The following is a 55,436-nucleotide window of genomic DNA, read 5'->3' as shown; positions in this document are numbered from 1 at the left end:
GTTTTGTATTTATTACTAAAGAGGTGAAATAAGTAAACTTGCATTGCATTACAGTCTTTGCAAGCCCTTGTTGCTTAGTTTATTAATAATTTCAAACACAAATCTTCACATTAAAGGTATTTTGGGTCATGTCACAGTCAAATTGGACCTGCTAATCGTGTGGTGTCATAGAGAGGAATTGCAATTGCAAAGCACTAGAAAAAGAGAACCCATTGCTTCGTTTGTTACAGTACGTGTACGTGTACGTGTACGTGTACGTGTCTGTCATATGAAAACCCCACTTGGGTTATGATGAATAAAGACCAGACCAAACAAACAACAACTCTCCCTTAATTTCAAATCTTTGCAGATTAAAGACGCAACAAATGGCATCTTTCTCTTCTTTCTTTATTAGTTACAATGTTCGTTTATGCTTTCTTCAACAATCTTAAAAGCTTGGGACTTACTGGAAAATGAGAGAAGAAAATAATTCAACCCACCTTCAAATATAAACAATATTTTAATGAAAATGGTTATCATTCTGTCGCGTTATATAACAATTAGAAAGAAAAGAGACCCAACATCTTCTCCGCTTGCTTGTCTTGTTTCTTCCCGTCCCGTTCCGACCCTCCAACCTTCTCGATTACCCGACAAACTCTCCTACCTAAACAACACTATAAATTATTATTCCAAACTAAAGTAATTGTAAATTTAAATAAATATCATTAAATAAAAAACTTACATAGTAATATCAAAACACTCACTCACTCTCTTCAAAAGCATCTCTCTCTATCTGCGACTTCAAATCTTCTTCTACTCATTTCTCACTATAATGTGAAACCCTAACGTGCTAAATTTAGTTAGGGTTTGTAGTTTCTACCGGATCCAAACAAAATCAGCTAGCCAATGGGAAATTGCTGCAGATCTCCGGCAGCCGTTGCCAGAGAAGACGTTAAACCAAACTTTTCCGGTCACGATCACAGCCGCAGAGACTCACACGCCAACAAGAAGCAACCGATCACTGTGTTACACGGAGTTCCAAAAGAGAACATCGAAGAGAGGTATTTAGTGGACCGTGAACTGGGCCGCGGCGAGTTCGGCGTCACTTACCTCTGTATCGAGCGTGAAACGCGTGAATTGCTGGCGTGTAAGTCGATATCCAAGCGGAAATTGCGAACGGCCGTTGATATCGAAGACGTGAGGCGTGAAGTGGCAATAATGAAGCATTTGCCGAAGAATGCGAGTATTGTGAGCTTGAAGGAGGCGTGTGAGGACGACAATGCGGTGCACTTAGTAATGGAGTTGTGTGAGGGTGGGGAGCTTTTTGATCGGATTGTTGCAAGAGGCCATTATACGGAAAGAGCGGCAGCGGCGGTTACGAGAACGATTGTGGAGGTTGTGCAATTATGTCACAAGCATGGTGTGATTCATAGAGACTTGAAGCCTGAGAATTTTTTGTTCGCTAATAAGAAGGAGAGCTCGCCCTTGAAGGCTATTGATTTTGGACTCTCCATATTCTTCAAGCCTGGTGAGTTTTTATTTTTTTCTTTTTTATACAATTTGATAAGTTTTTTGTCTTTTAATTATGTAATTACTACATGACATGCTCTCGGTTTTAAATTTAATACTTTTATTTTTATCTGCAATGGATTGGCTTGTGTTTACGTTGTGTGGACACGCTTGAACTCTAGGGTGTTTAATTGTTTGTTTGTAAAGATGGTAAATGTTGTAGTCTGGATGTTTTTGTATTGGTCGAGACTTGAAATTCTGTTAGCTTTGAGGCTAGTAAAATTAAGCTAGAGAGTCACAGGGTAAAAAAAGGGAAATGGGTGATTGTTGTTGCCAGGTACTAATAAGATTGAGCAGGATACTGTGACAGTACACAATAGTGAAGAACAGAGAAATGAAAGATAATAATGAAACATATTGTTTGATGTTTTTGACATCATCTTGTTGACCATAGTGATTTCAAGTGTTCACCAGTGGCTGTTTGGTATGTTCTAGGAAGGATGCTGGAAGATCTCTGTAACAAAGAGTTAGGGATTTAGTTTTCGTGCATAATTAGATTGGTTAAACCTCAAGTGAGTTATTATAAGCTGAAATAAACTCGGGTCCTTGCATTGGCTATCATATGCTATGATAAACAGTTAAACCAGCTTGGCAGAGCAATTTGAGTGAAACTAAATGATTCTACCTTTGTACAAGGGTATAAACGCCAATAGGAGTTTGAGGTTTGTAGACATATTCATAATTTACGTTGTGAATAAACTTTACATGCAGAATGAGCTAGTTAAATTCTGATTGTAGTATGGTTACTTTTATCTTTTTAGTCACTGTACAGAGTTCATCACATCAGATGCAGAGCCATCAGTTTGGATCTTTGGTTTGTAGTTTCTCTTTTTTGTTCTTTTGGTGATCTCTAGATTGTAAGTACATATTTGGTAGGCTGTGTGAAGCAAGAGGAGGAATTGGCCTGTTTGAGGAAGATTAAATTTTGACACAAAGGCATATTGTATCTAGCATGATGTTCGTGTACCTAGAATTTTTACACCCTTGATTTCATTCTTCTTGAGTATGTGTATTTTCTTCTGTGAGAGTGCTGTGATTGCTAAAATTGTTGCAATTTCCAGGTGAGAGGTTTTCTGAAATTGTTGGGAGTCCATATTACATGGCTCCTGAGGTGCTCAAGCGAAACTATGGACCAGAAATTGATATATGGAGTGCAGGAGTTATCCTTTATATTTTGCTGTGTGGGGTTCCTCCATTTTGGGCTGGTAAGCATGTTCTTTATTCTCTTTTCTTTTTTGTGCCTCTTTATGGAGGCTGTGGCAGCAATTTTCATTACTATTATTTAAAATGTTGTTTTCCATTGACCTAAAGTACACTTTCATGCAGAATCTGAACAAGGGGTCGCACAGGCTATTCTTCGGGGGCTAATAGACTTTAAAAGGGATCCGTGGCCAAATATATCAGAAAGTGCCAAGAATCTAGTCAGGCAAATGTTGGAGCCCGACCCAAAGCTTCGACTAACTGCGAAGCAAGTGCTTGGTAGTTTGCATATCTTTTGCACTATATTTGGTTGATAGCTATTTTGTAAATCAATGCATTCTGTTTCTTCTTGCAGTTTTTGGGTGGAGTTTGGTGTAGTTTGCATTACTTTCTGCTAATTTACATGCTACATTGTGCCCTTGGGCTCTGAAATTTGTTGTAATAGAGTGGTGCAGTGTTGGCAAGTTGTCCTAGGTTCATTTCTGACCTGTGAGAAAAATTTCGAACACTAAATTGTTATAATATCACGACACATCTACGAGTTTCCAGCATTTTGAAAACCTTACATCAGCATTGAATTATAATATCACTTAGCAGACTAGCTTTAGAAGCTTAAATCAGTATTTGTAATATCGGTTAATGTTCCAATACTTATTTCGATCTCAATGTTGATGATGGTTTCCTTTAGAAGCAGTAAATTATGCGTGGTATTAGGTATAGGTAATTGAATCCTGGTCACTATAAAACTTGAAAGAATGGGTAAGTTAATAAACACCTAGGATTTGCTTGCTATTAAATTTAAACAGGCATGATAAGTGTTGATTTTATGTTGCCTAATTCGTCTGTCCTCTCTCTGTACAGAGCATCCATGGCTCCAAAATGCTAAAAAAGCTCCAAATATTCCTCTTGGAGATGTTGTCAAGTCTAGGCTCAAGCAGTTTTCGATGATGAATAGATTCAAAAGAAAAGCTCTCAGGGTTGGTTGACTTCTAAGGTTTCGCCTTTCGACCCTTTTTTTTCTTTTCAAAATAGTTATGTAAATTGTCCTATCATTTAGGTTATTGCCGATTTCTTGTCCGTTGAGGAAGTCGAAGACATCAGAGAGATGTTCAAGAAGATGGACAGTGATAATGATGGAATTGTTTCAATTGAGGAGTTGAAATCTGGCCTTAGAAGTTTTGGTTCCCAGCTTGCAGAATCTGAAGTTCAGATGCTTATTGAAGCTGTGAGTGTGTTTTTGCTTTACATATTCCCTTCCACAGGCACCACGCTGATATCAACAAATATGCTCTAAAGTCTAAATCTATTTTGTTTTATTTAACATTTAATGTCTTACTGGAGAGGACCAACATAATTTGTCGTGTACATATTTAGTGAGACATTAGATACTGTTAATTGATAACAAAGGGCAAATATTTGACAGTAAGAGCCACGATAAGTTGACTAAGATGACTAGACTTCAACATGTTAAATCTTTCTTGTTCTGTGCTTCTATGGATCCCACCCATCTGTTATCTTTGACTTATGCAGAACCATTAACCCAATCTGTTACATGATACAATTAGACTAGGATCTGTTCTGTGGACCTGAAAGCATTTTATTGCTTTTCTCTTCTTTTGGGAAAACAATAATTGATAAATTGTTGATGCATATGTCTATTCCCGTGACAATTTTATATTGTGAAGACTTGAAAATACTACTTAGCTATTCCATTTACAGTAATATTACAGTTAAAATATTTTTTACCCCAATTGATATGATTGCTGAGGTGGCAACACCACATTCATTGTTGGATGATGTGATAAATAATATTACATTCCAACAAATAATATGGTGCAATTACAGTAATAGTCATATTAGTTGAGATATAAAGTTGGAATCTCAACTTTATAAGTATTGTTCTCTTTAGGGGACAAAATTTAAATTTAAAGGGCCATGTGGTTGTTCATGGAAAATATGTGCCATTGTGATTTGAGAAATCGCAATGCTTTTTAATGGAGGGTATCTGCTTTGTTAAATGAAGAATTAACAAGTTACTTGAATTAACATTCTGTGCATTTAGTGAGCATAATGGAGTAATATGCTCACTTGGTGCTTTCAGTCTTGTCTTTGCATTATAGAGTTACTGTTGTTTGTATGCTCCTTTCATAGTACTTTTTCCTTGCAATATAGATCAAAATTTTAAAGGCTTCTTGTGCTTTTCTATTGAGTGTGATGTGTTTGCTAACAGGTAGATACTAATGGGAAAGGAACACTTGATTATGGTGAATTTGTTGCGGTTTCTCTCCATCTACAGAGAATGGCCAATGATGAGCATCTTCACAAGGCTTTTTCCTACTTTGACGAGGATGGTAATGGCTTCATTGAGCCAGATGAGCTACGTGATGCCTTGATGGAAGATGGAGCAGATGACTGTACTGATGTTGCAAATGACATCTTCCAGGAAGTAGACACAGATAAGGTGAAAAGCCAATTTTTTTTGTGTTTGTATGCGATTTTGATTCACAGATCTGTATCTTATATGGCTATATGTTTGAAATGCAGGATGGGAGAATAAGCTATGATGAATTTGTGGCCATGATGAAAACTGGAACCGATTGGAGAAAGGCTTCTCGTCACTACTCAAGAGGAAGATTCAATAGTCTGAGCATGAAGTTGCAGAAAGATGGTTCTCTAAATTTGGGGAGTGAGTAGGGTGTATGTATTCGTAGGCTGAGTTCAGTTCATTTAATTGACTCAAGTACCAAGGCTTCCCATACATTGTGGACCTACTACTTCCTTTTGTGATTATTTTTGGGGTCCCTGATTATCTGGGATCCTTTTGATTGGCGGTTTGCAGGAATGATGGAGGGCCGAGAATAACTTGTTTATTTTCTCTGCAAGTATTAATCTGGGTAAAAAAACCTTGCAGCGGTGATATTCACCAGCTGTCATTGTGCCCTTCTTTACCGCGTCAACCCCAGATAATTGTTTCTTGTTCGGAGTATGGGAGTGGCAAACTGAACTATGTAGTTCTGTAGTATATTCTTGTCCAAAAAATATGGTCAGGCTAGTGTCTTCACCTGCTTTTTACTTAAAAACGAATCAAAGTGTAGTAAAAGATTATCAAAGGCTGCAGTTGCTAAATGCCTGTTTGCTATTTAACCTTTCCTCTTTAAAACGTGAGTATATTTGAAAATATTGGGTTTATTTTGTGAAGAACGGGCGTGTTTTCTAGCAGACTTGAAAAACAGAGTGTAGATGGTTAGTTTTATGGGTCATTTGCTCAACCATGTTTTGAAATCGATTTTTAGCAAGAACTAAAAATTGTATCCAGGGGCAATGGGATAGGGCGGGCAAGACAGTTAGGGTTATAGGTGGTTTTAAGCTGAGCCAATCTCAAATAAAGATTGGTTTAAACTTGATTGAGTTGATATATAATATCATTATAGTCTTTTTGGTAGAATGAATACTATTATAAAAAAAAAGTGAAGAATATTGATAGTAAGGGGAGGTACTATCGTTTGAAGCCTTAAAAAAAAAAAAAAAGGTACAGCTTGTGTTCGGCCTATCCCAGCTAAACGTGGATCCACCTTCCAAACCAATTTTATTTACCATATTAGTATCTTCATCTTCACCTCTGCACAATCTCAAAGTCGTCATCCTTATTTAGATCCCCTGAAATTTTATTTTAAGTAGGCCAGAAGACTTATTCTCAGCCAGTGTATATTGAAATCCCAAACTCATATCTTCCAGTTTTTAAAAACTTAAACACTCATTCATCACTCAAAATTTGTTAAACTTTTCTGTTAGAGTAAAAAATAATACCGTTATTTTATTAGTAATATTAAAAAAATTATAATTTTATCTTATTTCCTCTCCCAGGTTTTGAAAACTAATAACTCACTCATACCTAAACATTTCAAAATTTAAAAAGTAACTATTTCCCCCTCACATCTAAGTTTTTCTTTTCTCTCATCTCTAACCACCACTCCATCATTGACACTTCCTCTTCCTACCTTCACCTTCAGAATTGTTCGGTCGACTTTCATGGAAAGTTGTCCGATGAAGAGACAATGAAGAGATGTCGTCTTTTCGTCAATCTCTTCATCTCAAAAGAGACAGAAATGAATCATCTCTGTTTCTTCCAAGACGAAGAGACGATGAAGAGTCTCTTCTCTTCGTTGTTTCTTTGTCGCACAGACTTCCAAGGTGACTAATTGAAAGATTCCTACGATGAGGGCATGAATAGGAAGTCGTCGGTGATAGAATGGTGACTAGAGAGGGGACAAGAAAAAAACCTAGGTGTGAGAGGAAATAGTCACTTTTTAAAACTTAAAATGTTTAGATATAGGTGAAGTGTTAGTTTTCAAAACTTAGGGAGAGAAATGAGATAAAATTATAATTTTTTAATATTATTAATAAAATAACGGTTTTATTCTTAATTTTAACAGAAAAGTTTAATAGATTTTAAGTGATAGGTGGATGTTTAGGTTTTTAAAAGTTGAAAGGTGTAAGTTTGAGATTTCACTATATCTTAGGTGGAAATAAGCCTTTTGGCCTTCTAAGTAATGGTAAAATTGAATATTCGTAATAAGAATAAAAATTAAGACATCGATAGTGATGGGAAATTTTCCCACTATTTTCCTATAGGGGATAGGTGATGGGATGAAACATGTCCACTTAGTCCTGGCCACGGGCCGATTTGGCCCATGAACAGGACCAAAATCGGCCCGGTCAAAATTGGAACCAAAACCAGATTTTGACGGTTCGGTTCTAGTTTTAATATTTTTGAACCGTTGAATCGTCAGTTCATGAACCAACAGTTCAAAAAATTCATAAAACGGTTTTTTTATTTTTTAAATTTAAAAAAAATTACATGAACCGACAAAGCAAATGCGTTTGCTTTAAAACATTTGTAGGGACCGGGTCCTTGCAAATGTTTTAAACTTGGCTACTGTTTGACTATATTTTTTTAATTCTTTAATATAAAATTTTACTTATAAATATTATTCAATCTTCCAGCTTTCTCATTTCTCATTCTCTCCATTCTTAATACTCCCTCAATCCTTCAATCAAATTATCTCAAATTTAATTAAATTCTCTCTTTGTTTTTATTAATTCTAATTTTAATTTCTATAATTTAATTTTATTATTTTTCTATTATACAATTTCATAATTATTATTCATCTTGAGATTTGAAAGAATCAAAGTCTACGTAGTTATATTTATATATTAATTTAATTAAGAAGGATAATGGAAAAAGTAATAATAATAGGTGATAAATAAAGTTAATATTAATTTTATTTATCACCTATTATTATTATTTTTTCTATTATCCTTCATAATTAATTATATAATTTATTTTATTCATTATAAAAAAATAGTAAATATAACTACGTAGACTTTGATTCTTTCAAATCTCAAGAGGATATGTAAAAAACATAATTGAAAAATTAAGTATAAGTTTTTTTAAAAATTTTTTTATCCTTAATTATTATAATTATTAATTAAAAAAGTAAATCGGGGTCATGAATCAGAACATATAGCTTAATATCGGTTTCGAATCGGGGTCATGAACCAGAACCGTCGATTCTAAACCGATTGCAAACCATCCTGTAACGGTTCCGATTCATGATTCTTATTTTTTTGAACTGTGAACCGATGGTTCCAAACTGAAACCGTCAATTCATGAACCGTGGGTAGGTCTATGTCCACCACCGTGTACAATAACTATTGTTTCCCAATTTTTTTTCTGGGCCTTGAAGCTTTATTACAAGGCCCTTGCAGGGTTATCTTATAAAGATGGACTAGATTGGGCATTGGAAAAGATCTACTTGCTCTTACCCTCTTACTAAAAGTCTTTCAGATAATTCTTTGAAAGAGTTGGACCATATCTGCTGTGAAGGCTTCGCTTAAAACTTGGAACCACAATTGTCTGTCTCCGCATTTGAATGAAGCTAAATTGACCATTTCGTCTTCTAGAGTTCAATGAAACTTGAAAGCTGTTCAACTATATAAGCTGTTCAACAATATAATCTACACGGAAAATATAGTTTTATTATTTTAAAAAGGTTAAAAAACTTCAAATGTATCCTGATTTGTCTTTTTTACTTTCGTTATGAGACCTTTCATTGTGTTCACTAACACAATATATAACTTGAAAATTGATCAAAATCAAGTATTCATATATGAGAATATCTGTTGCATTTTTTTAAGAATTCGTTCTTGACCTTCAAAGAGAGAAATCATTTCACTTTCTAATTAGTTTTTTAACCTTCGCTCTTTAATACCAATTTGCAATGTACTTGGCTAAGGGATTTTGTAAAAAGCCGATAAATTGGCATAAAGTAGTATTTTGGGAATTTGTTGTTGACAATTGTTTGGTAGATCAAGTGTGCTAGATAGACTAATTCCCCTTTGGTCCACACAGTTCCTTGAGATCCATTGTTATAATGTTCGATTTTGTTGGTTATATTCGCATTCAAAAGAAGGTAATTGCTATTGAGCTAGTTGCCTGCCTAGTCTAACAAAATTAAGTATTGTATTTGTAGGAGGGGTAAGATGGAAGGTTCAGGCCGGCCTGTTTCAAATCGGCTCATAACACATGTTCAAGAATATTAAATTGAATATTTATAAATGAATTATTAGGGCAACGGCCGTAGATTCTTGAGAATTTCTTAGGCGTCAGTGTCTTGTTAGGCGCTGCCCAGGTTAATTTCAATCACTGTCATGGAGAGTTGGAGACTGGGCAATTGGGACCAAATAAATCATCCTTATAATCATCTACCACGTACAACAAATACAATTTCACAACGTGCCGCAGTATGCTATTTAACCAGAGTCTTCCAAAGATATTATGTCTATTTTGGTTGGCCGCTTGCTGTCCGCCCATATCCACCTAATCTTCAATCATCGTCATCATTATCCGCAATTCATACTACCCTTTTACATTTCTAAATCACAACTCATATCACTGTAACCCATCTTTTTCTTTCTTGTGGGTTTGGTATCAAGGCAGAAACTTCACAATTCAGCTACCTTTCCCTAGCCTTAATTAATTAACTTGATTGAAAAGTATCAATTTGTGCTGATAAAGAGAATTTGTACCAATACAATTTTAATATATTAAGTCAGAAGAATAGTCACATCAGAACGTCAAATATCTATTTGAAAATGACATATATTAAAACAATAATACAAGAGAGAGTGTTTAAAATGGTTTGACTACTCGGGCAAATTAAACCTACATCCATTGCTTTGCATTTACATCTATTTTACAATGAGTTTTGAAGGAGCAATTGCAAAAAGTGTTATTGTTTTTTTGTGGGTAAGTGAATCTAAAATGTTATCCAGGATACTCAGAGTTGAATTAAGAGAGTGGTTTCTTGAATCAGCTTTAAGAAAGACTGAAAACCCAAGATCGAAAAAAAGAAAAACATCCCATGATCTTTGTCTGCCTTTTGGTTTTCTATGACCATGAGTGGTGAGGGTGTTGCCATCATTTGGAGAAACGTGGTGTGCCTGGAGATTTTGTTAAATTTACAAGTTCGTTTAATTAGGGTGATATGTGTATAATTAAAATTAACATATGTTAAAGAAGGTTGGGTATAGAGTCATCACTTTACAATTAATGTGTCATTAAAAGAGCTCAGTAGTTCGATTTGAGTTATGCACGAAACCTTAGTGAAGACTCTCCAACAACATGTCTAGCCAACTTGAACAAGTTTGAGCTCAAGTTAACCATTATGGATCTAAGTCAAACTTAAGTTAGACTATGTTTGAGCTTAGTTTAACCCAAATCCAATCCTATTTTCCCTTCTTACTATTCCAATATCTCCTCTATTTTGGGGTATCAGCTTACATGTAATATCCTGGTTCGATAGTTTAATTAAATGATAAAATATTATCTATTTTAAACATACAATCTATCATAATTTTGATTTTGGATTTTGCAACATAAAATGTGTCTTAATAGTTTAGAAGCTTACAAACTATTTAACTAATAATCTGTAAGCATCTCTAAACAATATGATATGTCTATACATACCCAATATTTCTCTCATACTTTGTTGACATGAGATTTTCCTAAGGTTGTATGGTGACACCCATCTAGACGGTGTAAGTTATCTATATGCTTCTAATGGCGTGTTAACTGAAATGCTAGATGCATTATCCTATATCTACCATATGACAACTTGACACTACTTGAAGTACAATTGTCATGAGTACACTTACCCAAAAACAATTTGTATGCGCATGTGTCCGTTATATCAATACTAATAAAACTAAGTATATTTATAATAAATATCAATGATAATACGCCTATATATTATTCATAATATTGAATTAAGTATAATATAATACTCAATTATACGATAACACATTATGATTGATAATTAAAATTAGTAGTCATTATCAGTAGACATAATATTACTCCGTTAATATTTGCACGACCATGAAAAGAAAGAATATAGGTAATTAATTACATGAATTTGATACCAATTTGCTGTGCTATCTTCCTCTGTCTTGGGCTGCAGCTTTGAACTGGTCAAAAGATAACACCAGTAAGTGCACTACTGATATAGAGATTACTTGTAAAACTTGTTCACATTCTGTCGACAGAGACTTTTGTGGTGAGAAAGGTTGTAACTTCACTTGTTAGAATAATTGTTGTCACAAATCACGAGGGAATGGCTTTTTGTGAGTGTCAAAAGAGTCGAAGAATAAAACTAAACAAGTATTAGTTTTTAGTACGCAATCACAACACATGATTTATCAGCGCAAGTGATCCATAAAGCTGTAGCCTAAGTCTACATGTTTGTTTGATGCTCTTTGTGCTAAATGGTCCCAAGCTAAAGCAACATAAAGATTTTCTTTGGATACCGAACCTTGTTTCTACATGTTGTGGCCTATTGAGACTTGATATTCACATGTATGCTGCTTCATCTTCAAAGGAAGAAATCAAAAGTAAATGTAAATGTATGTCTGGGCTATACTATTTCTGCTGATTTTACCTCAATAATGGGGCTCCCTTGTCATGTGCTTTCACATGGATTCAGCATCAGCATCGATGTGATAATGATCTGCTACTTTTGACACCCCTAATTGTCTCTAAAAAGTACAACTTTGATTAAATTTGGTTTCACACTAATTATATGGTAGTGCTAGTTGCACTCAACATTTTAATCATTGAATTTGTTTACTACAGCAGGCTAAGCCAAAACTTGGGTGAATTTGAAAATCCTGTACCTTTTAGCATTTTACAAGTTAACTTGGCATGGAAAGCAGGAGTGGACAGGAAAACATAAAAGAATTTAGCTTTATTTCTACTACTTGTACGCACCACTTGCACCTGCACGAAGGTATCTTTACATATCTCCATGTAATTTCCTCAAAGTGAATAAAACATAGGGAGAATAAAAAACAAGTGAAAAAGAAGCAATATATCTGCTACTTGTACATGAGATTCTAAATTTCGTATCAACCTCAAATACCTTAGATGTTTTGAAAGATGTTATATATCTTACTGCACTGGACGTATATATAATTGCCTCATTCAATAACAAATGAAGGGTAGGTCACAGCAATTAAAGTGCTGTTGAGGAGTCAAAAGAGAGTTTTAGAAGAAGAAAAGAATAGAATAGTAAATGCCAAACCCCACTTGCCATAGTCTATCAAAAAACAGGTCCCCACATTGAAACTATGATTTATTAATAATATAATATCCACAATATTCTTGTAAAAATTAAATGTGCTCTAAGATGAAATTAAAAAAATCATAAGTTGATTTTGAACTATTAACTAGATTTGGGTGAAATAAAATCACTTTAAATATCTGAAAAATGCGTGGATTTGGTGTAAACCTGTAACTGTAAAATTGTCGTTGCAAAAAAGGATTGTGGACAAAGCGTGAAGCACGAGGGCCTTCCAGTGACCGACTCCATTCTTGCACGTGGTAAACTTGTTATAAATCTGGAGAGCACTCCCCTTTTATTATCATCATCACCTTCACGTGTGTTTAAACACAATAACCAGAATCTGCCCACGGAATCTCTCTCTTATGTCTTGTTCAAATACTAAATCCATTAATTTGAGATCCATCATCCATGCATGTTATATTTTGAGTTTTAAGTAGAGGTTTAGGCGTAGAATTATAAATCCCTTCAGAAAATGCTTTTAAGTGTTAACATATTGCGTACAAATATGTATAATTTTGATATCCTCTCGTAAAGGAAAACAAAAATTCAACATCTTTTCATGAAAAATAAGAAGAATACCAGTAAAAATTGTTCCTCCAATAATGGCTTATGTCGGCCAGTTATAGAGCAACTTACAAGGTGATAAGGATGATCCTCTTAGTCTTTAACTTTTGTAAATATGTGATGGTTCATGTTCATTCATAAACATGTCGGCATAATTACCGTTCTTTCTTTTTAAGGAAATCTGTAATATTCTCATTCAATTAATTATATAAGGAGGGATATTCCCCTTTCTGTTCATAATTGAGAAATTATAGTTTACCATCGACTTGTTAACAATAATTAATATGATTTAGATTATGTACAGTGAACTCATCATCTTAATAATTAATATATACTAAAAATTAATATTGGTGGCAAAGTTTGTCTCCAAGGACAACTCATCAATTAACTATAAAAAGTTGAGCTCTATATATATATATGGACCAAAGCTACATACTTACTACTGCTTCGATCCCTGTAATCAGTAAGAATTCATATGTCATCCATTCCATTACGGGGATTCTCACAATACAATTTTCTTTTTAAGTAAGTTCATAATAAGATACATAAGACAGATACCCTCTTTCAATTAATGCAATCAGGGAGCGATTAAATTTAAACCTAGCTAATTTTTATTATTAATATACACGTTGTCCCTCAAAAGGCACGAGGATATAACCCAACTCTTTTTTCTTTTCTTTTTAGTTCGGATTGGCCAAGTGTAGTCAACTAAAGCTTAAGTGCCCAGTAAAATGCCACTCACTTGTGTCACTGAAGAAAGTAGCCAACCAGGTTGGGTGATTGTGTGATTGGTGAGTCTCTGCCTACTTAAACCCTTTGAGGTAGGGAGACAAAATTCATCCAAATCAAGTTTTCTCTTTTCTTTTTATTAATTTTATGTGTGATAAATATAAGCAAATCAATTTCTTCACGGCGCCGAAATTAAACCTCATTGCATCCTTATATAAACGTTTCAATCCCACTTCAACATACTCACAAAACAACCGCTTCCTTGTATCTATTTCTTACTCTTTGTGTTTTCATTACCACAAAATGAGCTGCATTCAGAGTTGGCCTGAACCTGTTGTTAGAGTCCAATCTTTATCTGAAAGTGGCATAACTTCAATTCCAGAGAAATACATCAAACCCATCCTTCACAGGCCTATAGTGAACACTACAGAGTTTGATCCTTATGTCAACATTCCCGTCATTGATCTCCAAAACATATTCAGTGACGACCAAACCCTCCGTAACGACACTCTAAGTCGCATCTCAAGCGCATGTCGTGACTGGGGTTTCTTTCAAATTGTTAACCATGGAGTTAGCCATGAGCTTATGAAAAACATGCGAGAGGTGTGGCGTGAATTCTTCAAACTCCCGCTTGAGATTAAGCAAGAATACGCCAACTCGCCTGATACTTATGAGGGTTATGGGAGTCGTTTGGGAGTTGAAAAAGGAGCTAAACTTGATTGGAGTGATTATTTCTTTCTTAATTTTATGCCTATGAACCTCAGAAACCCCAGCAATTGGCCTAAGCTGCCAACTTCCTGCAGGTTAGTTTGTATCCTACTTTTACTGCATGATACAAACATGCATCGTCCATCTGCTATGCTACTTCTTTATCCTTCAAATCTTCTTCTTAAATTGTTTTTAACGTACATCACAATAAGTATGAACATTGTTTTCTCTATAGTCAATAGTGATCATAAAATCTATTTTCAATACCCCATTTACCGTAGCAAAAATATTCATGATATCGATCAAAGTAGCATACAAAACACATGCAATTTCCAAATTGTCAAAGACAGGTTGGGATATTTAAGAATATATAATTTGTGTTCAAATTTCCCTAAGTATTTTTTTTACCGATTTTCATTTTTGGACCTTCACAATCAGCACTACATCTAGAAGAGACAAGAGAGAAGAATCACTCCCGATAAGTCAAACTTTAAAAATTAAAAATTGTCACATTAATTGAATCTTTCCCTAATTATAACAAAAGAAAAGGAATCTATGAAAATAATTAAGAAACCAGCTCATATGGTTATTTGCTAACTCAACGCTACCTAATTAGAAAAAGTTGTTGAAGACTTTCCTTTTTGTCTCAATCAAAAAAAGGAACTACAGGAAAAGGGTGTTTTATTAGTCACGTGTTTATTGTGCAATAATAAGCTAGCTAGCTTATAGTGTTTAGACAATTTTTTTTATATGTAAAATTAATTAATTAACTAATAATTAATGCAGGGAATTCGTAGCTGAATATGGAGATGAAGTGGTAAAATTATGTGGAATACTAATGAAGGTTCTATCTGTAAATCTTGGACTGGAAGGAGATGAACTTCAAAATGCATTTGGTGGAGAGGAAATTGGTGGATGTTTAAGGGTCAACTTTTACCCAAAATGTCCACAGCCGGACCTTACTCTTGGTCTCTCTCCACACTCAGACCCCGGTGGCATGACCCTTCTCTTGCCTGATGAAAACGTTGCAGGACTTCAAGTCCGAAAAGACGATAACTGGATCACAGTTAAGCCCGTTTCTAATGCCTTCATTGTCAACATTGGAGATCAAATTCAGGTATATATTCCAACCGAATGATAGATCTGTATGAATATTAAGTATTAGTATTATAATATATACTATACTAAGTGCTGTCAATCCATGTATACAGGTGCTTAGCAATGCAATTTACAAGAGCGTGGAGCACCGAGTGATTGTGAATTCAGGGAAAGAACGTGTGTCATTGGCTTTCTTCTATAATCCAAAGAGTGATAAATTGATTCAACCGATGAAGGAGTTGGTGACAGAAAACCGACCACCCTTTTATCAAGCGATGACTTTTAATGAATATAGACTTTATATACGGACGAAAGGTCCATGTGGCAAGGCACAAGTTGATTCCTTAAAATCCAACAGATGATCATAATCATCATCAACTTATATATATATATATACACACCTCAAAAAAGTTAGTAACCATCATGAAATTATTGTGAGTTTACATTGAAAACTTGAGGAAATGATGAGCACATGAATCCCATATCATGTAACTTTCATTTCCCTTTTGCTTTTGGTTTACATGCTCATCTTGTTCCACTTGAGAGGAAATTAAATAAATATTGAATTTCAGTAATAATATTTTGTATGGTGAAGCTTGTTCCATATATAAACGAGAAGTTTGTTCAATTATATATATGATGCCTGATTGAATGATGTAACCTTTAACACTCATCATGTCTACCTGTTTTAGCTTATTCCAATCCATGAATAAACTTTTCTCATAATTATATGCCTGTAAAAATAAATAAATAAATAAATAAATAAATAAATAAATATATATATATATATATATATATATATATATATATATATATATATATATAATTAGTATCTAATATAAACAAGCCTAAATTAATACCCAAATCAAAAAAATATTTTTAATAAGTAATCTATATATTAAATTGTCGTATAAAGCAGTCAAAAATGGTGGTCATCCAATGCTTTATCAAGTTTCTTATAATAGTAGTGGCGGTCAAATCCGAAATTCCTGAATTCAAATATAGGAGTTGAGATGGAGACCCACCATGAATTGAATGCGTGTCACTTGGGTCGGAAGAAATAATGATTTTTTCAAGTTTAATGATGTATGTATGCACATTCTTCTATATATATATGTGAATAAAATGTGTTTACAAATTACAATTCTTGCTAATTTCTAAATACAGTTAATGGTTACGTTATTAATTCATGTGATAAATAAAAAATACGTACAAACTTTGGTTTAGATTGGATAAGGCAATTTCCTGTAACTGCATCGGGATTGATTGGAAGAGAAGAAAGGAAAAGATTATGTTAAAACGTTGCTAATATTGCACACGTTTATTTAAAGTTTAATGAAGAAATGGTTATTTGTCAAAGAATTTGAAACTGAGTGCTGAATTGTGGTTGGCAAGTAACAATATTAAACATGCGTTGAGTTGAATCAGTCAAAAAATTAAAAAAATAATCAAAACGCGCCATCCCTTTCATTTTCTAAAGCTTAAAATATGACCAGTTCCTCCCACGCCACTTTCAACCTGTACGTCTCTTCCCTTCTTCTCAATGATAAGACACCGTCCATTGCCTTGCCCTTTCCTTTTCACTACAATTTGAACAACCATTTATAATGTTTTATCTCTATACCACATGTTCTTTATGTTTAATTCATTCGTCAACAAACATCAATTATCAATGTCTTGACTTTTTCATATCAAGCAGAAAATTTTGATTATAAATAATAAGCCTATAAACTCATGTATTCAACACTTTTCTTCCCTTTAAGATTAACTTCTAGATTCTCTCTCTCTCTCTCTCTCTCTCTCTCTATATATATATATATATATATATATATATATATATATATTCATATATTTATATATTTTCAAGACGAGCTGTTTCTAATTTTACACTAGGCTTATAGATTGTATTCATATCTCATCTATTTTTTACTTTTTCAAATTCATTTAGGATTTCTTTAGAAAATAATTAAAAGCCAATAGCAGTATGATTGGTAATATTGATGAATAAGAAAAAGACAAAACAAAAATCTCTTGCTTTGTTATGACTATAGGTCCAATAACCCAATTTTTATTATTGGACTTAGAACTAGAGCCCATTTGTCTGAACTGACCCATCAACATTTCATATTCGAAATTTCTTCTGACACAGCTTCTTATAAATTTTCCTAAACCGAAAATAAAATTTGCGTTTGATCTCCTGCACTTTGTCACACAAACACCATATATTCTAGTATTTATTCACAAAAAGCAGAGTTATAGCTAAAATTGAAGGATTATAATAACTGTAACACGAGATGTATACATTACTTTTCTTAAAGAAAAAACTCAGCGTTCATTGTACGCATGCATGCTGAAAGTACTCAACTGAAAACATATCATAATAGCCCATATGAATCTGATCACTCTTAGTCATTCATAATTATGAACTAACAAGTATTTAAATCACATAATAGTTTCATCTTATTTATCTTATTTATATAGAATATAATCATCCCAAAAGATGATTTGATAGATAACTTCCACGGTCTGAAAAGGAGAGTTGTAATCAGGGAGCAACTGAAAATATCTCTATCAATTCTGAAACTTATTATTTAGAAAAAAAAAAAAAAAGTATTATTCTATAAAAAGCTGGACACTAAAGGTGAGGAGCAAGGTGGCATATTCCAGGGAGGATATGAAGTTTTTGGTTGCATGTCTTTGTTGAGTGACGCAAACATGAACTTTTGTGGGAAGAAATTACCAACATCAACATCAACCCTCGCCCTCTTCATAGCTTGAATTGCTTCATTTTTGTCCACTTCAGAATCAGAATCGAAATCCTTTGCATTTGAATCAGAGTAGTCCTCATAGAGAGATGGCAATGATGTCGATCTGGGAGAATAATTTAGCTTTCCAGGTCGGTTTCTATGTTCTTCTGCAATTCTATCGAGGAACCTTACTTGAGCTTCAGTTTTAAGCTTCAAACTCCTTTGAACCTTTATTGTGATTGTAAACCCAAATCACAATGTTAATCAGCATAATTATTATTCTTTAAGTCAAGTAGCAGCTGAAATTTAAAAAAAAAAAAAAAAACCTGAAACCTGAAGTTGATCATTAGTCACCTTTGTACTTCCATTTGCATTAGTAAGGCTTCAATGAGTTGAGCTGCACTGCATTGTTCACACCAATATTCATGTTAATGTGCAGTTAAGGAAGTTGAAGAGTGGTACATTCAAAGTCCAGGTGAGAGTCACGATGTTGCACCAAAATTAGGCAGTATCTCTGAAATATTTCTACTCTCAAACTTGCCTCCTGCAAGTTGTACATACATACATTTAGTATACAAAACATGATAAATTAATTTATTTGTTTATCAATGGATTCAGTTGTAACTTACTACTAGTTGATTCTGGTATAAATTTTGAGATCCTATACTTCTGAAAGAAGAATGTTAACTAATGAGATGAACAAGTTTAATTACAAGAAATTAATTATTTTTATAAGAATGTTTAGGAAAAGAGGAGTACCTGCAAGTGACTTTTGACATGGTAGATGGTCAGTCCATCAATGCCCATAGCCTTCAAGATTCCCTTGGGTGTATTAGATGCAATGTATATCAAAGGGATGATCAGATTCACACTCAGGGCCACCAAGCTGATTAACAGCTTCCTCGAATCGATAATGAAGCTCTTGTGTCCAGTGCAATAGTTTTTTGCCAGAACCATCTGAGCGACTGGAACCCATTTCAGAATTAGAATTAGGGGATAGAGAGGCTGAGGCACCGCATGAGCGATATGGTTTCCTTGCTCAAAGGATTATAAGACAACCCCGATAACCCAGCCAAACACAGTTGTAAACACAATATGGCGATGAGCACTAAGAAATTTTGATAGGATAAGATGCCAAACTATGTCAGTTAACTGTTGGAATTAACCAAGTTTTCCCAGACTCCAAATCATATCAAATACCTAGTTTTTACTTCTCCAGAAAATCAAATTTCAGGCCTCATATGACAAAAATAAGCATCTGTCCATAGTCAACTGTTCCCCAAATCAATTCTAATTTGTCGATGAAAACTGTGTTGTAGAAACATTGCTTTAAAGATAGCTAGAGGCAGCCATGAGGCATTTCATTTTGAAACTTACCTGCCCATGGATTCACCAGCAGTTCAAAAGGTTGACCTATTTGGGAATCCTGAAAGTAAAATAAAATAAAATAAAATGCATGACTGTCAAGAGCAGGGTGATTGAACATGGCAACATAATAAAGTTCTCTTATAGTAGCTCTTTCATGCAATGAAGTCCTGATTCAGAAACTGTTGATAACATCAACAGGACTTAATCTCTCCTAGAGTCACCCTGACAACAGAATCATTAAGAAATAGGGCATAGAAACCAAACCTGCAGATCTTACTGAGCACTGTCATAAAACAGCAACTTCTACTATATATAAGTTTAACATACAAGCAAGAATTCAGCAGGGAAACCCTTCAAAGCATCTGATATATACCAACATCAGAACAAATTCATTACATGGCTTTTTAACTTCTGAAGAGACCTTTCTATACTGTCAGCCACTGAATGAACGCTATTCAAACCCCTCCCTCCACTTGTACCTTGAGTTTAGTGATGCTACTGCCTGCCCCTCTTCATGCTGCAAGATGGACATTTATACTGCTCAATATTCTCAGCCTTAGCAGTTGTTATTTTCACACACTTTCCATGGAACCACCTCTCACAGATGTCACAGGCAATCCAAAACTCATCTGCGTTGTAATTTCCACCACAGCTCCCACATAGGGTTTCACTATGTTCATCTTCCTCATCCTCATAACCCTCATGTGCAAGCTTAGGGATGCTTTTAATATGGCCATCACTTGATCTCTGCATAGATGATGAACCAAATGAATGGATACAAAAATAAGGATGCATTAAGTTCTAACATTGTAATAGAAAGCCAATATATGGAACCATGTGGCTGACTGGTTTAGAATATTAAATACAATTCTTTATTTTTAAAAACAAAGGAAACAAGAAATTTAAGAACAAATGAATAGTTAATGTTTCAAAAACAATTTTTGGTTTCAAAGATGCTCCCAACTTTCTTTTTCCTCCATAGTTATTAAATCTGAGAAGTTCTTTTTTTAAATATTAAATTAAGACTTTTATAGGCATTGAAACTACGGCAATACAACACTGATTTTTGGATCTTAGTTTTGAAAATTACTATTTAATCATAAATCAAAAGAGCTCTTAAATTCCCTTACAAATCCTCAATTATCCCCAATGAGTAATTATTTACAGAACATCAGAACAAAACAACTATGTTATATGCCTCAAGTAAACAAAGAATGCATGTAACCAGACTGAATCTGGAAAACTTCAGAGATTCTAGACTAAGTTCAATCCCTCAAACCTTTGTGCTGGCCCGAGACTTGCTACCGCTATCCACACTAAGTTTATCTTTTATAGGCTTTCTTTCTGTAACTTCTTCAAAGACAGTGGGCAGATCATTGATCATGCTAAATAGACGTTTCCTGTCAAGTTGCACTGTCAAGAGTACTAAACAATGCCATTCTCTAAAATTAATAGAAAATAAAATAAGAATCCTAATATAACCTTCAAAATGCAAACAGATGTATCAGAGTACATGCATAACACAAAGCCAAACTACAACAGAAATCAGTAAAGTTGGACAGCCAATTCTTAATCTCTGATGGTCCAGTGTGGACTTATCACTCAACAGAAAGAGGCATATCTCAAGCTAAAGTGCACAACCACTGTCACATAGAATCTGCATACTATAAAATTGTCATGTAGTGAACTCAGGCTCACTCTTTGGTCTGAGTTACTGCAAAGCCTTTTTCTTTTCCCCCTTTTGTAGTCCAAATGTGATATTATTGTCAGATCACAGACATCACAGCTAAAGGGGAAGAAGTAAAGGAAGGTACAACATATTATGGAATGATATTGCATTGTGTAAAAGATGGTTAACCCATTAATCAAATTTTGTTTGTTAAAGGCCTTAACATGTGTTCTAAGATGACTTCATTATTGAGGTAAAAAAAATGAACGACAGGAGAAGATTGGCATAATTAATATAAGTAATCTTCCCAACCTCCAGCAACAGGCTTCATAAACAGATCATATTAGAAACTAACCAAACAAATAAAAGAATAGGTCTTATTAATCAACAGGAAGAAAGGAAAAACCTTGGCATCAAGTTATACGCATAATCAGAAGAGAAAAAAGACTAATGAACCTTCTCTTGTTAATGAACTCACTCCAATCTTCCTTAACTGAGTTTGAACAAATCAAAATCTTCCACACACCACTAAAAAATCAAACAAAACAAGTCAAATGGCATTACAAACTACACCAAAAGCTCTGATTTAAAACCCATACCGATGACCAAAACCAATTATTGAGGATGGAATGACTCAAACCTAGGTCTTTTTACATGTGACTGGATAAAGAAACCACTAGGTTGGAAACATTTTTGTTGAACATTGTCCAATAAATATTTAATGTATATATAAAATTTTTAATTATGTATTGATGAATTTTTTATATATATATCTTAATTTGACTTCAAATTTTTTATATCAACTGATATCATATTAGTTTGGAATTTTCATTATATTTTAACTATAAATTAGTGTCAAATTATTTAAAATTTATAATAGTACTCTTTTAAAGGAAAAAATAATAAAATGTGTATTAGAATACTTGCAATGATGGAATTCATGAATTTCTGAATTCATCTAATCTAAATGACATTTTTTTCCTATTATTGTAAATTTATCTCACATAGTAATTTTAAGTAAATTTTAATAGATTCTGATACATATAATTTATAATTTTTTAATGCAATAGAAATGCACTTGGATGCCTTAATTTTTTTCTTTTGGAATGACAAATTTCATATTTGAATGCATTCACATAAAACCCATTTTAGAAGCATAGTATAAAAACATTAAGTAGACCTACAAATATGTAGAAGAACAATAGTATCCAATGATATTTACATCTCGATTAGAAATCAATAAAGCTTATAGATTAATAATAATTCAAGCCCGATAATCTCTTAAAATTAAATAAAATGAAAGCTCCAAAGATTAAACTATAAAGTATGAATGTATTTAGAAATAATAACATAATTTTTAAATAAATTCATACCTTATTTTACATTTTTGTTTCATAATCTAATCCTAAATTTCATGATCATTGAAACCTACTGCTCTATTTTAAATATTTTTTGTTTGATGAAAATTTAATATTAAAACTATAGAAAAGTAATTACACAATGAGATTAATCTAAACCTAAATAAGAAAAAATAAGAAGAAATTATAAAATTTGGGAGAATATTAAATCATGATCTTTTAATTTGGATTTAGGATTTATTTTGCTTATATAATATTATCATCTGGATTTTAGATTTGAATTATTATTATTATTATTTTTTGTAAATTCATTAGAATTTTAAAACTCATTAGTTCGACAATGATAATTCAAATCCCCAAATATTCAAGGAATACTACGCTACCAGGGAATGTTAACACTAGCAGCTAGTTGTCAGCGATTACATAAAGTTAAAACAATAATAATTCAAATGCACGTAGCAGCAAATGGGCAAGGCGATAATGTACCTCTCATTGCGGTTAAGACGAGCTCCAAGATAGAAAGCCACAGAAATCAACCACGAATCAGTATGCACAGCAACGAGAGATAGCCAATCCCTGCGGTTCATTCCATCTCTTGCAAAATTAATCCCAAGTGCCGGCTCCGGAAGCTCCGGTGGAACTTCCTCAGCTGGCAGAGTCACTTCCCATGACTCATTCGAATGTCCGTAGAGGCATAGGTTCTCCTTGTCTAAAACCAAAGCCCCCAATATTTAATTTAAAAAGTAGTATAATAAATTTGGTAACTAGTACTCTCTTTAAGACGGTTCTCTGATTTGACAAACTTTCTGCAATATGGAAATTATTTTCGTAAAATTCAAGTAAAAATTATCTCTGTTTTCAAGCCAGCAAATTAAAAAGAGGGAAATGCAAAAAATAAAACTGGCTCCAAACTTAAAAAAAAAAAAATCAAAATTTGATCAAATATAACATAATAAATTGAGAAGAAAATTTAAATTTTAATGAAACAAAGAAGGAACTCCGATCTACAATGGCACATAACCTGGATCACAAAGCCCGTATAATTCATCGACATCTGAGAAAATTACAAAGGAAGAAGATTACGCCACGAAGCAAACATACATAAATAGAGAGAAAATCTAGAGAGAGAAAGTAGAGACTGGAGTTACCGTAAGTTAAAGCACGAACAACGCCAGCTCGTCTGGAACAGTAATCTTTGAAGATCTCCTCTACGGTTCGCGGACTCGAAGCCATTTCCATGGAAAATTAGTGATCTGAGTAAGTTGATTGGAGTTAAATTGAGATATGAGACATGAGACATGGAGATGGTATCGAATAAGAAGAAGAAGAAAGAAGATTCACATGTAGACGTGAAAGGAACAGCGCGCTCAGGCTACCAGGGTCATAATTTCTATTGACGCTCCACTTTTTATCACTTCCATCAGTCCATGTTTGAAAACCGATTGGCTGTTGGCTTTTTTGTACGGACCAGAAGAGTGCACCTAGAAAAACTGAGAGTGGACAAATTGTTTCATTTTTAATTTTGTTTTTATTTTATATAGAACTCGGAAGCATTTGATTAAGAATTTGAATGCTATCAACTAATTTAAGATTGAAGTCATTTTAAATAATATTTATTTTAATGGATGAGATTATACCACCGTAATATTTTCCATACAATATATTTTAATCTAAATACAATTTAAAATTTTGTATTATAATTAAAGTTAGAGGATTGATGGCATGACATTCTGTGATAGAAATTGATGCAAGTTTTTATATATACAGAACAAGCGTACGTAGTTTGTATAGGTTGCGAGAAAGAGGCAGTTTGGTTGCGTGGCCTCAGGTACCGGAAATTCTTAACTTGGGATCTGAAAATTTTCTTCTGTTGGCTTTCTCTAAGTTAAACATACATTACATGAGAACGTGTTCATGGTTGCCCAACAACAAAATTAATTTAAAACATAGGCTATCCAAATTACCCTCGGAAGAGTCAATCAACTACTCTTACGCGCGCCTTGGAAAAGCAACAGCAATTTTAGAAAGTAGAACGATAAACCCCCAATTGTAGCATATTGCGGTTTTTCTTTCCCTTCAACTTGAGGGAAATCATCTTCAGCAGCTCGATTAAACCCTCCTGCTAACCAGCCCAAGTTCTTGTATCCACCTTCATGTAACTTGGAAGCTGCCATCATCGACCTATTATATTATCACCCACACCAAGCAAATATCAATCTCAAAACCAATGTACCAAAAGTAGTTGTTTTTAAACAAATAATTAATATCCTTACCTCAGCCCTTCACCACATGCTACAAGAAGCTTAGTATCCTTATCAGGAACTGCTTGCTCCACCTGCCGAACAAAATTAGGATTAAGCATAGTGAAATTTTGGCCAGTCCATAACCCAATGTACCCAAAATGAACCCACTTCTTCAAAAGAGTAATGGGACTATAGTCTTCGTCCTCAACGAAGAGTGGTACATGAAGTGACCCCGAAACTCGTGCTTTTTCTCTTTCCCAGTCGGGCCTAATGTCCAAGAGTACAAATCCTTCATACTTCATGGCTGGGGCTGCCTCTTTTGCCGATATAGGCCGGACCACACCCGACTGTATTAGCTGTTTCGCATTGCTGGACATTACTGCACTAATTTGAAGTGGTCTTCTTGTTGTGGAGGTGAGGAGGAATTGCTGCCAAGTTGATACGTAGAGGTGGTTCAGTTGAATTGCCATTTCTCTGTTTCTCTCTTATCCTCAAGGATCCCAACCTCAACCCCAGCCACCAGAACTAAATTAAATTATTTTTGTGTATTTCTTCCAAAGCCCTTTGTATTTTTTGATATTTTTTTAAACCCTTTGGTTTCTTTTGTTTGTCATGGGTCAACCCATAATTCTTTTTTTTTTTTTTTCAAATCCCCTTGGGCAAACACAAGAGTAAGATCATTCATCCTAGTTAGAAATCAAATTTTCAAATTTACTTTTATGAAATGTAAAATTGAATAACATTTCATTAAAGTGTATATATTTTTTATACATAATATAAGTATATAGAGAATGTATTATCATGTAATTAGATATTACTTTATTTTTAAAGAAATTAATTAATTTGCCCAAAATTGAGAAGTGAAACACAAATTTGTCCAAACTTTTAAATTCAAGCAAAACTGCCCTTTTTTAATGTGAAGATGAAAATGCCCTTCATGAAAAAACAAAGAAAAAATTGACATTTTCTTTTTAGCCCCACAAAAATGAGTATTTGGGCACACGAATTTGCAAACACCTTGGCCGATTTTGTCAGGCGATTTTGACAATGTTTTCAATGACCAAAATTGATAAAAAAAAGTTAGTAAAACAATTCTTACCATGTTTTTATGCATTTTTCAAACTTTTTAGACTACACGAATTTGTGTGGTTGGAGGCCAAAGTGCGATTTTTTAAATAGTGAATCATGTGGTGGGGCAAAAGTGTAAATTTGTGAAATAGGTTGTCATGCGAATTTGTATGGTGGGGGCAAATTGTGATTTTTTAAAGTTTTCCCACCACATGAATTCAAATTGTGGGGGTTGGAGGGTAGAATGAAAATTTTAAATTATAGGTGTTTTTTGATATTTTTCATATGAGGGGTTAAATTAAATTTTTTTCATTTTAGGGTTTTATGGCATGTAAAATTCAAATTTGAGGTCTATTTTTTTGAATAATGCATCTATGTTAAGAATTGACACCTTTTTAATATAAAATTGATATAATTGTAATTTCATTTTTTTACAGAGAACTTCACAAAACATAAGAAGGGATGATAGAAGTGGTGAAATGAGATTTCCTATCGAAAATCACTTCAAGGCTTAAATTACTAAACGTAGGTATAGAGGTGTAAGAGCCATAACTACGAAAATATTGATAGAGAGGTAGTTAAAAATATTTCAGCATACTTATTTTGAACACTTCCTCGACCGTAAAGATAACCGATTCAGTGAAGTATTAGTACAATTGCTCATCCTAAGAGAGGTAAATAGGGAGAACTCGAGTGATGAGTTATGGTTTGGAGTTAATAAGGTTGACGTTAGGTTTAACTAGTACAAGTTTGCCATTATAACAGGTTTTTGATTCAGTCGAATATTAGATATTGACATGTATATTTTGTTGAAAGCAACAGATCAAATCCAACATACATTTTTTTATGGGCATAAGTTCGTTACAGATGCTGATATGAGTAGCATTTTTCAACAGAGTCCTTGGGGGGAAGATGACATTGATGCAGTAAAGTTGATCCTATTGTATTATCTTCACATAGAGTTATTGGGAGTGATTTGAAGAAAACGATCTCCCAAAAGAAATTATAATGGGTTGATCATGTTAATCGATTCAATTTATACCAATAGGGAGTACTAGTGTTGCAAATGATGTATCGATCGATCTGTGATAATATTTTCTGAATTTGTATAGATTCCGACTATGTAAAGAAAAAGGAAAACCTTATGAAACAATATGGTATCATAGGGTTCCTACTAGCTTTTCTGGTAATTGTATCATTTATTAACTTAAAAAAAATTGTGATTAAAATAGAAATGATTTAATACGATTGTAATTTTTTTGAATAATAGATTTAAGTTGAAATTGTAGTTTTTGATATACGAGATGTTAGACACAATATATCAATCAGTGAATATCATGCTAGTTTCAGGATTTGCACACATATTGAGGTGACACACGAAAGATATCCTAGGATGGGATGTTATTCTAATTATCTTCACTAGAGATATAGTAAGTAATAATAAGTTATTGATTAAAATATAACAAAATTTACAGGATAATGTTAATTTCTCGCTAGTTTTAACTCTAGTTGAGAAAACCATAGATTGGTTTGACAACATCATCCGATATACAGGAATATCAAATAAATAGTCTTTTTCATCGACATCCTCTTTATCCTTATCAAGAGAAGCATTATCTATTCCTCCTAACATTGTTTCTTCAGTTGTTGCTCTAACTCATATCGAGACTCTTATTCAGCCTATTGTCATCGAGCCCACTCATGTTGACACGCCTATTATGACCTTTACCATCGAACGCATATCACTAAAGCCCCCTGTTGTGCCCCCCATCATCGAGTGCACGTCAGATGTTCCCCACTTCACTAGACAACATTTCTCCATAAATTACTTTGACATTACATTGGCTCAATGAGACAATCTTGTCTTGGATCGGATGACTAGTATAGTGTTGTGTAGGTAAAAAAGTTAATAATATACATATTAATTAAATATGCAGACATGTAAACCCTACAATAATTGTATATGTTGTTGCAGTCTCCTCATGAGGATGACGAGGGACCGTCGAGGGGGGTCTTACATTCATATCTCCATCTGTAGTGGAGGTAAATACTAAACTGTTAAAATTTCTTGGAGATGATATTTCAAAAATATTTTGATTATTTATTAACTTATGATTGTTGGTATTATTACAACATTGATTTTTTGATGAAGAACCATCGAAAAAGGATCTTATATTGACTTTGATGTTGGTGATGAGAGATCATCGTATGAGGTTTCCCCATTTAACACATTTTTTCATAGTTCAGATAAATATAATGTCATTTGTATATGGTATATTTGAATTCAACATTCGATTTCGATTCCCTATTAACTCTTTAATGTCGACATTGTGACATGGCTCAAAGATTGATGAGGCTATATCAAAGGGGGATCTCATATTGACATTGTGATAGTAAAGGTGATGACAACAACAACCATAATGTACACTTGGGAGGACTTCAACCATTGCAAAGAAAATACTGATATGTTGATATGAAATCATAGCTAAATGAGGTATCTTACCTAAACAATCCTTTAACTTTATTAAAAACAAATACCATCTGCCATGATCTGTCTTAGAACTAATACCAAAAATTAATGGGTATATCTAATTATTACCATCCAATGTAACAGTAATAAATAATTAACTTAGATATCTACCCTTTAAGAAGATAGTGTTAATACAAATTACTAGATGAATATGTTGTTGGAATGCATAGATATTATAACCCAATACAATGTAAGAGTATTTAAATCATTTCTACTCATTTGTTAGTGTATGTGTTAGTCCGTGGAGTACAACGTATTAAATTGTAACTATACTCTAGTAGCAACATAAATGACTTTTCTAGTGTGCCCCTCAATGATTGAGTGCCCAATTTCTCATCCACTATACTTGTGCATATGATATATCAATTTTATATTAATCAGTGATGTCTACAATAATCTCTTTAGGTAGATATACATGACCAACCAATATAAATCTTGTCCTCAAAATTTGCCCTAAACCTTAGACCCCCACTTGCGTATGATGAGACAATATCTAATCTTTAAGGCATGTGTGCTAGCTATCCAAACGATGCAGTTTAAAATTGTTACTTTCTTCCACACTGTTTGCCTATGCACATTAATTACATTGATGATTACGACATTTAACCTCCCATCTAATTGTGTTTAACTTACGCATTTTAAATTAATATCCCTTCTTAAAAACATCTTGAGTTACTGCATCAATGACATATTGTTTACTTGGGAATAATGTATCAATTTTTGGAGAATTATCATCTCTTTACACTTTTTGGTTTGTGAATGTGGATAGCTGATCAAAAAATTTAGGTAACCAATAAAATGCATCAATACGAACATTTTCGTAATCATGATTTGTTTGAGAAAAACTACTTATACCTCCAATAACGTAATTAACATATATCTTCTCCTTAAACTCCAGTTCTTTAATGGGAATATCATGTATAATCTTCCTATCATACTTACTCAAATCTGAAAAATTTCTTCGTTGCCACGAACAAATTTTTCTGCACCATACATTACATTAACTTTAACATCATTTAAGTTTGTGAAGTCTTCCTTAGAAAATTTTTGTTTTGGATTGATCTTGATATTTTGAACCCTTCTTAAACTAATCTCATGATCTTGTGGATAACTATTCAGCTCATCACCTTGTAAACCCTCATCTGTCTGTTGAATCTTATAACTATTATCATTAAGTATAGTTGTCACAAAAATTGAAACACATTCTTTAAAGAGGTTGGACAGATCATTACAAACCTCAATATCTTCATCATTTGAAATTTTAGTAGGGATGTCATCGTCAAGATGTCTTAGTCTCATGCTTATCTGAGTGTTGTTTACCATTCAATCTATGTTACACTTTTCGCTTACCATTTGGATTAATCTTCGAATGTCATGTGCTCTGAAATTTTAATCAATTTCGTATTACCTCTAATATATTTTATTACGTTGTCACCCTTTCTTATCTATTCCCTTCTATATCTAATTAAAACATATCCCACCATTTATATTAATTGTATGAAATTGTACAAATATAATCAACATAAATAACATGATCAAAAATACTGTTGAAAGATTTATGTTAGATTATTTTATTAATAAGTTCGAGTTTCATAATTTTTTTTTCTATTGCACGATTACACTTATTCCATAATTCTACTACATATTTGATACTAATATTTGAAAATATCACTTTACTCCTATATCACCAAATATGGTTTTACTTCTAAATATTATCTAATATTTATAACACTTTTCATTATAAAATATCATTTTACCCCCAAATATTATCTAATATCTCTAACACCATTTATTATAAAATATCATTTTACCCCCAAATATTATCTAATATCTCTAATATCCTTCATTGAAAAATATCATTTTACTCCTTAATATTATAATAACAAAATAACCCTTATAATTTTTTACCATATTAAATTTTATACACAACTCTAAGTTATTATATAAAATACCATATATAATTGCATTATCAATAAAAGTAATAATGAGTGAAGTTATAGTACATATAAATATCTTAATATCATGAACTTTTTTCTTCTCGTTTGAAATCATGATCACGAACTTTTTTCACTCTCTTAAAATTTCTCTCGGATAATGAGTGAAATTGTATATTTTAATGGATAAAAAAAGAGATATGATTTATATAAAATAAAAAAAGGATAGTTTTGGTATTTTTTGATATTTAGGGCATTTTCGTTTAACTCATTTAAAATCTAGGTATTTTCATTTAAGCCGCAAAAGTATGAGTAAATTTGCTTATGACTTATAAAATTTGGGTAATTTAAATAATTTCCCTTATTTTTAATTTAAAATCATTCAATCACATAATGTGACATTATCTGTATACCTAATTTGTATATTAAAAGTGTGTACATATAATTTTATTGTTATTTTAAATAAGCCAAAGGACTTATTCCCCCCGCCCCCCTGAAGTATGTTGTTTTTTCAAGTTTTCCTCTTTAATTTAGAAAATCTCTTTTACTTACTTATGAGCGGTTAAAATTAATTAAGTCTGTTAGTTATCTCATTCCCCCATAAAACCTAAAAATTAACAATTTCCTCTCAACCCAAGTTTTCAAAAAAAGCCTTTTCCCCCTAAGGTTTCCAATTTTTTAGATTCAACTTTTCGATGATGAGAAGACTTCTCCGACAATCTCTAGACAACTTCTATTCCTCTCTGATGCATCCTCCTTTTGAGGTTATGTGAAGTCGTCGTCGTTAGAGAATGAAGACGACATGTCTTCGTCTTTGATGAAGACGAACCCTCTTTGTATTTGACGAAGACGAATTGTTTTAACCCAAAGATGAAGATGATGTCTTCATTGATGATGAAGACCTCGTCTTCATCTCTGGAAGAAGATGACTGTCTTCGTTCTTTGATGACAATGACGATGCTACATAGTGTTAGAAGGAGGATGACCAAAAGGAGGATGTGCTAAAGAGGAATAGACGTTGTTTGGAGATCGTTGAAAAAGTCTATTCGTCCCTAGAAAAATTAAATCTGAAAAATTGGAAACCCTAAGGGGAAAATACTGTTTTTTAAAACTTAGGTTGGAGGAAATTGTTAGTTTTGAGGGTTTAGGGGGGAAAATAAAATCAAATTTAAGTTTATTTTTAATATTAAATATAAAATGATGATTTTGCTCTTAAAATTAATAAACTTAACAACTCATGGTAGGTAAATATGATTTTTAAAATTAATAGAGTGAAACTTCAGAAAACAACATACTTTAGGTGGGAATACGTCTTTTGGCTTTTTAAGTAGGCCAAACGACTATTTCCCACCCAAGGTTTAGCGTATTCTCAAATGTCCCTCCTTTAACTATGAAAACACCAAACACCCACCCATGACCGGTTAGATTTAACAGAACCCTAACGCCTAAAACTTCTATCTCTTTTTGCCCCCCTAAACTTTAAAAACTAACATTTTTTTCCAGCTTAAATTTTAAAAAATCACAGTTTCACCCTAGGGTTTGGTTTTAAAATCTTCGACGACCTCTCCGGCTCCGTTGCCGATGACCTCTCCCTCCCGAATCAACCTTTCCTTCCGGCGATCTCTTTCCTCCCATTTGGAGGTCCGATCGACGCCCGAAGACGCCGTGGGAGATGAAAAACTTCATCGGGAAGACGACGGAGCCGTCGTCTTCGTCTGGGAAGACGAAGAACTTCGTCTTCCCGATGAAGTTCTTCGTCTCCCACGACGTCTCCGGGCGCCGATCGGACCTCCAAATGGGAGGAAAGAGATCGCCGGAAGGAGAGGTTGCTTCGGGAGGGAGAGGCCGTCGGCAACGGAGCCGAAGAGATCGCCGGAGATTTCAAAACCAAACCCTAGGGTGAAACTACGATTTTTTAAAACTTAGGCTAGGGGAGAATTTTAGTTTTTAAAGTTTAGGGGGGCAAAATTATATTCTATTTTAGTTTATTTTTAATATTATAGTGAAAATGACGATTTTACCCTTACCACCGTTAGGGTTTTGTTAAATCTAGCCGGCCATGGGTGGGTATTTGGTGTTTCTATAGTTAAAGGGGGGATATTTGAGAAAACGCTAAACCTTGGGTGGGAAATAGTCGTTTGGCCTTTTAAGTATACCAAAAAGTTTTTCCCACCCAAGGTTTAGTGCATCCCTAAATTCTCACCTGCTAAGTTTTGAAAACTTAAATATTCACTCATCAGTTGTTAAAGTTAATAGAATCAGTTAGTTGTCGGGGTAAAATTATCAATTTAACTAATAATATTAAAAAAAATATAAAATTTTTGATCATTTCCCTCATTTATTTGAAAAATTAGTAATTTTCTCCTATGATTAAGTTTTGAAAAGTTATATTTTCCCCCTTAGGTTTTGCATTTTTTCCTGTATCTTTGGCAACTAGACTCCGATTGTGAATCAACAGTGCACGAAGATGACAATTGTGCAAGTGTGATGTTTCTAAACCTTGAAAGATGATTGTAAGATAAAAATTTTGAAAAAGGATAAAACCCTATAATCGAGGGGAAATATCATTTTTTTAAATAATACATTTTTTTATCAAATTTTTAATTTTTAATATATATATATTATTATAATGGCCAAAAGACTTATTCCCATCCTAGGTTACGTGTAATCCCAAATTCATACTTTTCAATTTTCAAAAACTCAAATACCCAAATTTTGTTAAATTTTTTTATTAATATTAAGGGTAAAAATATCATTTAATAAATAATATTAAAAAATAAAATTTTTCTCATTTTCAACCTCTTAGTTTTAGAAAATAAAAATTTTCTCCGAAAACTTAAGTTTTGAAAAATTACCTATTCTCCTTAGGGTTTTTTTTTTTTTTAATTTTCATCTTTGCCGGTGATCGGAATCTGTTGAAATCTATATTGCTCCAGCAAAGATCAGCTCCGTCTCTCTTTCTCTCGGCCGTCTCTCTGTCTTTCATCACCATCTTCATCTTTATCATTTGATTCTTAGTAGATCGAAAAATTCAAAGATAGGTTCATTGTTGATTTGATCTACTACCCTCTCTATTGTTTGATGACGAACCCTTTCTGTCGCTCGTTTGATTTTGATAGTTGATGACAAACGAGGTTCACCTAAGAAGTTTCTTGATTGTGGTCAAAGATAAACAAGATTCCCAAATGTTCGGCTGATAGTCGTTTTCGTCTTTGTCCTACAAGATTCGATCAATTCCGTTGGTCCTTCTGTGGTTGGGAGTGACAACGCATGCTGTAGAAAAGTAGTTAGTCTCAGAGAAGGTTGCTGAAGTGGATTTTGTAATTAAAAAATGGGATGGTTTTTGAGTTAACCTTAGTAGGAGGGAAATTGCTACTTTTTAAACTTTGGGTAAGAGAAAATTGTTGATTTTTAAACTGAGGGGAGAAAATATAATAAAATTTTAATTTTTTGAATTTTATTGTTAAATAACGATTTTACCCTTAACTTTAACTGATGATTTTAATATAATTTTATTTATAGGTGGGAGTTTGAGTTTTTTAAAATTAGAGAATATTAATTTGAAATTACACCTAACCTTATATCGAAATAAGTCTTTTGGCCATATTAAAAAAATAAATTAGTAATAAATAATAAAATTAATATATTTCATTAACTTTAATAATTTAGATTTTCCAAACTACGCATGAGTGAGGGTGTATATTTTCTCCAAAATTGACCGCAAAGACTAGAGTTTGCAAGAGCAATTGCTTCCATATTACATATGAAAAAAAAATATTTATTTTAAATATAAAAATATATATATGTGTTAAATAATTTTAAATAAAAAATAAAATAATACCTAACCTTTCCAATGCACATAATACGTAAACTGTAGAAATAGAATTATTCTCAGCCCCGTGACCCGCCTGAAGAGCCAAAAACTAAAAACAACAAACCGACCAAGCAAATACTTTCTCTTAGTCGAGGCAACAAACCCGAAACCAAATGCCCTCTGACTCAGATTACTAATCATATTGATACTGATGGCGGAGATGGAGATGGGTCGGATGGACGGACGTGTACCAACGTCCGTACAAGTGTGGAGAGGAATAATTAACTGGGTAGCGTTTTTGTTTCAGATTTTTCTTCAGATCCTTAAAGGCACGCCTTCGTTTGTCTCTTATATAGTTGGTCTTAGAAGTAGACGCGTGTCACTTTTTGTTCCTTCTCCTTTTAAGCCCTTGCCTGTCGTTGAAGTTGAACTCCCTGTTCAAGAGTCTTCAGTGGCCCCTACTCACGTGGCTTCCGTTCACGATAGTGGCGGTGATGATGCTGGTGGTGGCGATTACGCAATAGAGAAGCTCACTGTAAGCTTTCCTTTTTTTATTTGATATACATTTTATTAGGTTTTGGTGTTAAATGTGTAGGGTATTACTTAGTTACATTCTTGAATACCGATTGTAATTCTTTAAAGAAGAAAGGTGAACCCTTTTTTTGGGATGATTATATGTATTTCCATATTTCGAGAGATGATGGTAACTTTTAGCTGATGCCGAGGCTCGTTGTGGGATGGATATTTTAGTTTGTTGTTTTGATTAAAGTATCTGTGTCTCTGGCTGTATAATATTGGTGCCAATATTGCCTGCAAAGCGTTAACTTCAGTGGGTAGTAGAAAATGAATCAGTCAGTTCTGCTTTGAGTTAGCTTTTAATTTCAGGCGCAATTTAAATTTATTTATTCAATTTGAGAAGATTTTAAGTATTTAGCTCGTGAAAAGTTATATCTTGTGTAGAATAAACTGCTGTATTGGTAGAGTAACAGGATTTATTGGCATGTAGGTGGTTCTTGACTTGGACGAGACTCTAGTATGTGCATATGAGACATCTAGCTTGCCAGCCATTATTCATACTCAAGCAACTGAAGCTGGGTTGAAGTGGTTTGAATTGGAATGTGTGTCTTTGGAACAAGGTTTCTATCGCTGCTTTATCATATATAGTTCTTACTTGTACATTGTATTTGTTAGATACTGAAATATGTGATCAATATTTTGTCACGATTTGAAGGATTATGATGGAAAACCAAAAATCAATTATGTTACGGTGTTTGAACGACCTGGTTTGCATGAGTTCTTAAAACAACTTCATGATTTTGCAGATATTGTTCTCTTCACCGCTGGCCTTGAAGGTTTGATGTATTTCAACAGTTTTATTATCTGTCTTATGATTTGTTTTCCTTTGTTATTCTTTTCATTTCTTTTTGTTTGTTTGACCATGCAGGTTATGCTAGACCACTTGTTGATAAAATAGATGTGGAAAAGCGATTCAGCCTTTGTCTTTATCGATCGTCAACTGTTAGCACATATGCATTGTTATCAGTTACCTGTAGAAAACTACGCATATTATACCTGTTCAATATATTTTATTTTTTTAGTCATGTTTGTCCAAATAAGGTTTGGGAGAGGCAAGTGCTCCCAAGAAAATCTATTCTAGAGCCACTCTAATTTGACTTTTGATCCTGCTAATGTTCTAGTAGGCATGGGGCACCATAATTAGTGAAAACATGACATAACATTGTGGTGCATGATCAAGTAAAATCAATCATTGATACATGATACTAGTGAGTGGATGCACCGCAGTGCAAAGATTAGCCTCATGTGTTTAACTTTGTTGTGAGTGTTTGCCTCATTTCTTATTGGACTGTGGGAGTGCATATGTTATAAGTTCTTTTAAAAGTGCACTTTCTTGGCGTAAATTGACTATTACTTCTGAGGGTTAACAAACAGTGAACTCGTTACTGTGCTTCACGGTTAATACTCAAGTTCAGTTGGCACTTATCTATGAAATAATAAAAAGATTTTAATGTTCATGTGTTCATTTGTTGAAAACTAAATCCAGGGTCAAGCCATATTGAGAAAATTGTCTTTCTGAATTACAGAGAACATGTGAAGGATCTGACCTGTTTATCTAAAGATCTCTGTCGAGTTGTAATTGTTGATAACAATCCCTTCAGTTTCTTGCTACAACCGCAGAATGGAATACCATGCATTCCATTCTCCACTGGACAGCCGCGTGATGATCAGGTGGTCAATGTTTCTATGTCAAATAAATTTCTCAAGTTTTCATGATGAATTGTCTAATGTCCATATATATTTCCCCTTATGTAGCTTTTGGAGGTTATTCTCCCACTCCTCAAGCATCTCTCCCTGCAGAAAGATGTTAGGCCTGTACTTTACAAGAGATTCCGAATGCCAGAGTGGTTTCAAATGCATGGAATACCGGCAGCTGGTTTGACAGTGTGAAAGCAAATAAGTTATATTTGGAATAGCTATCATTCTTTGCCAGGCACCTCAAGAGCAGACTTAGCCAGTTGTATATTATAATTATGTTCATAGGTTGCATTGGGACTCAGATATGCTTGGTTCAGGTACCGCAAGCATATTTGAGAATATAAATGGGCCGCCCATTTTTGAAAATACACTCCCATCTTGTATCAATTGTTATAATTGGTTTCACAAATTATTCTAAGAAGCTATAATGCCTATCCCCATGAGAACAATGAGACTGGTGTTATAAACAGCCTAACAGATATTGTCCGTTTTGGACTTCAAGCCCGCACGATTTTGTTTCTAAAACGCGTCTCTTGGGTAAAGGGCTTCTGGCCCCTGTTTATATATAAGCTCAGTAGACTGTACGAGAGCGATGTGAAACTTCAGGTCACAACACACCCCCCCATCGCGAATCGTGCTAATAACGTGTTATAAACAGCCCAACAGATATTGTCCGCTTTGGGCTTCGAGCCCGCACGATTTTGTTCCTAAAACGCGTCTCTTGGATAAAGAGCTTCTGACCCCTGTTTATATACAAGCTTAGTAGACTGTACGGGAGCGATGTGAGACTTCAGGTCACAACAACTGGTTTATTATTTCATACTTGTCATTTTTCAGTTTAACTCTAGTTGACTAATCGTCAAGACTAAACCCACTGTGTTAACCAGGGTAACAGTCAGACAGAAAGTACCATGTGTGTGCATTTCATATTAGGAGCCATGCCACGGCAATTTATACAAGTAGGATAAAACTACAGAGCTCAGTTTAAGTGCACAACATTCTAACTTAGTTTCAAAGCAACCTTGGTACATTTAACCTTGAAATTTATCAGCATTACAAACATTCCACCTGGCCCTCTTTCGGATTTTCACCTAGTGAAACATGCTTCCCGAAATCTCTACATTGTCAATCTTTATAGCAGCAGCAGTAACTCTGATGTGTGCATAATATAGCATATTGCTGCAATCCATTTTCCCCCTCCCACTAATGTACACAGTGAAAGATTGTATCTTGATAATCTTTGAGTTGGCACACATGAATATGATAACTAGGAAATCCAGATTGTTTAGCCAGAGCCAGATCCACCTTTGGGTGTCAACAACTGTCCGATTTGAAGCATGATGTTACAGTCATTTGAATCGTTTCATTGGCATGTCAACAAGCACAGGATGATTCTTCTTTGGATTTGTCTGTCATTGTCTCCTTCTCAGAGTTGTTTATATCTCCAGTTTGTCCTTGGCTTGTTTGTGCATGACTTGAAGTCTGGGAATCTGAAGCAATTCCCAGAACAACCAACACAGACCTAAATATGATACATACAGAATTCAACATCAACAATCGGGGCAATGAGCAATTTTCAGAAGTAGAAAGAAGCTTTTCCAACCCACCCAAAAAAAAAAAAAAAGGTAAAAGTCTTATGCTTCACAAGGAAATATGTTTTGACAGACCTTGGAAGTGAAGAGCGGATACTTTGTTGGCTAGCATGAGCAATCAAAGGAGCCTTAAGTGCAGCTATTCTATTTAATGCATTTTCAAGCTGCGGTGGAGGTAGCTGGGGAAAACAACAATAACCTGTGAGGAACAGATAAAGAAAACTTTTTGCTCCAACATGCACAAGTTAAATAACGCAATGCAAAGAGCATTGCCAAATCAGCTAAACACAAGTAGACCCAGGGACTGGGATGCATAATTTTAATCAACATCCAGATAAGATGCCAAGGAACAACTTAAATTCATAAAAGTCTCATGCTATCTTCTGGAGTATTTGACATAAGCATCTTAACAAATCTTGAGGGGTTTCAACAGTTACAATGGGAAGTTCGAGGGAATATGAAGCAATTAGCACGCAGCATGTGGTAGAGTTGAGGAAGCAGACTTCGGTTCACAATCTCAAGTTGATGGTCCTTAATCTATTAATTCTAAAGTTTGGATGTATGCTCTGCCTCTTTCTATTATTCTCTCTTTAGTGTCTAAAACTGCAGAGATTGACTGTATTCTAATCTTATGGGTGCTTCTCTCTTATATCTCTGGGTTTCTCTGGCTACAGTATGCTTTCTGAATTGCAAATCCAAGTAAATGCAAGAATTTCTGCAAACTCAGGAACAAATCATCTAAAGAGAAACAGAAGTAATGAGTGAATGATAAAATGTGGGTAAAATCATTATGTGCAAATTAATTATGTAATAATATCTTACTAATCACACTTTTAAAGAAAAACAATGCACCTGAAGCAACACATTAAATGACTGAGGCTGTGTCATGTGTGCACATTTCAAGAACCCTACCCACAACTTTGGATATTTCCATATCTGCGAAAGAGCATTTACTGGATCAAAAATTAAGCTTAAGCCAAAATAAAACTTAACCAGTGATTGAGATAAAATGGGTCACCTGCTTGCTAATAAGACGAGAAAGGATCTCCATTACAAATTCCACCTACGTTTTAAAAGAAAAAATGTAGCTCATCAATATCTCATGAAACGATAACAAAAAGAGTTGAATAATTCTTGCTTGATTTCATTCACTAGTGAATTGTGAATTTATACATGATTTACAACAACCAACTAGCTAAGAAAATTTGCACCTAAATTTCTTACCAGCGCTGGAAAAGTACCAATAGCTTGCAATACTGTACGCATGAACAACAAGGGTAGAGGAATCTGCTCAACCTACAGGGCAGAAACTTGTCCATCAGATCTTCAGCTAGGAATAGGAGAAGTTCCAACTAGAACTTGAAAGATACAGAATGGTACAAACCAATTGATTCAAGACTTTGGCAAGAACTTGTTGGGTAAAAATCTGTCGTTGCTCAAAACAAGCATTGCATGCATCTGTGATCTGTTGACAGAATAATAACATAAGTTATGCATAGCTGGTAAGGTTTTTGAAAAGACTAAGAAAAATAAATGCCTTCTTCAAGGGAATTCTATCTCTGTCAGGATCAATCCCATGGATAGCTATCAACACTTCAGCTGGCGAGAGCCGTGCATCAGAATTAGGTGACCCCTGAGTATCAGAGTTTCAAGTTAAAACCACAATAAAAATACGAGCAGACCATTCATTCTACAAGGATACTAAATATGTGCATTTGTTTACAAATTAAATTTTATAGTCATTAATATTAAATAAAGACAAGTCATCTAATATCTCAAGTGTTTTATTAAGTAAAATATTATTGTAAGCATATCTACCCTAACAAGAGATGCAATCATAATCGATATTCCTGTATTGCCAGAAAACATAATGTAAAAAGAACTTAAGCCATAGGTCATAAAGTAAATTTACTGATCCGGATAATTTAAAATAAAAACAAGTGTAACTGAGACTATAGTAATATGTGTATATTAGAGAACTGTCTATGAGAGCTTTTAAGGAATGAACCAAAAGGTCATCCTCGGAAACATAAACAGACGCACACCCACATGCATGTGTGTGCACACAAGCACACAAAGAGGTGAGTGGAACTGGGTACCCCATTACAAAAAAAGAACCAGAATTGGAATCAGAACCTGTGAGGACAAGTTCCTACTCAAAACCTGTGCGGACAGGTTCTTACCCGGAACCTGTGAGGACAAGTTCTTACTTGGAAAACCTACCCAGATGGTTCCAGTTCTTCCCGCCACTGTTCACAGACTTTGCCTTCACCATGGGGCATGCCTCTATTGATGGAACTTTATCTGGATCCTAAACTACTAGCACTGGATTTTTGACCTGTTGGTAGTAGGTTTGAGATGTAGATTTAGTTCTATTATTATTTTTCTTCCTCTGTTGAAGAAATAGATGCATTCTGCCATTGCTATGTCCAAATTTTGAATATAAAATCCGGTAAAGTTAGAAGCAGAAGTAGAAGGAAAAAATAAAACCGGCTTCTTCTTGTATAGTTAGCTCCATGTGAACAAGGCGAGGCAAAGATAAGAAAAAGACACAACCAAGTACTGGGTTAACAAAAAAAGTGCTGGGTCAGGCACACTACCTTTGATTCAGGATCTAGTTCCCAAGTTGGTTATGATTCCTTAAAGTGGTGGAACTCTACCCTATAGAGGCGTTTTGGATAGGAACTGGAACCTAAACACTAACTACCTGGTGGTTCCACTTCTACCCGGTTCGTGTACTCGCATGCACACACACACATATATCGGCAGATTAGATGAATTCAAAAGTAAACACTTTAGTATCCAATGTCAACAATGTTGCTATTGAGAATCATGGAAAGAAACATACCTGTAGTGTATGAGCAAGTGCTGCTTGGAACTTGTCTAAAGGAAGATTGACAAGACGAGGAAATATCAGCATGGCCTAAACAAAACCAAGTTATTAGCATAATCTAATGTGAAACAAAAAACAAAGCCAATTACAAAAAACTAAAATTCTATGTAAACTAAGAATTTACTCCACATGAGCAAAAAGGTTGTATGCATAAATCAGTTTAATATAAAAAAGACTCCACCCTGGTAGCAATACATATATACACCCATACATGTATGTATACCGAGGAAGGCAATTTGATTGATAAGTATCAATTGCTCATACCTAGGAACAATTGACATAGTTATTAATTTTACCTATTTATTTGGGAAACTCCCATACAAGTTCTTGTTACACACAGATTAATTAATGTTTAACAGTTCATAAGAGTTATAATATCCATGGGCTTTGTGTCCTCAAGTAATTAAAATGAAAAACTTTCCATTGAATAAGTTTCTGCACGTGATAGCCTTCTCAAAATTACATGATGATCAAATTCCTCCAATAATCAGAACACAGAAACCAAGAGCCATCATTAAATATTTCATAAGCTTATTTTCTAATTTATACTTGCATTTCACAAAATGCTAAAAGTTTCTAACAGTGAAAGACTGTCCTTCAAAATCTAGGAAACCGATCAGCTGATCACCTAATGTACCAAACGGATGGTGGCCATTCAAGCACTGGAATGAGTTTCACCAGAACGGACCAAAGAGGCAACCCCAAGGAGCCAAAACTCACAACTTTGCACGATTCAAATTTAGTACTGTTATAAAAAAATAACTTGAAAACCAATAAATCCGAAAGATTTAAGTAGATAATCTCCATTCCTTCAATATCAAAGAGCTGAAATCAATGTTGCAGTAATTTGTGAGAACTGTCGATACAAAGTGTAAAAAAATTTAAAGCAAAGAGATAAAATAACTCCAAAATAATATATATATTGTCAATAAAATAGACTTCTTTCATGCATGCACACCCAAGTGTTAACACTTGAAGAATAGAAGCAATATATCCAAATATCTGAATGGGAAATACCTCCTCTCTCGGCAGGAATGGCAACACTGGAATTAGAATTTCTACATCCTGTAATCAACAAAATCATGCATATATTAGAAACACAATAACTTAGTTCCAATTAAAGAAAGCACAATACATCTATACCTTTAATTTGGAATCATATAACTTCTTAATAGTAAATATCAATTCTGGCGACGGAACTGTCCCATCTGTCAGTGTATGCAAAACCTGATGTAAAAGGAAGGGTCGAGACAAAAAAGACTAGTCAGATAAGAGTAACTTTAATCTTTTGCTTGATGTTAAATAAATTACCTAGGTGTATATAAAACAAAACCTGCACTAGGAGGCTCTCACTTCCACTCGGAGGTTCTGAAATAATTTCAAGTAGTCCAGACGATGAGCCCATAGTCCGAACGAGTATTGGGATATGACGTTTGATTGCCTGCACCATACAACTAATAAGAGAAAGCTCGGAATAACAGCAAGAATTACAACTCTATTAATCAAATTCAAAAAATTCACAGACCTCTTTGACAGCTGTTGATGCATCTTTGCAGATAACAAATATTTGGTGAAAAAGTGAGTGCTTCTGTCAGTAAATGAAACATTCAAACATTATATTTTTTAAAGGATAACTAAAATCAGGACATTGAACAAATGAAGATTTAAGGCAGAGAGTAAACCTTTGTACATAGGGCAAAATAAAGCGACATGCATTGTTGAGCCTCTGGGATTGAAAGGGATGATACACTCTGAGACGTGCATGACTGGTGGGTATCGGTGGACAAGTGTTTACCGGTGGCACTGACTGACACAAGATCATTTGATGGTTTCTCCAAATCAGAATCCTGCTCAATATACATTTACAACACCAAAGTAAACGGCTGAATAAATTCCCAGAACTAGTCATCCTTAGTATGCAGAGAATAAAAATGTCAGAGAGAGGGAGCAAAATCATAGAATATCTTTTAAAAAATTTGTTAAAGAGGCTACAATGAGGGCCTCAGCAATGCACAAAAAACTAAGACTTGTTATTTAATCCAGGCACTATTATATTTTCAGAATTTAGGATATCAATTGGTTTAGTCAGACTGGGAAATAACTAAAAGATAATTCTCATCAAGTTGACCATTTTAATATCTTAAACTTTTCAATTGAAACATGTCAAAGAACATATGTTTGATTACTTTCCGGTTTATTATTGATAGGATATGTTATTGCAATATAAAAGGACAAAAGACCATAAATCAAATTACGGCTTAGTTTGGGATTGCTGTCGGTTAGTTTGCTAACTTTATGAATAATTAAGTTTTGATAAAGTTTTTAGGTGTTTATTTTGTTTGCTTTTAGTAAATGTAATGTGAGATATGCAGAAGAACCAAAATAGGTTTCTTTCTTTTAAAAGAGGTTTTTTATCATTAAAATAATTTTAAAATACAAAATTAAACATCAAAAACTTGGAAACTGCCAGGTTTGAGATTGCTAAACTGCAGCCACCGGTGGTGGGCCGAGGCTGTCACTGGAGGCATGTATGACAACACCACTAACTTTATTTAGTAGATTATATACCCAATGAAACCATCATATCAACCAAGAGTTGTGGCATTTTGCCACAGCTGAGCAGAAAAGGTTCAGCCAAACAATTTTGGCATGCTGTGGCACAATGCTGCAGATTACTACCAATCTGATGGCTTCAATGGATGGATACACGATGAAGCTGGCAGTGTTTTCAGATGCAACTTTGGCTGCTGCGGCTGGTTACCATCCGGTGACTCTAGCCCAGCCATATTATATATATTAAATTTAAATTTAACTGAATTATTAATTATAAAAACGATTTCATGATTATATTAATTGTGAGGGTATTTATGTAAATTTTACAAGCAGTTTTTCGTTTTCAAAAGCCACTCAAATATACTTTTGGAGTCCTTCAATAAAATAGATAATTTCGGAATCAGATTGTTGTATTATCATTTTTCAAATAAGTTTGCCAAAGACTTTTTAGATGATATATTAAGAAATAAATAATAGTAGGAGAAGCTAAAGCAATCCCAAACCAAGCCAAAATTGACAATTGAGTTGGTTCAGAGTGAAATTTCACATCCTGAATACTTGGAAGCATTACCTTCAGTGCTTCAGTAGTTGATCCATTGGCATCTGTTCTTTCTGAAGAATCAACATTTATTACAGAAAGCAACATTTTCAGGGCAAAATCTTCTATTTGTTGAGCAATGGATGATAAAGGATAAAGCTTATTTGCCACCTGTAAAGCAAATACATCCAAACTTATAATGCAAACCATGCCAAACAGCTAACTAATTTGTTTATAAAGCAAGTTAGGCACAAGTACCAGACGTATTGCCTTCATGCGCACTTCCTCCGAGTTATGAACTGCACTCTTTGAGGGGTAAAAGAGAAAAACAAAGTAAACTAATATACAATTTAAGTATAACTGGTTAAAAAGATGAGAACTGTAACTAAAAACAGGTAAAAACCTGTCTTAGTATCATGATCCAACCTTTTTTCCTATTCATTAGAATTATCATAAATAATGTCCATTATAAGGAACATGCATAGCAGTTTGCAAGCAGACATCAGTTTAGTCAAAACAACGTTCAGGATAACCAGAAAACACCTGCAAAGCAATTCTCAAGCAGACATCTCGTAAAGGAGGCCTCAGCAGGATCAGGCTCCATATAGCACTGAGACCTTGAGTAACTCGGTCTCCACTCTGTAACTCCTTGTCAATCTTACCACCATTTTTAGGAGAACACAAGCACTCTAGAAATTTCAAAACTGACTTTGGCAAATAGGGAACTTCACAAAGCAATCTACTTAAAGATTTGTCTGAAGGTGGAAATGAATCTCTAAGTGTTTCAGCCTGCATTTAAAAAAAACCCTAAGACTGTTTAACTTGCATTAATGAAATAAACACTGAAAAACAACACATACCACAGTCAATAGGAACGTTTCATAAACAGAAGCAGCAGTTGTAGAAGAAAAGAAGTCACGCTCCTCTTCTGCCTCTCCATATAATCTGTAGAGCACACGCAATGTAAACTCGTGTCCCTGAAGACATTCAGAAATTGTTGTCAGCTACAATGCATCTAATACGAAAAGGGTGCAGAAGCAATAAGACTTTCTGAATTATCAAACATGTCCAAGATTCTTTTGAACTATCAATCATCTGAGAAATAAAAATGACATCTTCAAGCTAATGCACAATAGTTGTTTAGAAGACATTTTGTTAACTACTCAACTTCAAAGACAAACATAGAGATCCAGGATATCATACATATGAGAACAAAAGAATGAAAAAGCTCTTTACAAAAACTTACCTCATGATTCACATAATCCTCCAAGATGTGCTCCTGTAGTGGTTTCCATGGGTCTAACTCCAAGGGAAACTGCAAAAGCATAACATAAAAGAATCTATGAATACTAGTAAATCAGTACTTTAACGTGAAGTAGTGAATAACTTTACAAATATTCTTTGTATCAAAAGTTAAGAAAATTTATAGTCTGACAAAAAAAAAATTGGAAAAGAAGACAGAATGTAATCAGAATTACATGCATATAAACAATACATCTATTAATTACTTTACTCTGGCAAGAAGGAAATCTAATAATAATTTCATCATTGTATACATTTCATACATAGGAAAAAAAATAACAAACAATCATATAAATAGAGATACAGAAAGCTCATGAAGGGTAGGTGCTGTGGGAACATATGCTTCTAATCCAATGTTTGATTGAATTATATTCAACAAGCTAAAAGAACACTTATAATGAATCCTTTAAACCAAAAATAAATAGAAAAAAACTTGAAGTTGATAGCAGTTATATTTTCTACATGCAGGATCAAACTTTCGTTCTAAAATACCCTACATAACACATGGGTCATATATTGTCTAATCGACCACATTGAAAAGGATTCATAGAAGGTAGAATTTTGTGACATAACATCTTTTGCAAAATCAATTAGTTTTACACAAATTTATGTTTACACACTAAGAAAATAATACATCACTGCAGGTTTGAGAAAAAAGAGGGCTTTCCTATTTACTACATGAAGAGAGAATACAGAAATAGCATCATATGGGACCAACTCAACAAGCAATAAATATCAGGCCATAAAAAGCAACATTTGGAAAGTAAATAAAGATTTGAAAGCCAGAATATCTACCTCGACTCCTATATAAGCAAGTAAAGAAAAACGGACTTGTGAACCCCCAGCAACTGCTACTTGCTTATACGCCTCAAGAATGCGCAAAAAAGACAAGTTTTGTAATTGATCCTTTTGCTCATCAGCAAGGTCAACAACAGGTGCTGACAACTTGGGTAGGTTAAAAGGAGAAGACAAAGTGAAAGATGTTGCTGTTGAGGCAATCAGACAGTTAGAATCAGTAGTAATTGCCTTTGGACTAATCTCGTCTGACCTATCTGTTGATACTGATGGCAAATCAAGCGGCGACCTCTGACCAGTAACTTGTTCTTGACTGCCATCTTCTATTTCATTTGTGGCCAATGAGGAAGTAACAAGGGTCTCTGAAAAACCATCATTACAAGCATAAGAATTCAGACCAGGTATATCACTCTCTATATTTCCTACATCATGGTTATCAGAAGAAATTGATATATCAGAATTCTCCATTTTGGGAAAAACATCAGAAGAAGCGTCTACACTAGTAGGTAAAGCTGCAACTTCAACTCTGGGAGTAAAGCCATCAGATGAAACAGCGCCATCAGCCACAGCTGGTGCATGAAGTTCTTTCTCCCTTTGCGGTTTCTGCAATTAGAGTAAATATTTGCTTTATAGGTTAAAAAGAAGCAAATTAAAAAGGATCAGACAAGTATTTTCTTTTTTTTTTTCCCTTACCAAAAAAAAAGTATTTTCTTTTTTCCTTTTAATTAGAAAAACAGAATCACTAAAATTCATTGTACCACTGTATCATTGGCCATTGAACGTTGTTCATCAAGCAGTGAAGCTATTGGCTGGAAACTACTTGAAAGTGAAAGAACATCAGCCAAGAACGATGCTGGATACTTGACTCCAGTGTCACTGCCAAATATAGTCATTTCCAGTACTGATTCTTCATCTCCATCAGCTTGAGAGCAGTTGAGAGGAAGGTTACACATATTAGCCATCACTACCTCAGCTAGCAAGTCCGCTGAAATACTCGAAATAAGAATCTGTAAGGATCCAATGGCTTTTTCACCTTGAGCAACCAAGGCACCAAACATGGCAACAAGCTGCTGTACAGGCCCAGTTTCACCATGTACTGTGTGAGAGGCAGACCCAATTGATGGAATGTGGTCCTGAGACACAATAATATTCCTATTCAACTCTTTACTTGATTCTTCTGAGACACCATGTGTTGATCTGACACGTTTTCCAGACACTTCATTTTCTTCATCTGGATCACTGCTATCCTCTGCTCCAGATCTTTTCCTTCCCACGTTAGTGCGCACATCATCACAGGCCTGGAAGGAGGATTTCTCTTCCTTTAAAACATGGGATTAATAAGAACTTCTAGACTTTCATTTCCAAACACCATTATGCAGGTGCAAGCAAATGCATAAACATGTACCCATATGCATATAGACTGATATATACAAATAGAACAGGTACCTTAATAACTGACGAATCATTTTTAATGTCTTCTACACTTCCATTGGTCTTGCAAACTTGACCTAGGGCTCGCTCTGCCAACTCCCCAGCTTTCATCTCTTTCAAGGCACCAACTAAATGATCTCTCCACTACAGAAATCAAATGTGCATTACCAATCGGTATACTCAGAGCCAGTTTAACAGATAATGATGCAAAAATTACTCAAGGAAACTGATAAGGAGCCAAATGAGATAGAAAATCTCTAAACCAATGAAAGTCCTATTTAATCAAAGAAATCAAATAAAGATATCAGCAAATTTAACCTCAAAATTATGAATACATTCACCATGCTGCAGATAGAGCACACTACCATTAAATCTTTTGCAGTTCTGAGAAACTAACCAATCTTATTTAAGGGGAATGAGGATAAATAATGTTATTTTATGTGCACATAAACAAGACCATACATCTAAAGACTGAAATCACATTATCAAAGAATAAATTTTTAAGTGATAATTGACTAATACAATTTAAGTTCCTCAACAAAAAGGCATAAAGAAACTAGTACTCAGATCTATGACTATCTACATGACAACTTGGAGACAAAAATTTCACAATATTATTTCTTCATCAAGTAGAAACACTTAAACATCACTGAACCCAGAAGAGTAGAGAAGGACAATGAAATAAAATAAAGTTTACCCATTCCGTTAAAATTAAAATATTTTAAGAGAACAAGAAATACCGGTGCAGCACCAGGGTGTGTACATTTCAAGCAGCTGAGGAGGGCACTTTTAAGAGCATGATGAGAACTAGAAATATGCATTCCTTTGATAACAGAAGTTGGAGGATCTAGTGCAAGTAAAACTGGCAAAATGCGCCCATAATATGCTGGCCTCTTCTTTGCAATTGCTGAAAGACTGAAAAGAAATGTTTAAAAGAAAAAAAGGAATACTGCTTGTGTGCACTTGCAGATTTAATTTGTTTCAGACAGAAAGACAATGTGATGTTTTACATAGCCAGCAAATAGAATTGATATTAAAAACTTGTACGACTGGAATAGGCTACACACCTCTTGATAAGAACAACAATGACTGAGCTAGTGAGAGCCCTTACTGTAGGGAACCTAAGCTGATCAAGCAATAATCCCAACTTCTCACTGGCCTCAACTGACAGATCTCCAACATTAACCACAGGATGGCCCCCACGAAGCCAAGATATATTGAACTCCACAAGGTTTCCTACAATATAGATGTCACACTGAATAAGCAAATACAAGTCATTTAAAACTGGCAAATAACATATTAAATAGGCATACTCATCTTTCCAATCAAACAAAGTCTGAAAAGAAAAGAATGAAATGCATTACCTTCATCAGAAGAGGGTTTTAGAGAGCCGTTAGGATCAGGTGTGTACAGAAGAATAACTGCTTCAACAAACTTCAACGCTAGCAATCTTACCCCACCACTTCCCTGATTATTAAGATGAAGCTGCAATAAATCAGACCACACACAAAATCAAACTGTATAGTACCATAAAAATCATCACTTACCTGAAAAGCCATCAAACATATCTTCTCCTTGAACTTTAACATCCATGTCCAAGATGATTCAATGGAATTGTTCAAGTCACTTAAGTGCAGACCCTAAGTTTGCCCCCAAAAAAAAAAAAAAATTATGAAATATTATATACCAATTAGATAATTAATAGCTATAGTTTGTCTGTCTTTCTTATAATTTGACTAAGCGCAATCATAACATAGCAATTAGATGATACAATAATCAACTTAATAAATCCGAAATAATAAAGTAAAATTGAAAGCAACCTGGATTGCAAGTTTTACAAGGGTAGAACGAAATAGATCAAGTCCACAAGTGATAGCTTGTCGAGCTACAGCTGGCGCAGAATCGTCAAGAACACTGATAAGTACAGGTATAATTTCGGGTAACAATTGCGAATGTTTTAATCCAACTTCACCAATAATCCTACAAAGATAAAAATAAATAAATAAAATTAGAACATAAGTTAATATTTTTCAACCAGGGGAAGATTAAGGTGAAGCGTACTCAGTGACAAATTTGCGAACCGGAGCAAAGGAATCGGATTGAAGGTCAAAGATACGAGGCAGAATTTCGGAAATAACAATGACATTTTCTTCTTCGATCAAATCTTGCTTTAAACGACTCAAGCAATCGAGTTTTAACGGTATGTCCAAAGCTGCCTTGGTCGAGAATACTAACCTTGCGAACGTTTCTCTAGAGGACGATTTCGTCATCCCCACCATAATTGTTGACTAGTTTTTGTGTTCAGCTTATTGTCATCAGAGATTGAGACTGAAATTTTGGAGGGAGGAAATTTTTGTCGCTAGGGTTCAGTAATTTCAATTGGCTTCTGTTATTGGTTAAGTCAGGGCTTTTCAGTTGCTATAAAAAAAACAAATATTGAAGCGATAATTTTTCCTTTAGTAATTACAGAGTTGTTTCACTATAATTTTTTCAGTGGAGTATAAGTGATTTGCTATTCTTCTCATCAAAGTATAAGAAATAAAATCCCGATGATTTTCATACATGATAAAAGAAAGATAGGTGATAATTTGAATATATATAAAATATGTGTCACTCGGTGAACATATCTATTTTAAAAAAAAAAAATTTATTCATTTTTTCACTTATTCTCATCATCCAATTTTTTGTTATATTTAGTTATAAGTTGTAAAAGTAAAAATATTATTTTATCAGTAATATTAAAAAAATATAATTTTATTTTTTTTTTTTACCTCTTTTAGGATTCGAAAACTAATAATTTCCCTTTAATCTCAACTTTTTTCAGTTTTGAAAAATGACTTTTCTCTTGTTTTTCACTTAATTTTTTTTTCCCTTTGACCACTATTTTTTCTTTGACGACTCTCTTTTTCCACACTAAATCTTCATTGACACTCCCTCTCTATTGGCCACCACAAGTTAGTACTCTCTCTCCTTGAATCTGATTGATTTGTCAGATGAAAGAGAAGACGAATTGGTCGATTCATTTTTTCCTTCATCTCACAAATCAGCCAGAAAGAAGACAAATACGCTAGAGTCAACTTTCCTTTTCATTATGTCTTCTCCTGTCCTCTCATTATGTTTTTTCCTTCATCTCACAAATTAGTTGGATTGAAAGAGATAAAGTGTCGACTATGTAGTGTCTGATGGAGAGGGAGTGCTGATGAAGCTTTAAGGTGGAAAGAGAAAGTCGTTGGAGAAAGAGATAGTGGCCTAAAAGGAAGAAAAATAAACCGTAGAAGGATAAAAAAAAAAATTACTTTTTAAAATTGAAAATATTGAAATTGAAGTAAAATTATCAGTTTACAAAATCTAGAGAGAAGAAAATGAGATAAAATTATTTATTTTTTTAAAATTAAAGTAAAATAAACCATTAATTGCTTATATATATTATATCCGATGGAAAAAATTATTAATCAAAAGCACTCGACTCTCAAAATATGTGCTAGCAACCAAATTGAGGATGTTAAAAAAATTTTCATCTCAATAATTAAAATTGTTAAGTTTGAGAAGAATTGTAAATAATTATATTATTTAATTATACGTTGTCATATTAATTTATATAAATAAATTAAATAAATTTTGTTTATATATATAATTTTATTTTTATAAATAAAGTGAATTTGTTAACATAAATATTTAAAAAAAATTTTCGGTATATAATATCTAATTTTCTCATTTTCAATGATTATGTGATGGGCTTCACTTAGCACACCACAGAGTTAATATTTTTTTGGGGTAAATAGGCCTTATCTTTGAAGCATAATTTGACAAAGCTAGCCCAGAAACAAAAAGGCTGCCTCAACCCACAGACTTTATGTCTGTTTGAATTTAGAACACAATTATTCATTTTCAATCAGCCCACGTTTGAAAAAAATGAGAAAAGTAAGATAGATGATAAGCAAGGTTTTTAAAACAATCGGACTAGACCGATTGATTTAACCGATTAAATTAGAAATTAACTCTAAATTTGATTTGATTAATACTAAAATATGATTTATTTATTGACTCAATTAAATCCGATTAAAACCAGTTAACTGGCTAAAATGAGAAGAACCAGACCAATGCTCTAACTAGGTTAAATTAAAAGTTGAAAAACTTATTCCAAAAATGGCCACAATTGAAGCTTTCTCTTTCACCTAAAAAGCTTACACAACTCACACAATGTCTCTTGGGTTTTTATGGTAAACTTTTACTTTAATGAAATCAAATAGCCGCAACCATTCTTGCAATTTTCCCTTCCAGTTGTATGTTGTATCTTAATTTGGTTTATTGGTTAATTATAATTTTATAATGTATCTTGTTGGCACAAACCCTAAAATTCAATTGTTGAGAAATTAAAGAGACAATATGAAGACTTCAAATCCTAAAACCTGAAGCCACGTTTGGTTGCAGAGAAAATGAGTGAAACCGAAGTAGAAACTAAATAATCTGTTTTATTAAATGTTGAAGATAATACAGAAAATAACACATACACAAAAAAAATTGCGTTTGGTTATAAAGAGAATGAGTGAAAATGAAATAGAAACTAAATAATCTTTTTTATTGAATGTTGAAGATAGTACAAGAAATAACACACGCACACACGTGTTTGGTTGTAGTGAGAATGAGGGAAAATGAAATAGAAACTAAATAATCTATTTTATTGAGTATTGAAGATAATACAGGAAATAAATACACACACACGCAAGCGTTTGGTTGCAGAGAGAATGAGTGAAAATGAAGTAGAAACTAAATAATTTGTTTTATTGAATATTGAAGATAATACATGAAATAACACACACACACACTCATTTGGTTGTAAAGAGAATAAGTGAAAATGAAATAAAACCTAAATGATCTGTTTTATTGAATGTTGAAGATAATACAAGAAATAAAACACACAGACATAGAGAAAATGAAATAGAAACTAAATAATCAGTTTTATTGAATGTTGAAGATAATATAGGAAATAACACACACACACATTTTGGATGAAGCTCCTTTTTGTTCAAATGGAAAGATCCCTTATTGGTCTCCCAAGCTAAGTTTGAGTAGAGAGGATTTAACATTATTTATTTTACTTGTACATTCAGTTTCAATGGACAATGCCAAGGATGATTATAATCACTGTTGTTGGCCTTTTTTTGGATGCTGAGCACATCTCTATGTTTGTTAGCATAATTATTTGGGGTTTAATGGTTGAAATGACTATTTTTTTAATAACACCAGATACAGGGTATAGGTTTGTAGTCAAGCAAGTTGACAAGAAGAAGCAAAAAAGTTGAAGAACGGATGCTTGGCTAGGGTAGGTTTTTATCTTATATTTTGTTGTGATTTGTATATTTTTAATCTTGGTAAAATAGACCTTACATTTTAAATTGTTGTGACAAAACATAGTTATAAATTTAAACTAGCGAATTGTTCAACCTTACAAGTTGCATTCCTTCCCATATACATTTTGTGAGCTTTTGTAATAAGATGTAGAAATTGATTATGGTTTAAAATGTCATTTTATTAGTTCTTATGTCTGAATTATCGTACTATTTTAGTTTGTTAGACTTAGTGAAATTGCTTTTTGGTTTATCTACTTTGACTTTGAGTAGACGAGAGGGAAAAGAAGTTGAGAGGTTTTCATTTTTTTTTTTTATATAATTGTTATATTATTAGTGACTATTCACCCCTTGATATTTTCATTTTTGGATAAAACGTATACATATTATGATTATATGTTCAAATATTTTATCTATGTAATGTTAAGTACACTTATAATGAGTATTAATTTATGTATCAATGATAATATGACACTATATAATTGAGTGATTTTGAATTAAATATAAATAAAATAACACTTTGTCAACTAGCCTTGTGTACAATCTTCCTTTAGATTAAAACAATTTTGGGTATGATTTTTCTTCCTTTAAATAAAAGAATCCTTGCATTTGACATAGATATATCAGTATAATTATTATCTGCAACTGAAATAGAGTTTGTTGGCATTGTTAGATAAAAAATAGAAATTGATGATAAAACAATAATTTCTTTGAAGAGGTTGAAACATTGAAAATCAAGTTATACTGTGATGCTTATTCTAATTTTCATTTCTAAATGGGTGTTTCCAAGCATTTATTGTTGTGATGTTTTGATCCCTATATTTGGGTTTCATGTGTATTGTGCATTTATAATGTTACATTTATTTCAAATTACTCAAGTGGCTATGATGATGCAAAGGTAACAATATTAGTTACTATAGTTCTTCGTTATATTTTCACCCGTGTAGAAATGAGGGTAATTCCAAAACTCTGTTTACTTTGTTAGACATTATTAATGATTTGGCTGAACACAAACCCTTTTACACCTCTTTGAAATTCATACATGACCCTTGGTTTGACCTTGTTTTTAGGCTAACAAGTTGATGAAAATTCGCACTCAGAATTGGAAAAAGTAGACTGAGCTAATGTAAAAATTTAATTCTTCCAATATACTGAATTCCCACTATCTATGTTAGTGGATATACTTTTTTTTTTTGTGACATTGGTAATAGATGAATTTCACAAAATTATAATTTAGTATGAATTTCACTAAATTATTTGAGAGATTTAATTATTGGTAGCTATTAGGGCTGGATTCGAGTTGAGCCGAGCCGGCTCAGTTCATATATGGGCTGCTCGAGCTCGACTCGGGTTGGCTCGAGTTCGGTTCAACTTAGCTCAGCTTGTTTTTCGTTATCAAAACGACATCGTTTTTAATATATATGGATCAAAACGACATCATTTTGTATAAAAAATTTAAAAAAAAATCTATCGAGCCAAACCGAGCCAAGCTCGAGCTGGCTCGGCTCGAGTCCAGCCCTAGTAGCTATTGTTTATATAGAGTAATTAATGCTTTTGTCATTTTGTTAGAGATTTAAGATAAACTATCAGGAAGGGGCCCATAGGTTTCATGGGGTGTATATATTTTTGGTGTAAATGATGCTTTGTATGAAAATGGACATAGTGAATGTTATTAGGGATAAACAAATGATGATCCAAAAAGAGATGTTTTGGACAATATGTTTTGAGCACTTCTTGGGATTGGAGGAAATCCAATTTAACATTGTTCTTATGCATGTGGCGCTACTTCGTAAATTAATTTTATGGATCTAGTGAGGGAACTTTGGTTCAAATCAAATGATGTTGATGTTTATTTTAGCCCTTTAGGGTTTTGAGTTTATTAGGGTTTAAGATTTAGGAGTTTTCAAGGGTTAGGAGTTAGAGGTGTAGTTTTTAGGGGACGTTACCATTGTCATCTACCTTGACGTGTGAGAGGACAACAATTATGCTCATTTGAATGAGCTGAAACAAATATAAATGTTTGGGGTTTAGGGGTTCAGGTTTAAGAGTTTAGGGTTCTAAGGTTTCTGATATCATTCGTGATGGCATGTGGGCATTTCCTCAGAGTTGTTAAGAGCTCCAACAGGTTTGAGATTCTATCAGTTTCTCCCCATGCATTGGGATTTTTGATCACCTTGTTTGGAAAAGTCACCCATTTGACAAGTTTTCAATTGATTCTGCTTAGGATCTGATACGGCCCCGACGAGATGTTAATTCTATCTATTATTTGCTCTGGTTTTCGGGCCACATTCTGTGACACTCTTTTATTTTATGGCTTGCCATTATTGGTCGCCTTTGTAGCATGGATCGCCTTTAACATTATGAGATAGTACACTCTACAGTTTGTGTTTTATGTGGGTCAACTGTTGAGACTCATGATCATCTTTTCTTTAGCTGTGATTTCTTTACTTAT

General features: G+C 33.7%; 6 protein-coding genes across 14 annotated transcripts; 3 read left to right on the top strand and 3 right to left on the bottom strand.

The window, feature by feature from the left end:
• Positions 1–335: 335 nt before the first annotated feature.
• Positions 336–5,892, top strand: LOC123229876 (calcium-dependent protein kinase 13-like). The gene is made up of 7 exons (XM_044655882.1): positions 336–1,507; positions 2,610–2,753; positions 2,875–3,027; positions 3,610–3,725; positions 3,806–3,973; positions 4,979–5,209; positions 5,293–5,892. The coding sequence occupies exons 1-7, from the start codon at positions 886–888 to the stop codon at positions 5,440–5,442; spliced, it is 1,584 nt and encodes a 527-aa protein (XP_044511817.1). The 5' UTR covers positions 336–885; the 3' UTR covers positions 5,443–5,892.
• Positions 5,893–13,928: 8,036 nt separating this feature from the next.
• On the top strand, positions 13,929–16,155 carry LOC123216202 (jasmonate-induced oxygenase 2-like). The gene is made up of 3 exons (XM_044636602.1): positions 13,929–14,524; positions 15,216–15,546; positions 15,641–16,155. Exons 1-3 carry the CDS (start codon positions 14,025–14,027, stop codon positions 15,887–15,889), a joined length of 1,080 nt encoding a protein of 359 aa, XP_044492537.1. The 5' UTR covers positions 13,929–14,024; the 3' UTR covers positions 15,890–16,155.
• Positions 16,156–17,917: 1,762 nt separating this feature from the next.
• Positions 17,918–24,230, bottom strand: LOC123223326 (PHD finger protein ALFIN-LIKE 1-like). Of its 7 annotated transcripts, none has more exons than XM_044646511.1 (10): positions 23,818–24,230; positions 23,691–23,723; positions 23,156–23,378; positions 21,768–21,839; positions 20,922–21,042; positions 20,122–20,389; positions 19,034–19,700; positions 18,904–18,943; positions 18,629–18,818; positions 17,918–18,502 (listed from the first exon to the last, which is right to left on the bottom strand). In XM_044646511.1, exons 1-6 carry the CDS (start codon positions 23,906–23,908, stop codon positions 20,138–20,140), a joined length of 792 nt encoding a protein of 263 aa, XP_044502446.1. In that variant the 5' UTR covers positions 23,909–24,230; the 3' UTR covers positions 17,918–18,502; positions 18,629–18,818; positions 18,904–18,943; positions 19,034–19,700; positions 20,122–20,137. The 7 variants fall into 7 exon arrangements, with proteins under 7 accessions (XP_044502446.1, XP_044502432.1, XP_044502425.1 ...); XM_044646497.1 differs by having other exon boundaries at positions 20,039–20,389; positions 23,818–24,228; XM_044646490.1 differs by having other exon boundaries at positions 19,034–19,702; positions 20,045–20,389; positions 23,818–24,228.
• Positions 24,231–24,515: 285 nt separating this feature from the next.
• On the bottom strand, positions 24,516–25,424 carry LOC123223366 (rhodanese-like domain-containing protein 10). Its single transcript, XM_044646527.1, has 2 exons — positions 24,943–25,424; positions 24,516–24,850 (listed from the first exon to the last, which is right to left on the bottom strand). The coding sequence occupies exons 1-2, from the start codon at positions 25,380–25,382 to the stop codon at positions 24,649–24,651; spliced, it is 642 nt and encodes a 213-aa protein (XP_044502462.1). The 5' UTR covers positions 25,383–25,424; the 3' UTR covers positions 24,516–24,648.
• An 8,905-nt stretch (positions 25,425–34,329) lies between these two features.
• LOC123212803 (carboxy-terminal domain RNA polymerase II polypeptide A small phosphatase 1-like) lies at positions 34,330–36,996 on the top strand. Its single transcript, XM_044632003.1, has 6 exons — positions 34,330–34,793; positions 35,265–35,383; positions 35,477–35,610; positions 35,703–35,793; positions 36,361–36,505; positions 36,590–36,996. Exons 1-6 carry the CDS (start codon positions 34,470–34,472, stop codon positions 36,722–36,724), a joined length of 948 nt encoding a protein of 315 aa, XP_044487938.1. The 5' UTR covers positions 34,330–34,469; the 3' UTR covers positions 36,725–36,996.
• A 430-nt stretch (positions 36,997–37,426) lies between these two features.
• On the bottom strand, positions 37,427–50,131 carry LOC123218660. 3 transcript variants are annotated; one of them, XM_044640188.1, is made up of 27 exons: positions 49,698–50,120; positions 49,457–49,616; positions 49,184–49,276; positions 49,001–49,103; positions 48,704–48,872; positions 48,377–48,551; positions 47,652–47,780; positions 46,964–47,524; positions 46,206–46,808; positions 45,355–45,423; positions 44,969–45,085; positions 44,652–44,897; positions 44,367–44,414; positions 44,142–44,279; positions 42,700–42,864; positions 42,543–42,605; positions 42,351–42,458; positions 42,161–42,244; positions 42,035–42,082; positions 40,973–41,047; positions 39,662–39,757; positions 39,509–39,589; positions 39,349–39,420; positions 39,143–39,187; positions 38,977–39,060; positions 38,200–38,303; positions 37,427–38,054 (listed from the first exon to the last, which is right to left on the bottom strand). In XM_044640188.1, exons 1-27 carry the CDS (start codon positions 49,913–49,915, stop codon positions 37,907–37,909), a joined length of 4,002 nt encoding a protein of 1,333 aa, XP_044496123.1. In that variant the 5' UTR covers positions 49,916–50,120; the 3' UTR covers positions 37,427–37,906. The 3 variants fall into 3 exon arrangements, 2 of the variants coding, with proteins under 2 accessions (XP_044496123.1, XP_044496131.1); XM_044640196.1 differs by having other exon boundaries at positions 46,964–47,503; XR_006502728.1 differs by lacking the exons at positions 37,427–38,054; positions 38,200–38,303; positions 38,977–39,060; ... (2 more) ...; positions 39,509–39,589; positions 39,662–39,757 and having other exon boundaries at positions 42,329–42,458; positions 49,698–50,131.
• Positions 50,132–55,436: the final 5,305 nt, after the last annotated feature.

This window comes from Mangifera indica, chromosome 1 (assembly GCF_011075055.1).
Source record: "Mangifera indica cultivar Alphonso chromosome 1, CATAS_Mindica_2.1, whole genome shotgun sequence".
NCBI lineage: Eukaryota > Viridiplantae > Streptophyta > Magnoliopsida > Sapindales > Anacardiaceae > Mangifera > Mangifera indica.
Note: the sequence above shows the minus strand (reverse complement) of the source record. Positions and strands in the feature narration are given on the sequence as shown.

Excerpts from the sequence above, each read along its gene's own strand:
- LOC123229876 (XM_044655882.1), top strand. The coding sequence starts at position 886 with ATGGGAAATTGCTGCAGATCTCCGGCAGCCGTTGCCAGAGAAGACGTT. Across the intron at positions 2,754-2,874 it reads GGTTCCTCCATTTTGGGCTG|AATCTGAACAAGGGGTCGCA; the intron begins GTAAGCATGTTC and ends ACTTTCATGCAG. Across the intron at positions 3,028-3,609 it reads AACTGCGAAGCAAGTGCTTG|AGCATCCATGGCTCCAAAAT; the intron begins GTAGTTTGCATA and ends CTCTCTGTACAG.
- LOC123223366 (XM_044646527.1), bottom strand. The coding sequence starts at position 25,382 with ATGGCAATTCAACTGAACCACCTCTACGTATCAACTTGGCAGCAATTC. Across the intron at positions 24,851-24,942 it reads GCATGTGGTGAAGGGCTGAG|GTCGATGATGGCAGCTTCCA; the intron begins GTAAGGATATTA and ends ATAATATAATAG.
- LOC123223326 (XM_044646511.1), bottom strand. The coding sequence starts at position 23,908 with ATGGAAATGGCTTCGAGTCCGCGAACCGTAGAGGAGATCTTCAAAGAT. Across the intron at positions 21,043-21,767 it reads GAGTTCATTAACAAGAGAAG|GAAACGTCTATTTAGCATGA; the intron begins GTTCATTAGTCT and ends GCAACTTGACAG. Across the intron at positions 20,390-20,921 it reads AGTCTCGGGCCAGCACAAAG|AGATCAAGTGATGGCCATAT; the intron begins GTTTGAGGGATT and ends TCATCTATGCAG.
- LOC123212803 (XM_044632003.1), top strand. The coding sequence starts at position 34,470 with ATGGCGGAGATGGAGATGGGTCGGATGGACGGACGTGTACCAACGTCC. Across the intron at positions 34,794-35,264 it reads ACGCAATAGAGAAGCTCACT|GTGGTTCTTGACTTGGACGA; the intron begins GTAAGCTTTCCT and ends ATTGGCATGTAG. Across the intron at positions 35,384-35,476 it reads TTTGAATTGGAATGTGTGTC|TCACGATTTGAAGGATTATG; the intron begins TTTGGAACAAGG and ends ATCAATATTTTG.
- LOC123216202 (XM_044636602.1), top strand. The coding sequence starts at position 14,025 with ATGAGCTGCATTCAGAGTTGGCCTGAACCTGTTGTTAGAGTCCAATCT. Across the intron at positions 14,525-15,215 it reads AAGCTGCCAACTTCCTGCAG|GGAATTCGTAGCTGAATATG; the intron begins GTTAGTTTGTAT and ends TAATTAATGCAG. Across the intron at positions 15,547-15,640 it reads ACATTGGAGATCAAATTCAG|GTGCTTAGCAATGCAATTTA; the intron begins GTATATATTCCA and ends CCATGTATACAG.
- LOC123218660 (XM_044640188.1), bottom strand. The coding sequence starts at position 49,915 with ATGGTGGGGATGACGAAATCGTCCTCTAGAGAAACGTTCGCAAGGTTA. Across the intron at positions 49,104-49,183 it reads TATGTTTGATGGCTTTTCAG|GGAAGTGGTGGGGTAAGATT; the intron begins GTAAGTGATGAT and ends CTTAATAATCAG. Across the intron at positions 42,865-44,141 it reads CAACTACTGAAGCACTGAAG|GATTCTGATTTGGAGAAACC; the intron begins GTAATGCTTCCA and ends TATATTGAGCAG.